The sequence below is a fragment of the Aegilops tauschii genome, chromosome 7 (assembly GCF_002575655.3).
Source record: "Aegilops tauschii subsp. strangulata cultivar AL8/78 chromosome 7, Aet v6.0, whole genome shotgun sequence".
NCBI classification, from domain to species: Eukaryota; Viridiplantae; Streptophyta; class Magnoliopsida; order Poales; family Poaceae; genus Aegilops; species Aegilops tauschii.
In genome coordinates, this window is record NC_053041.3 from 192,038,076 (window position 1) to 192,108,673 (window position 70,598).

General features: G+C 46.8%; 4 protein-coding genes and 1 long non-coding RNA gene across 14 annotated transcripts; 3 read left to right on the top strand and 2 right to left on the bottom strand.

Moving 5' to 3' along the window:
- The first annotated feature begins 15,765 nt into the window (after positions 1-15,765).
- On the top strand, positions 15,766-18,855 carry LOC109764793 (aspartyl protease family protein At5g10770). Its single transcript, XM_020323576.3, has 2 exons — positions 15,766-15,998; positions 17,313-18,855. Exons 1-2 carry the CDS (start codon positions 15,902-15,904, stop codon positions 18,593-18,595), a joined length of 1,380 nt encoding a protein of 459 aa, XP_020179165.1. The 5' UTR covers positions 15,766-15,901; the 3' UTR covers positions 18,596-18,855.
- Positions 18,856-19,445: 590 nt separating this feature from the next.
- Positions 19,446-38,520, bottom strand: LOC109764801 (uncharacterized CRM domain-containing protein At3g25440, chloroplastic). Of its 5 annotated transcripts, none has more exons than XR_012190226.1 (6): positions 38,359-38,520; positions 37,934-38,279; positions 37,425-37,826; positions 37,059-37,297; positions 35,468-35,765; positions 19,446-19,789 (listed from the first exon to the last, which is right to left on the bottom strand). XR_012190226.1 is itself a non-coding variant. In XM_040394204.3 (5 exons), exons 1-4 carry the CDS (start codon positions 38,427-38,429, stop codon positions 37,106-37,108), a joined length of 1,011 nt encoding a protein of 336 aa, XP_040250138.1. In that variant the 5' UTR covers positions 38,430-38,520; the 3' UTR covers positions 34,339-34,536; positions 37,059-37,105. The 5 variants fall into 5 exon arrangements, 3 of the variants coding, with proteins under 3 accessions (XP_040250138.1, XP_040250139.1, XP_045087018.1); XR_002233249.4 differs by lacking the exon at positions 19,446-19,789 and adding an exon at positions 33,800-34,536; XM_040394204.3 differs by lacking the exons at positions 19,446-19,789; positions 35,468-35,765 and adding an exon at positions 34,339-34,536.
- Positions 38,521-38,773: 253 nt separating this feature from the next.
- On the top strand, positions 38,774-47,688 carry LOC109764785 (putative aconitate hydratase, cytoplasmic). Of its 4 annotated transcripts, none has more exons than XM_020323565.3 (20): positions 38,775-38,921; positions 39,204-39,320; positions 40,715-40,875; positions 40,962-41,054; positions 41,150-41,335; positions 41,405-41,566; positions 42,293-42,437; positions 42,537-42,679; positions 42,858-42,914; positions 42,994-43,073; positions 43,145-43,220; positions 43,636-43,821; positions 43,935-44,002; positions 44,126-44,244; positions 44,329-44,450; positions 44,681-44,779; positions 45,163-45,642; positions 45,817-45,915; positions 45,993-46,235; positions 47,373-47,688. In XM_020323565.3, exons 1-20 carry the CDS (start codon positions 38,918-38,920, stop codon positions 47,445-47,447), a joined length of 2,715 nt encoding a protein of 904 aa, XP_020179154.2. In that variant the 5' UTR covers positions 38,775-38,917; the 3' UTR covers positions 47,448-47,688. The 4 variants fall into 4 exon arrangements, with proteins under 4 accessions (XP_045087020.1, XP_020179154.2, XP_040250140.1 ...); XM_045231084.2 differs by lacking the exon at positions 38,775-38,921 and adding an exon at positions 38,980-39,043; XM_045231085.2 differs by lacking the exon at positions 47,373-47,688 and having other exon boundaries at positions 38,774-38,921; positions 45,857-45,915; positions 45,993-46,154.
- A 6,810-nt stretch (positions 47,689-54,498) lies between these two features.
- LOC120969427 (uncharacterized) lies at positions 54,499-57,869 on the bottom strand. The gene is made up of 4 exons (XM_045231903.2): positions 55,756-57,869; positions 55,352-55,658; positions 55,172-55,270; positions 54,499-55,095 (listed from the first exon to the last, which is right to left on the bottom strand). Exons 1-4 carry the CDS (start codon positions 55,911-55,913, stop codon positions 54,658-54,660), a joined length of 1,002 nt encoding a protein of 333 aa, XP_045087838.1. The 5' UTR covers positions 55,914-57,869; the 3' UTR covers positions 54,499-54,657.
- A 149-nt stretch (positions 57,870-58,018) lies between these two features.
- Positions 58,019-69,638, top strand: LOC141028045 (uncharacterized). 3 transcript variants are annotated; one of them, XR_012190229.1, is made up of 5 exons: positions 58,019-62,192; positions 62,290-66,366; positions 66,483-67,701; positions 67,810-68,621; positions 68,959-69,638. It is a non-coding gene; the product is annotated as an uncharacterized lncRNA (long non-coding RNA). The 3 variants fall into 3 exon arrangements; XR_012190228.1 differs by having other exon boundaries at positions 62,290-62,377; positions 66,258-67,701; XR_012190227.1 differs by having other exon boundaries at positions 62,290-67,701.
- Positions 69,639-70,598: the final 960 nt, after the last annotated feature.

A 70,598-nucleotide genomic window follows, 5' to 3' on the forward strand; every position in this document is an offset into this window, starting at 1 on the left:
ACATCACATGCAATCAAATAGTGACATGATATGGCCAATATCATCATGCTCCTTTGATCTCCATCTTCGGGGCACCATGATCATCTTCGTCACCGGCATGACACCATGATCTCCATCATCATGATCTCCATCATTGTGTCTTCATGAAGTCGTCACGCCAACGATTACTTCTACTTCTATGGCTAACGCGTTTAGCAACAAAGTAAAGTAATTTACATGGCGTTATTCAATGACACGCAGGTCATGCAAAATAATAAAGACAACTCCTATGGCTCCTGCCGGTTGTCATACTCATCGACATGCAAGTCGTGATTCCTATTACAAGAATATGATCAATCTCATACATCACATCTTCTGGCCATATCACATCACATAGCACTTGCTGCAAAAACAAGTTAGACGTCCTCTAATTGTTGTTGCAAGTTTTTACGTGGTTTGTAGGTTTCTAGCAAGAACGTTTCTTACCTACGTATGACCACAACGTGATTTGCCAATTTCTATTTACCCTTCATAAGGACCCTTTTCATCGAATCCGTTCCAACTAAAGTAGGAGAGACAGACACCCGCTAGCCACCTTATGCAACTTGTGCATGTCAGTCGGTGGAACCTGTCTCACGTAAGCATACGTGTAAGGTCGGTCCGGGCCGCTTCATCCTACAATGCCGCCGAAACAAGAAACGACTAGTAGCGGCAAGAAGAATTGGCAAACTCAACGCCCACAACTGCTTTGTGTTCTACTCGTGCATAGTAACTACGCATAGACCAGGCTCATGATGCCACTGTTGGGAATCGTAGCATAATTTAAAATTTTCCTACGCTCACCAAGATGCATCTATGGAGTCTACTAGCAACGAGGGGAAAGGAGTGCATCTACATACCCTTGTAGATCGCGAGTGGAAGCGTTCCAATGAACGTGGATGACGGAGTCGTACTCGCCGTGATCCAAATCACCGATGACCGAGTGCCGAACGGATGGCACCTCCGCGTTCAACACGCGTACGGTGCAGCGACGTCTCCTCCTTCTTGATCCAGCAAGGGGGGAGGAGAGGTTGATGGAGATCCAACAGCACGACGGCGTGGTGGTGGATGTAGCGGGTCTCCGGCAGGGCTTCGCCGAGCTTCTGCGAGAGAGAGAGAGGTGTTGCAGGGGAGGAGGGAGGCGCCCAAGGCTGTAGGTTGCTGCCCTCCCTCCCCCCCACTATTTATAGGACCCCTGGGGGGCGCCAGCCCTTGGGAGATCAGATCTCCAAGGGGGGCGGCGGCCAAGTGGGGGGGAAGGGGTGCCTTGCCCCCCAAGGCAAGGGGGAAGTTCCCCCCTAGGGTTCCCAACCCTAGGCGCATGGGGGGAGGCCCAAGGGGGGCGCCCCAGCCCACTAAGGGCTGGTTCCCTTCCACTTTCAGCCCACGGGGCCCTCCGGGATAGGTGGCCCCACCCGGTGGACCCCCGGGACCCTTCCGGTGGTCCCGGTACAATACCGGTAACCCCCGAAACTTTCCCGGTGGCCGAAACTTGACTTCCTATATATAATTCTTCACCTCCGGACCATTCCGGAACCTCTCGTGACGTCCGGGATCTCATCCGGGACTCCGAACAACTTTCGGGTTTCCGCATACATATATCTCTACAACCCTAGCGTCACCGGACCTTAAGTGTGTAGACCCTACGGGTTCGGGAGACATGCAGACATGACCGAGACGCCTCTCCGGTCAATAACCAACAGTGGGATCTGGATACCCATGTTGGCTCCCACATGCTCCACGATGATCTCATCGGATGAACCACGGTGTCGAGGATTCAATCAATCCATATGGAATTCCCTTTGTCAATCGGTATGTTACTTGCCCGAGATTCGATCGTCGGTATCCCAATACCTTGTTCAATCTCGTTACCGGCAAGTCTCTTTACTCGTACCGCAATGCATGATCCCGTGACTAACGCCTTAGTCACATTGAGCTCATTATGATGATGCATTACCGAGTGGGCCCAGAGATACCTCTCCGTCACACGGAGTGACAAATCCCAGTCTCGATCCGTGCCAACCCAACAGACACTTTCGGATATACCCGTAGTGCACCTTTATAGTCACCCAGTTACGTTGTGACGTTTGGCACACCCAAAGCACTCCTACGGTATCCGGGAGTTGCACGATCTCATGGTCTAAGGAAAAGATACTTGACATTGGAAAAGCTCTAGCAGACGAAACTACACGACCTTTTATGCTATGCTTAGGATTGGGTCTTGTCCATCACATCATTCTCCTAATGATGTGATCCCGTTATCAACGAAATCCAATGTCCATAGTCAGGAAACCATGACTATCTGTTGATCAACGAGCTAGTCAACTAGAGGCTTACTAGGGACACATTGTGGTCTATGTATTCACACATGTATTACGATTTCCGGACAATACAATTATAGCATGAACAATAGACGATTATCATGAACAAAGAAATATAATAATAACCATTTATTATTGCCTCTAGGGCATATTTCCAACAAGGGCTAGAGAGCTTCTTCAGACAGCATTGGTGCGGTAGGAGGCTTATTCTTACAGTCGTGAGAGGATCCATTCAACCCCTCGCCCAAGCCGGAGTTATAGCAGACACATGGACTCCCCGGCGGTGTCAAGCAGTGAGCAGCGTCATAACCCGCCCCATGGACATGACCTGCCCCATAATACTCAGGCCTTGATGGATCAGGATAGAGCACGTCGGGAGGCTGAGCTAGCGGCTCAGTACGCGGCTCATCAACCATCTCCGGTTTATCCGATAACTTTGGTGGAGGCAGGCGTGACCTCCAGAAGCACGGGTGTACCATGTTTAGTGCCGACTCTACATAATGAGCGTCTGCCCAAGGATTTCAAAGGACCTCGTAAGGTGCCCAACTACACAGCCGACTTACCCCCAGAGGCGTGTATTGAGAGTTATGAGATGGCCATGGAGCTGCTGGAGGTCAGCGATGCCACGTGTGCTAAGTGTTTCACCATGATGTTGGATGGGACGGCCCGTACTTGGCTAAAGGGACTGCCTGCCAATTCAATTGGATCGTGGGCTGAGTTGAAGGCCTGGTTCATCCAGAACTTTAAAGGTACGTGCAAACAGCCCATGTCGATTGTGGATTTAGATGCCTGTGCCCATTGGGTGCGCCGGGTCAAAGCTATCTTGCACTCATCGGATAACATCAATGCCGGCTCAGCAGTCTTAATGTTGGAGAAGAATTGCCGTTTTTTGCCTCTTAAACAGAAGTTAGGGCGGCTCAAGCACCACTGCAATGATATGGGGGAGCTGATGGCGGCTCTAATTAAATATGCCGACTCTGATAGTACCAAGGACCCCGAGTCTGATGATGAAAATCCAGGAAAGGGAAAGAAGAGTGGCAACACTAAGGGCCAGCCTCATAACCCGGCGAGTCAGGGGGGCAATGGTAAACGCAAGGCTCATAATAATTTAGATTTTGTGGCCAATACCAACACGCAGAGCAACGGTCAGCGTCATAAAGGAAAGCCACCTCCTCGGGCAGGAGGGTCAGGTATAAATCTGGAGCAGATGTTGAATCAGCCTTGCCCAAAGCATGGTACACGGGAAAGGCCATCCACACACCTTTGGAAGGACTGCCACATTATGAAGGAGTTCAAAAATTCCGATTTGTTCCAGAACAATCATGGGCCAGGCGGCGGCTCAGGTTCCGGCTCTTATGGTCCGGGTCACGGAAGCGGCAGTTCTAATTCCAGCTTCCAAGGCAATCAAGGAAATCAAGGCAACCAGGGAGGTTTCCATCAACAGTCTGGTCAGGGGAATCAGCAACAGCAATCTGGTTATCAAAATAATCCAAAGCAGCCGAATAGTGGGCAGTACCACGTCTTCACCACGAATTTATGCAAACGTGATCAGAAGCTCCATAAAAGGGTTGTGAACGCCATTGAGCCGGCGATTCCCCGTTACTTGCGATGGTCAGAGCAATCTATTGTGTGGAGTCAAGAGGATCACCCGCCCCGGGTTGATAATCCGGGTCACTTGGCTTTGGTGGTGGCACCTCGGGTTGGAGGGTACAAGTTCACCAAGGTACTCATGGATGGAGGTAGCAGCATTAATATCCTTTACTATGATACTTTCCGTCGTATGGGGCTGACTGATAAAAATCTTAAGCCGTCCAATACTGTTTTCCATGGAGTAGTGCCTGGTAAGTCGGCGTATCCTGTAGGAAAGATTGCTCTGGAAGTAGCCTTTGGGGATGAGTATGATTCCAGGGCCGAGACGTTAACCTTTAAAGTGGTCAATATTCAAAGCCCGTATCACGTTCTGTTTGGAGGGCCGGCTTATGCCAAGTTCATGGCACGGCCTTGTTATGTTTATCTGCAACTCAAAATGCCGGGTCACAAAGGGACTATAACAGTGCATGGAAGCTGGAAGATCGCTTTGGAATGTGAAGAAGGTGACGCTGCGTATGCTGAGTCTGTCTGTGCAACGGAGGAATTAAAGTTTTATAAGGATAATGTTGACCCGGTAGATATGACATCTCTAAAGAAGCCAACTACGGAGCATGATCCGGTCCTGAAGTTTAAATCGGCGGATGACACTAAGCTAGTTGATTTCGTTCCCGGTGATTCATCCAAGCAGTTCAGCATCAGTGCTAATCTGGATCCGAAATAGGAAGGCGCGTTCATCAAGTGCATCCGTGAGAATCGGGACATCTTTGCATGGAAACCTTCTTACATGCCGGGTGTACCGAGGGAACTCGCTGAGCACACTCTTAATATTGATTCGAAGTTTAAGCCGGTCAAGCAGTTTCTTCGTCGTTTTAATGAAGAGAGACGTAAAGCCATTGGTGAAGAAGTGGCCCGGGTTTTGGCGGCTGGGTTCATCGTTGAAGTTTTTCATCCTGAGTGGTTGGCTAACCCGGTGCTAGTACTTAAGAAGAACAGCACTTGGCGTATGTGTGTCGATTACATGGACTTAAATAAGGCTTGCCCGGCTGATCCTTTTGCTCTCCCTCGTATTGATCAAATTATTGATGCTACAGCGGGTTGTGAGCATTTGAGCTTTTTGGATGCTTATTCTGGTTATCATCAGATCAAAATGGCAGTTAAGGACTAGGAGAAGACAACTTTCATTACTCTGTTTGGAGCCTTTTGCTATGTGTCCATGCCTTACCAACGTCAACGGTGTGTGCAAAATTGCCTTCATAATCAAATCGGGCGTAATGTTCATGCTTATGTGGATGACATTGTGGTGAAGTCCAGAAAGAAGGAAACCCTGATTGATGATTTGAAGGAGACCTTTGATAACCTCCGGGTTTATAAGACGATGCTTAACCCGGCCAAGTGCATGTTTGGTGTACCAGCTAGTAAGCTTTTGGGTTTTCTTGTTTCCAACAGAGGCATTGAAGCTAACCCGGAGAAGATCAAGGCCATTACTTCCTTGGCTAAGCCGGCATGTGTCAATGATGTTCAACGTCTGGAAGGTCGCATTGCGGCCTTAAGCCGGTTCATAAGCCGGTTGGGTGAAAAGGCTATACCGTTGTACCAGATGATGAAGAAAACAGATCACTTTGTCTGGAGTGATGCTGCTAATCAAGCATTTGAGGACTTGAAGAAACAGTTGGCTGAGCCGCCCGTTCTGGTTGCTCCCATTGATAAAGAGCCTTTCCTATTATATGTGGCTGCCAATAGCCGAGCTGTTAGCGTTGCCATTGTGGTAGAAAGGAAGGAAACAGGCAAAGAATATCCGGTTCAACAGATGGTTTACTATATCAGTGAGTTCCTCATTGAATCCAAACAGAGGTATCCACATTGGCAGAAGCTTGTGTATGGGGTTTTTATGGCTAGCCGGAAGCTTAAACAGTATTTTCTGGGTCATCCTATCACTGTGGTTAGTTCTGCCCCCTTAGGGGATATCATTCAAAACAGAGAAGCCATAGGCCAGGTAGCCAAGTGGGCCATTGAGCTTGGACCTCATGGTTTAAAGTATGTGCCCCGTACATCTATCAAATCTCAAGCACTTGTGGATTTTATCAATGACTGGACGGAATTGCAGATGCTTGAGGAGAAGCCGGATAACACATATTGGACTATTCACTTTGATGGGTCCAGACAGTTGGAAGGCTCGGGGGCTGGAGTTGTATTAACTTCCCCACGAGGTGATAAATTTTCTTATGTTCTCCGGTTGATGTTCCCTTGTACTAACAATGCAGCTGAGTATGAGGCCTTGTTCCATGGTCTTCGGATGGCTAAGGAGATGAGCTTAAGCCGGGTGAGGTGTTTCGGCGACTCAGATCTGGTGGCTCAGCAAGTTTCTGGCACCTGGGATTCTAAGGATCCACTCATGGCGGCTTATTGTCGAGAAGTTGATGCTATTGCGGGTCACTTTAAGGTTATCAAGTTGAACATGTTAATCGCAGGAAAAATGAGGCGGTTGATGCTTTAAGCCGGTTAGGGTCTCAGCGTAAGCCGGTGCCACCTAACACTTTCCTGGATATTCTGCATAACCCTTCTGTCAAATTGCCTACAGAGGAAGATCTGGCTATTCCTGACCCGGAAGCACAATTGGTGGCGGCTCTTCATGCAATTCCTGATTGGACAGTTCCATACTTGGCTTATATGACCCAGGGCGAGTTACCTGAGGATGAAACTTTGGCCAGGCAAATAACCCGGCGGTCCAAGTCAATGACTATCGTTCATGGAGAGTTGCATCATCGCAGTGTCACAGGGGTGTTTCAACATTGTGTATCTCCAGAAGAGGGCCGTGAGATTCTGCATGAAATTCATGAAGGCGATTGTGGCCATCATGCCGACTCTAAGTCTCTTGTGGCTAAGGCTTTTCGTCATGGATTTTATTGGCTGACGGCTCACGCTAATGCTGAGGATCTAGTCAGTAAATGTGATGGTTGTTAGAAATTCTCCCGACGAGCTCATGTGCCGGCTCAAGAATTGAGGATGATTCCAATTAGTTGGCCGTTTGCAGTCTGGGGGCTTGATATGGTTGGGCCTTTCAAAAGGTCCAAGGATAAAAAGACACACCTCCTGGTGGCAGTTGACAATTTTGCAAAGTGGGTTGAGGCAGAGCCGGTCAGTAAATATGACATAGCGACGGCGGTTCAAATTATCAAAAAGGTGATTTTCCATTTTGGAATTCCCCACAGTATCATAACTGATAATGGCACTAATCTATCCAAGGGTGCTATGAAAGAGTTTTGTCAACGTGAGCATATTCGGCTTGATGTATCATCCGTGGCTCACCCCCAATCCAATGGTCAAGCTGAGAGAGTCAATCAAATTTTTTTGAGAGGCATCAAGCCCCGGCTTATGGTTCCTCTACAGAGGACGCCGGGTAGCTGGGTGGAGGAGTTATCTTCTGTGTTATGGAGTATCAATACTACCCCCAACAGATCTACAGGTTACACTCCCTTCTTCATGGTTTACGGAGCAGAGGCAGTTCTCCCTAGTGACATCCGTCATGATTCGCCCCGTGTGGTGGCTTATGTTGAAGCTGACAATGAAAAAGCACGTCAGGATGCACTTGACCTGTTAGATGAGGAGCGTGACATCACGACGGCTCGTTCGGCGATTTACCAGCAAGATCTGCGCCATTGTCACAGCCGCCGGGTTAAAACCAGAACTTTTCAAGAAGGTGACCTGGTGCTCCGGCTCATCCAGGATCAAACTGACATGCACAAGTTATCCCCACCTTGGGAAGGACCCTTTGTGGTCAGTAAAAATCTGAACAACGGATCGTACTACCTTGTCAACATTCGAGAACACAAGGATTCACGTAAGTCGGAGGAGGAGACCCACCGGCCATGGAATATTGCTCATCTTCGGCCTTACTATACTTGAGCCACCGGCTCTTACAATGTACATATTTTGACAATGTATATATTATGATGATTATAATAAAGCCAGCATCCCTGATAAAGCAGGGCCTCTGTCGTTTCATTTCCAAGAATAACGAGTCTTTTTCATTACAAAAGGTCACTTGGGGGCTTCCTGCTCATTGAGCATAGCTGTGAATATCCCTCTTGATCCGGCGCAACGCCGTTCTTACAAATCACTTGGGGGCTTCATGTTCAAACATAGGTGTATTCACCAAAGAGAACATAGCGTTACTACCCTCTTGGTAATTCGGCTATCAAGCCAATATGATAATTTCATAAGAGCACAGCTCTGATTACCTTGGTAATTCGACTATCAAGCCAATATGATAATTTCATAAGAGCACAACTCTCATTACCTTGGTAATTCGGCTATCAAGCCAATATGATAATTTCATAAGCGCACAGCTCTGATTACCATGGGATTTCGGCTATCAAGACAGTATTATAACTTCATATGAGTATAGTTTCTGACCTACTTGGAGGCTTAATGACCGGGTTACAAAGAACAAAGAGAGTCTGTTGCACATCACAGCTCAAACATAGGTATATGATGAACCGACAGCATATGATGATATGAAGTACTTGGAAGTATTGTCTTCTAAGTTTTGGGTTATCACCCTTACTGCTTTGGTATGGTAAGCCGACAGTTTAATCACATATTACAGGTATGATATTTTTTATTACATTTGAACCAACTCTGGTTATGCACTATTTTAGTCACCAGTGGTTTTATATGGGGTATTATGACCCGTCCTGCGATCAACCGCCAGGGCATTTGTGATTTACTTGTGTGCAGGGTAATGATTAATTTCATCTGCATAAGTTGCCGTCATCGTAAGCATAAAATGATAGCTCTTCAAATGACGGGTCAAACAATGTTGCGCAAAACAAAAACATGCACGATGGCACGACAGATCAAAGTCTCACTAGCGTATTACATGACTTAGTGAGCCAATAAAGAACAAGTGTTTTCAAAAGATCAAATATGTAAACCGCCCGGCGGATCACTCTTCCTGGTCTTGATGACTTGAGGCTTCTGGATCATCCTTCTCCGGTTCTTCGCCCTCCTCCGCCATCTGGAAATTTGGTGATGACCAATCGATGCCACATAAGGCTTGAAACTCAGCTTCATCATCTACAAGTTTGGACGGTTCAACTTCAGGGGCAAAAGTATGCTTACGGATTGGGGGGATTAGATCCATAACTTTATAAGCCGGCGTGGGCATCTTCTGATTCTCCATGTTGTAGGCCGGGTGGTATTTTGACAGATCCGTTTCATTGGCAATTAGGCTGGCTAGAGGACGTATTTCTTTCACACAGGCAGCGAAGTCCTTTTGATCAAATGAAGTGCCGTCCTCTTTCAAGCTTGGATATCCAGTAGCTACCTCAGCCGGGTCTAGCTCTGGTAACCATGCCTTGGCCCGGCTTAAAGCTATCACGGCACCGGCTCTTGCAGATGACCGCTTCATCTCGTCTATCCTAGAAGGCAGCACAGAAAGTTTTTTCAAGACATCAATCAAGAGAGTAGGTGCTTGATTAGTCGGAGAGATTGTGGCCAGTGCACGCTGAGCTCCAGTATATAGCTGTTCAACCCGTGTGTAAACAACCTTGAGCTTCACAAGCATATCTTGGTTAAGATTGCTGCTCCTAGGACCTGAGTAATAGTCATAGATTGGTTAGAGGCAGTTTATACCATCAAGGAAGAGATTCAATTTTGATGTTAGCAAGGCGACTCACCAAAGATAGTAGAAACCATATGGGATACATGGTGTTTTAAACTGGTGAGCTTAGTGGTCACCTCTTGAAGAGCCGCCTCCGCTTTTTCAGCTCGCTGCGTCAAAGAAGTTTTCTCTTCAGCCCAGGCGTTTCTTTCAGCCTCAAAACTGGTCTTCAGTTTTTCCGTTTCAGCCACGCTAAATTGAAATTTTGAATCAGCTTTCCGGGTCTCAGACTCTTGATTCTCCAGCCGGGTCTTAGCATCAGCTAATTGTGATTGAAGTTCAGCAGTGGCGTCCTGTACAAGCATAGATTTGCAAACACATTCATATTTGGGTTACAGGAATATAAGTCTCAAGCATTTTGCAAGCAACAACACTTGGCACTTGGGGGCTAATGCCTGACGAAAAATTCTTCATACAACGACTCATGTGAATAAGTCCCAAGCACTTTGCAAGCAAGAGTACTTGGCACTTGGGGGCTAATGCATATTGCTTGCGTCATTTCACTACTTTATGATGACATGGTTGTGCCGTAAACAATCACAGCCGGTTCATGGGGGCTATACATGTAAGCTCTCCTTTATAAACAATGGTGAACATGACCGGCTCATTCATGTTGATTAACCGGCCCTTGGGGACTGCGGATGCAATGTTACTTGTTTAAAAACTGGTTTAACTTTAAATGTGGAAACCGGCCTTGGAAGGATTCTACAAAAGATGCTCATTGGTTATTCTAAGTCTATAGCTTATTCAATCTTATCATACCCAGTAGAATTGGGGGCTGGCAGGATGTACATAACTTATTTAAGTAGGACATACCTCATATTTTTAATGCATCTACTTCACCATATCGATTTCAAGATCGCGGCTGGTGTGTACTTGGTTGAGGTAGCCAGAGATTACTTCACTATTGCTCAATTGAGAATAGTGGGCGACATCAAATCTCACTTTTCGCTTTTCAATGAACTCCTGTTTAGCGGAGTGCTTAGCTAAGACAGTTGGATTTCCCGGTTCTGTAAAGCCGGTGCCAGTGATCATAACATCGTCGGCATGTGTCTCGAACGGTTTAAGTGGGCTTGATGATTCAGTAATCAAAGGATTGAGTTTTGTCTGGTCGCCGGAGAGGTGAGGAATCTCTGGTGGGACATCATGGACAGGTCCTTCTGGTTGTTTTTCAGAAGCGTCTGATGCTGGGGCTTGCTGCTCCGGTTCATGGACTTTAGGATCTTCAACCGACTTGGTCACCTTCGCTTTCTTACTAGGCTTTGCTTGTCCACTGCATGGGTTGTGACATGTCAGTACAAGTATAAGAGCATAAGGAGGTAGAGAATAAAAAGAAATTGTTATTACCCAGGGGCAGTCTTGAAAGCTGGCAACTGGGTTTGCGTTGAGTCGCCGGAGGAAGAGCGAGAAGCCTCCTGGTAGTTTGAATCGGAAGAATTAAGTGGCTGGCGAATGAGACCCGCCAGTGGGTAAAAAGATTTTAAGTTCAGAAGGACCTCGTTTCGGCGTTTCCGCGAAACTGGAGTGTTCGGTAAACCGGAGGATAATTCTTCACCTCCGCTGGTCCAAGTCTGTCGCCGGTTCTCGTGCTGCTGTTGCTTCGAAAGAAAGTGAGGATCCAAATGAGCTAAGGGGTGTGAAAACCTTACTTTCCGGGTTACTCGTCGAATTTTCTGTCTTGGCAAAGGTGCTGAGCCGGAGGAAATAATAGTTACCTCTTCTTCAACTGCTTGGCTGGCCCCCGTGTCATCCTGATAATAATCAGTGTCAATAAGGTAATTGAAAAAGGAGCCGAGGGAGTCAAGGGCTACCTCCAACTCAGAGCTGTCATTCAGTTCAAACAACTCAGAAGCACTTGATTTCTTCTTAGTTTTCTTGGTGGTTTTCTTGGCGGCTTTCTTGGCAGCCCTGGCCTTTTTGGCAGCTTCATGGTCATATGTCTTTTTTCCAAAAATCCGATTCAGCCTGTGAAAGTCATCAAAGTTGAGTTGATAGAACATTTGAATGATGAGGTAAAAGTAAGTAAGTTGGAGACTCACATCCGGTGGCGGGTTAAGTTTGCAGAAAGGGTTCAGACCCACTTTGTTGTAGTCTTCCGCATCTTCATTCAGAAGGGTCTTTGCCATTTCATTGATTGCCTCGTCAGTTAAACGCACGGGGCTGTGGCACAGTGGATCCTTTATACCGCCAGTGTAAGTACACATTAAGCCCGGTCGGCGGCTCAACGGTATGATTCGCCAAGAAACTCAGCACCGAACCAAGTCAATGCCAGTTAACCCGTTTCCCAGCAGAGCCTTGACCTTTGCAATGGTGGGAGCAAGCTTTGCATGTTCAGCAGTGGTAAGTTTTTCAGGAAGACGATGCTTTGAGTCAAGACGCTGGACACGATAACCAGGCAGTGGATTCTCGTTAGCCGGAGAAGTATCTTTGCATTAAACCATGTCTGGTTCCAATCTTTGGGGTGACTCGGCAAGCGGGCATAGGGGAAGATAGCATCTCTTCTTCGTTGAATTGAGATTCCGCCAAGTTCCAGGCTGGGTCCGTTCGTAAACTCGTTTTGGCGGTTCAAAAAAATATATTCCCTAAAGAGTTCAACACTGGGTTCCTCTTGAAGGTATACTTCGCAGGAAACTTGAAAATTGCAAATATTTGACACAGAATTGGGTCTGATGTCTTGAGGATGGAGTTGAAAGAAATGCAGAACGTCTCAGATTTTTTTTGATCCGGGTGGTGAGAAGCCCTGGTTCATGTGATTAGTAAAAACAATGACTTCACCATCCTTTGGGTGAGGTCTTTCTTCATTTGGTTTGGGGGCGCGCCAATGCATGATATCTTTTGCTGGTAAAAAGCCGATTTTGACAAAGTCTTTGAGTGTGTTCTCAGTGACAATGGAGGGAACCCAATTACATGAGGTGGTTGTCTTCGGTGGCATTGTGAAGAAAGAAGCCTAAAGGAAAGAAAAATTCTGCCGGTTTAAGTTGATTCAGTAAGCCGGAAGCAAAACCAACAATATATATTCAGAGTGGCGGCTTAAATGGGGCCTAATGATATATGGATAGTAATAATCGGTGATATAAGCCGCCATGACCAGATTGGTATCTATCAAGAGTGAAATCTGCTAAGTGTTGAATAAACAGGTTTTACAGACTGGAGCAGGTGATTTCGATCTAGCGCCGTGTGAAAAAAGAAAATAAATTAAAGCCTAAAATATTGCAGCAGTGGAAGAACTAGCGCATTGGCAAAATTTCTGCATCTAAAGGGTATGTTCAGTGATTAAGGCAAAGGATAGAAACATGTTCTGCATATTTTAAAGGCCAGTGTTGGATCAAAGTAAGGATTAAACAGAAGCGTGACGAAGAACGAGGATGAACTCATAAGAGCTGAAGAAACCCTAATGGAGATCTATGGTGGAGAAGACAAGGTGCTTACTGGAACCGATGAGCAATGGAGAGGCGCCGCAGTTTTCTCTGGTCCCGTTCAGGTCGATGCAGCGGCCGAGGTCGAGGACGACGATGAGCTTCGCGGCGGCGGCAGTGCTCGGACGTGCAGATGCGTCGCGGAGAGAGGTGGAAGACGAGAAGGAAAGAGGGGGAAATGAAAAGAGGGCTGCCTGGCCCTATTTATAAGGAGAAGGATGACAGGTGGGCACGAAAAACGAGGAGGCCAAAGAGTGATTATCCAACTAACAGGACCCCTCGATTTTCGATAGGTTATTAAAAGATAAGGATCTGTTAAAGATATGCTGGGTATTGTGCGAAATTAATGACAGATGACGTCATGGCGGTTTTTCATAATTCCAGGAGATGACGTCATGGCGGGTTACAATATCTTGCAAGAACAGGTGAGGAAGGATTTCTCCTAAGTGTTGAAGATTGACATGAACAAGTTCAAATCAACCTCGGGCCTAATGGTGGGGATATAACTATTAGGTATGACCCGCCCAGGAGGGGCCGGGTTATACCAGCGCCGGTTCATTGTTACAAAGCCCATGAAGGAACCAAAGATGGCGGTTCATGAGGATGACTTATGAAGAGCCCAAGGCCCAAAGGTGGCTTAAGGCCTGTAGGTGTAAACCGCCATATATGCATGACTTGCATTGTAAGGCAAGTATAATTAGTCACCGGGCCGGACACGTTTATGAGCCGGTCGGGACTCTGTAAGCCACAGGGCACCAACCTATGTATATAAAGGGATGACCCAGCGGCGGTTTAGGGCAAGAGAGAACAGATCGAAAGCTAGGTTAGGCGTATTCGCTCCCTGGTAATCGAAGCATAAGCAATACCACCTCAAACTGGATGAGGCATTTACCTTCACCGCAAGGGGCCGAACCAGTATAAACTCCTGTGTCCTTTGTCCCGTTTAACCCCTTTAAGCTAACCTAGTGCGATGGCTCCACGACTAAGTCCTCACACTAGGACATCTGCCATGACAATTCCACAACACACGCTTAACGTTCGATAGCACTAGGGTAGTATTGAGATATTAATAGTGGGAAGTCTGAAGGTTGTTCGGAGTCCCGGACGGAATCCGGGACATCACGAGGAGCTCCAGAGCTAAAGATTTATATATGGAAAGATGTTCCCGGGGTTCTGGAAAAAGTTTAGTTTTTTTCTGGTATTGTACCAGGAAGCTTCCAAAATGTTCTGGAAGTCCGTAAAGGGTTCCACCACGTCCTATACAGTAGCATGGGCCATAGGGGGGCACCCTGGCCTTATTGGGCAGGCGCACCAGCCCTACAAGGCCCATGTGCCCAAGGAATGGAAAACCTAAGGGGGAGGGCCCTCCACTTGACTTGGAGGGCACTCCTCCCGCTTGGCCGTCGCCCCTGCCTTGGAAGGGGGGCTAGGGCTGGCACGCCCCTCCCTCACCCCTATATATAGCGGGGAGGCGCATGGGGCAGCCATCCCCTCCATGCTTGCCCAGTCTCCCTGCCGTTACCCCTCCACGTTCCGTCAGCGCTTGGGGAAGCCCTGCCGGAATTCCGCCGCCACCGTCACCACCACGCCGTCGTGTTCGTTCAGATCTCATCTACCTCCTTTCCCACACTTTCTGGATTAAGAAGGAGAAGACGCCGCCGAGGCGTACATGTTCTAAAGTCAGAGGTGTCGTCTGTTCGGCACTTGATCGGATTGGATCGTGATTGGGTCGTGAAGAGTACGACTACATCAACTGCGTTATGATGCTAACGCTTTTGGTCTACAAGGTTATGTAGACACACTCCCCTCTCGTTGCCTTGCATCTCCTAAATTAGATCTTGGGTGTTCGTAGGAATTTTTTTGATTTCCATACTTCGTTCCCCATCACAAACCCCTGGTTTGATGCTTTGGTGTCCAAAAAAGTTGGAATATTTTTTCAGGTGGAGGCGACGTTTCCGTCGATAGCGACTTGCCTGTGGTGACCTCATCAATCTCAAGACCCCTCGGCTCAGTCTCTTCCAGATGTTCATGGGGAGAGTATGTGTGCATGCATTTATACGGGTGAGTGTATGTATGTGTTTTTAAGCGTGTGCATATGTATCAAAAAAGATATCAACATTCAGATAGCCCCAATACCATTATCCAATTTTGAGCCCCAATATCAACTTCCAAACGGTGCCTGATTTCTCTTTCTACTCGTGCACCGGCCGACGAAATGAACTCTGCATCCATGTTTGGTTCGACTGTGGATTTCTAAAAGCAGCTGTGAAAAACAGCTGTGGAAAAACAACTGTGGAAAATCTAATGTGAAAAAGATGTAGGTCATTTGGCAAACCAGCTGATACAGCTTTTTCAGATTTTGGCCCGCAGCGGAATCAGATTTTGGAAAGCACGTCCTGGGCTGCTTCCGCTTTTGGTTCAGATTTTGACAACGAATTTCTAGAATCGGATTCTGCTGGGTTCGCCCTTTAGTTCAGATTCTGCTGCGAATCCGTTGATAAAAGCAGAACCAAACAGGGCCAAGTGTAACTGCCGTAGATACGTCTGTTTGCCAGACAAGTTAAATTTTGTGCTCCCTAAGTAAAAGCAGTGCACAAATTATGCACTTAACTGAGAGTCGGGACGTGAGAAGCAGCGCCACATTACTCGTCAATAATTCAGTAATCACTTCGCCCAGAGCATCGTCACCACAGATAATAATTTGTGTCCCTAAAAAACAATCATTTGGGTGGATAAACTCAGACGTATCTATTGTGACAAACTATGTGCGTTGAGACTTGAGAGCTACCGGAAAGATTCCAACGAACCACTCACACACACACTATATAGAGGCCACAAGAACAAGCCTACTGAACGTCCTCAAGAAGAAGCAGAAGCTTTTAGCCCGCAACACCATGGAGTTGCTTCTTCTTCTTCTCGCAGGCTCTCTCATCTTCCCTCTTGCCGCTCCGGCCAGGGAGATCACCAACGCCTGCACCTCACAAGCTAATGGTACTCCCATGATACTTAGCAGTGTATTCATCTCTTCCCCAGTTAGTTTTCCATCCATCATAGCTTTTTTATTCTAGAAGTTTTCATCATCGTCAGATACCATGTTGTTGCCCAGTACACAACCTAACTTGAACCGTTCATGGGACCATGATAAGTAGACGGATGGATGGCTTATGGTTGAATCAGGCCTGGATACTATGTCTTTTGTTCTTTTGGAGTTGTAGAGCTTAGACAGGCAGCATGTGGTGATAACTATATAAACCACCTTCACTAACCATGGATCGCAGATGCCAAGTTTTTTTAAATAGATTAGCATACACATTCCCAGGAACATCTATAGTATAGGAGAGTATGTGAAATTCATAACGCATATTTCTATAGAAATTCAGGCGCCAGATAGCCAGCGAACCAGATAATTTGCAAAGATAGCAACCATTAAGCTACAAGAAAGCAAACAACACTGCTTAGGAAAAGAGAAGGTGACCACACAGAGCAAACCAAGCAGTGATAAGTGGCACGAATAGACGCCTGCGTGAACCAGTCTGACTCTCCCTTCCCGTAACTGTCCACGAATCAATTCAGTTTACTCCATTTGACGGGTTTCCTCTGGCGTTGGACTTTCGGGTAGTACAATCATGGACAAATTGGTAACCTGTCAATAATTGATTAAGACTTGAAAATCGTGATGTGGAGACAAATGAGAGGGCATGGCAACCGGTGCTCCATGGGATGGGAGCATCATCTGTTGGTGCCTGGATGAGACCCCATTGATGAGAAGTTGAGAAAAAAAAAAGAGAAAAAAAAAACAGGAGATTCCGCGACAAATTTCGGTTGCAACTGGTGACAAACTGGACAGGGTTTTAGTTACATGGTTATGATTTATGAAGGTGTGCATAATTGATAAAACGGGTCGTGACAAAATTCGTCTTCATAGAATGTTAGGCCAGATTCTCCGATCCTGTTTGCTAATCTGCTGACGATCCCTTTCGTTTTGTAATTCTCCACGTCAACAGCAGACCGTGACTCCGTACCAACTTATATCCAAACATCGCTGGAATGAATAACCCGACGCGTCACGGTCGTGTGCGTCCAAAGTTACGTGCAGTCCGCTGCCACCAAAATATGCAGGGGCCGGACGGTTTGTACCCTACCACCGGTGAGCTAGCAATCACTGGTTGGACGGACGAGCTAGCTCCATCTGAAAGCAAACCACATTGAGTAGTCAAAAAATATGCAGGCGCCACTCTCTTAGCAACTCTACAGTTATAAGATAATGACGTGAGTAATAACACATTATGCGATGGTTTGTTGCAGTTTTTCAGCACGTGAACGGCACCGGCATGCACCTGACGCTGCACCACCCGCAGAGCCCCTGCTCGCCGGCGCCTTTGCCGTCGGACCTCCCCTTCTCCGCCGTGATCGTCCACGACGAGGCGCGCATCGCCCGCCTCGCCTCGCGCCTCGCCAAGACACCCTCCAGCCGCCCGACGTCGCTCCGCAAGAGCACCGGCGGCGCCCACCTGGGCGACTCGCAGGCCACGTCGGTGCCGCTCGCGCCCGGCGCGTCGGTCGGCGTGGGCAACTACGTCACCCAGCTGGGCCTCGGCACGCCCGCGACCTCCTACGCCATGGTCGTCGACACGGGGTCATCGCTCACGTGGCTCCAGTGCTCCCCCTGCGTGGTGTCGTGCCACCGGCAGGCCGGCCCGCTCTACAACCCGCGCGCGTCCACCACGTACGCCGCCGTGCCGTGTTCGGCGCCGCAGTGCGGGGAGCTGCAGGCCGCCACGCTTAACCCGTCGGCGTGCTCCGCCTCCGGCGTCTGCATCTACCAGGCCACCTACGGCGACAGCTCCTTCTCCCTCGGGTACCTTAGCAGGGACACCGTCTCCTTCGGCTCCGGCAGGTTCCCCGGCTTCTACTACGGCTGCGGCCAGGACAACGAGGGCCTCTTCGGCCGGTCGGCCGGGCTCATCGGCCTCGCGCGCAACAAGCTGTCGCTGCTCTACCAGCTCGCGCCGAGCCTCGGCGACTCCTTCTCCTACTGCCTGCCGACCTCGGCGTCCCCCGGGTACCTATCCATCGGGTCGTACACCCCGGCGGAGTACTCGTACACGCCCATGGTGTCCAGCTCGCTCGACGCCTCGCTCTACTTCGTCAGCCTCGCCAGCATGTCCGTCGCCGGGAGCCCGCTCGCCGTGTCGCCGTCGGAGTATGGCAGCCTGGCGACGATCATTGACTCCGGCACGGTGATCACACGCCTGCCCACGGCCGTGTACACGGCGCTGAGCAAGGCGCTGGGCGCGGCCATGGGAGGGGCGCCCCGCGCGCCGGCGTACTCGATCCTGGACACGTGCTTCAAGGGCCAGGTGTCGAAGCTGCGCGTGCCGGCCGTGGACATGGCGTTCGCGGGCGGCGCGACACTCAAGCTGGCTCCAGGCAACGTGCTGATCGACGTGGACGAGTCCACGACGTGCCTCGCGTTCGCGGCCACCGACAGCACGGCGATCATCGGGAACACGCAGCAGCAGACGTTCAGCGTTGTCTACGACGTCGCGCAATCCAGGATCGGCTTCGCGGCCGGTGGCTGCAGCTGAAGAATGGACGAAATGAACCGCACCTGCATCGCATGCATGGACCCAGCTAGGTAAATCTGCAACCAGAGCACGCCAAGCTACTTGCAAATACAATTACACCAAAGAAGATAAACAATGTCATAAAGCAAGCATGTGAAATAGTACTGTGTTTGCTCTTCTTCTGTCTGTACAAGTGCTTCAACCACTGTATGTATTGTAAATGCACAAAAGTATTGCAATGGCCTAAAGATTTGGGATATGATAAACTTATGACTTGTTAATGTGCGTTCTCCAACGATTCATTGTTTTCCTGTTTCCATTCGACAAACAATTTCCTTATCATAAATTCTGCAACAAATGACAAATGCAAAACATTGAGCCAAAGTATTCAATTGGTTTGGATGTTTCGCCGCCTCCAATAATTGCGACTCCCTCTATTCACAAATATAAGATGTTTTGGATGTTTTAATACAGTTTTGCTAAAGCACATCTAGATGTGCCATAAGTATTGCACATCTAAGTCCTATATCATTGATCTTACGTTGAGATTCGTGTGGATATTTTTTTTTTCTTTTCCTCTTCATGCTTGATTCACTCACTTAGATGTGCAATAAGTAGGGCACATCTAGATATGCCCTAGACATTCCTATTTTAATATGGACCACATATGGGCTGACACGAGTGAACAAACACACTAAAACATTTCTATATACATCTGATTCAGAAAAAAGTTAAAACATCTTATATTTGTGAACGGAGAGAGTACATGAATGGATGACGAGTACTTCTCGATGTGGAGGGAGCTGCCCATGATGGAAGGCAAGACTGCCAGGACATGCATATATCGAAAGTGACAGCAAAACAAAGATACTGATAACTAACCGGTGTTATTCTCTTCTTCTAATAGAATTGCAATCTTCTTGATAAGGTTTCGTAGAAGAAAAAGGGAAACTAACACCAATTATATGAGAAAGTACAACTAGTTTACATTTACATGCAGATAAGGACTTCGTCCATTTATAATCTGTTAATCTCTTGAGTGAAGAAGACCAAAAGTTTGTGAAGCAGCACATTCCATGCAGAGCACAGATAGATGATCCAAGAAATCATCCTACATATAGAATAACCAATATGCTGTCATTTCAACGGTCTGTAAATCAGCTCTTCAAGGTCCAGAAATCCCTAATGGGCATCCATTACGTCTCCAGGTCTTCACTGTTACAAGGGTACAATCAGTGTCGGGCACTAGATTGTGGGTCCTCATAAGAAAAACAGTAGCTTCCGAATTGTAACTAAATTTATGCATACATGTTATAGTAATGTTGTTCATGTGTCATACAGTATGAGTTGGTTTCGAACAAAATCCACAGAAGTAACTCATACTTCATAAAGTACACATGGCCAACCAAGAACCAACTAACGTCATAGTAACGGCATAAAAACTCACAAGGGAAAATTCAGAGGTCTCCATATTACACAATTGACATGATGCCTTAAATTTAAACCATGCCTGTATCGCAGAAAGTAGATGATGTAAAATGCTGCAGGATGAGCAGTTCTACATGATGAGTGATTGCTTTCTAGGGATTGACAGATCTCGCTGCCATAAACCGATCTAATCAGCTTTTGGACTAGAACCAAAAATGGAGACTAGGAATCCTTCAGATACAACTGGTGAGGGCTCATGTCAATGGCTGGGGCCTAACATAAATTGCTCGTCAGCACACACCACAGGACAGCTGAAAGGGACCATATTAGTCTTGATGTGGCGTAATGGCAGCGGTGTGCAAGACATCCAAATGGCTTTGGGGTTTGCTTTTGTCTTGGAGTTGGCCATGGCCTACAGATAGGATAATATGAAAGGGTTCTTCGACATTGACACATGAGCTGTGAAAGTGGAACACTTCTACGTGGTACCCACCAGGCAACTGGCTTTGACAAGAACAATTTATGACATTCAGTTTCTTATTGTTGGATTCTTTATATGGTATTAAGTGAAGGCTGCACAAAATAAAAACAAAGAGCAACAAACATGTGCTGGTTGGTGTTTCACTTTCTGATGTTGCCACATTAAACATATTTTAGGAAGGTAACTTAGGGCCACGGCCTGAGTTTTGTGACAGAAGCCTATGTCATAATAATTTTGTCATACCCAAACCAAATTAGGTTACACGGTTCAGGTTCACAGAAAAATTTGGAAGAGATGGCACTGCAGAGACCTAGACCCTTGTACCAAAAGTTGGATGAACCATGTTTCTGGAAATTACGCTTAGTTCTCCAGTTGAGCAGTGTCATAAAGTAAAAAGTTAAACAATAATTTCACTTCAATTTTGGGGCCATAAGTTTGTAACGCCCCCCCCCCCCCCCCCCCCCCCCCCCCCAGGTGGTGTCGAGTTACATGCACAAGACAGTTCACCCAAAAGCACAAGACAGTTTGTAACGCCCCCCCCCCCCCCCCCCCCCCCAGGTGGTGTCGAGTTACATTTTAGTTGGACAATGACCTAGGGTGGCGTGGAAGTCAGGATGCAAGCTGGACGGGACTACCCGCTCGGCCGCAACGCCGCCCCGCAAAGTATGCCCGCTAAGCGCCGTTGGACAGACCGTATGGTCATAAGCGGGCTCAAGCGATATGGCCGCTTTGTCCGGCGGGTGCCGCAGCGTCCCGCATCTCCAACTAAAATATAACTCGTACCATGAGCTCTATCCAACCGGGAGAATCCCTGAAAACTCACACCAGTAAACGAGCAAGCCGCATCTACTGTACATGCACAGTAAACTCACACCCTGAAAACTGCGTGGCCGGCGGCGGTCCGCGGCAGGGCAGCGTTGCCTGAGGTGGCGCGGGAGATGGACTGTGTGGACGCGCAATAGGGAAGCTGTGCTGGCTGCTGGCTGCTGCAGGTGAACTGTGCCCCAGACGTGAGGAAACGCCTTACGCCCTTACATGCTTTCACGGGTTGCATGATGTGGGTTGTATGCGGCTTTCACGGGTTGCCACTTAACCCACGAGGAAACACGCGAGCACATGCAAACCGCCACATGAACCCACCGGGACCACGACCACCCGCATTAGCAAGTGCAGGCTGACCGTTTCCCGCCCCGCCTACATCCTGACATGGAAGGCAAAATGGTCACAATCACAACAGTCTAGCAGGTAGTCATGGGGACGGTGGACACACTCATGGTGGTCGCAGGCATGGCGGGTGCGTCCAAACGCATGCGGCCTTGGAAGGCTTAGACTGATGGGTCATGGCTGAGCACGCCCCGTGCTCACCAAATGGCTCGGCCAGTCAAGCAGTAGATGCAAACTTCGTCCTAACGGTCTTAAAGGCCGCAGGCATGGCATGAACACTGGCCACCTCACTATTGGCCTGGACATGAATGTTGGCTTCGACGGAAAACGATGAGCGACATGGCTAAGATGAAGGACGTGAGGGTAGCGGGAGTGGAGAGATGAAGGTCGTGAGGGCGGTGGGCTTGGACATGGAGGTGGTGAGACTAGAGGGGAGGCCAAGAGGATGTACAAGGTCATAACGGCGCAGGTAATTGTGTACTCATGATTGTAGGAGCAAATGATGTACTCATGATGTAGGAGTAGAGATCATGGTCAGATTTTTGAGAATGTAGTAGTCGGCGTAGAGATCATGTTCAAGTCTTATGTGTATAAGCAATTTTATAGAAAATACTGCCATGACAGAGAAACCTGAGTGAATCCAAGTTTTCTCTGCCACGGCAGTGACTTTCTCTGGAAATGGCAGCATCTTCTCACTATTTTGTTCAAGTAAAATATTTTGGCATGTCACTAGTTTACTTGTAGTGGTTCTTAAGCACCACTGGTAACATAAGAGCTAAAACCAGACAATATAAAGATGAAGAGAAGATGCCATATATGCGATGCGCCCAGAGAGAACCACACAAGCTGTATTGAGCCACGAAAGTGAGCTTGGAAGTGGCATCAGTTGCTGTTTGTGTACAATGTAGAACATATGGAAGAGAGCTTAGAAAGCAGGTAGAATACATCCAGACGCGAGCAAATGGACTAAGAATTATGGTTGTAAAAGATAAGAGTTTAATTCAGATGTTGTAAAGTAAGTACAATTGAGCAAGTGAACTACTTTGAAAGATCTTCCTAAAGAGCTACATATGGCGAAGACTACCTTGTGGTAGAGGTTAAAGGAAGGAAGGCTCATCCATCACACCAATGTCATCAAGCACACTTAACAGAGAAGAACAAGTTTGGCAGGATATGGTTTTCTTTATTCATCTTTGATGATCATAGCATTTGGAAGAGCCCACATCAAAAGGATGTACAATATCATACACATCGATGCAAACTGATTGTACCGCACTTGGGGTACTCAGAATTATTATTTGGCACCAAATGAGGATGATCCCGACCACAATAAACAGAGCCACGGTTTTATCGAGAAAGTTATGTTCTTGACGGAGGTAGAAATGCCTTGACACAATGTTGATGGTGCCATGACATTTTATTGGCAAGATAGGCATTTGAGCTTTCACGTACGAAAAAATGGTAAAGACTAGTAATAAAATCCCTGAGCTGGGAATGGTCACCAAGGTTCTACTGGCAGATGTAAGTCATGTTTACATTGTTAATAGGCTTCTTCCGGCCATAAAGCAGAATACAGTTAAACAACGGAACACGACTGCACCACATACATACAACAAGACAACACCGTTAGGATCAAGAGTATATCGACCAGAGGGGGGGGGGGTGAATGGGAGATTCAAAGATTCTTTCGAATGTTTGAACCGAACCCAATCACAGCGGCGGAGTTAGTTCGGTAGAGCAAAAGCTAAACATGCACTCTAGAGAGGAACAAATCTTTCAAGGAAAGATGCGATAATTGTTCGTGCATAGTAGATCACAAGTCTGACTATTACGATGGTAATGCAGTAGGTCAGCAGATATAGTAGCATGGAAAGATATATGACAACAATATAACCGAGCGGAATACTAGCTAGGAAAACAGGTATAATACCGAATGAAAACAAACTAAATAGATAGAGACAAGCACAGAGAAGATCATGCTGACAAACAATGTAAGTACGAACTAAAAGGATGCAAACCGATAGTGAAACAGAGGAAAGCATGAAATACTAAAATAGATCAGATAAGTCTATCCACACAGAGCATGAAAGTAAACTGTTGAGGGGAAAGCAGTAAGGTAAAGTGAACCAGTGGTGCTCGATGGCGACAGATGAATTTGATAGACCTTCTGCCAAAGGACTATGCCTGGTTGGAGGGACTTGTGATTGAACACAAGAGCAAACCTGATGCGGAGCATCCTACGGACATCACCAAGTCAAGAGTCCATTTGGCAAGTGACACGTGCCACACCTACTTCACATACATAAAGGTGAACCATCTCCTTTACGTGTGTTCACTTGACCCCTTCGAGGATGGTATACTACTTGACACCCCTCGTGTGCATACATAGGTATTGTTGAAACTTCACGGATGACGAGGAGTGCAAGCACAAGGGAACGACTACACCATCCAAGAAGGAAGCTTGGAAGCGGAGAAAGAACTGTCAAGAGGAAGGCCAAGTTCCACTAACACCGATGGGGAGATCTCGAGGAAGCCGGAAACCAATAACATTTAGGAAGAAGACGCGCCCAGGCGACACCGTGCGCATGACCCCTCCAGAGAGCTACTGGACTCCGCTGGAGCCTGGACATACTCCATGCGCACATGCCCAGTGCCCGCGGTACAAGCCCGTGCGCACGGGCTCCACTTACCCCTGTGTGCAGCTGTTGGGCTTTGCCCATGTATTCCCATTTCTCCCCTCCTTACCCCTTCATGTCTTGGACCTATATATACTCCTCCATTTAGGGATAGCTAAGAATAGATCTAGACTTTAGAGCTTAGCTCATGTATCTCCCCTTGTGGGTTTCCTCTTGAGAGAGAGAAGACTACATTGGAGTTCGAGACCTCCATTGGAGAAGATCCTTAGGGATTCAAGACCCCTTCAAGAGAAGATTCCTCCATGGAATTCAAGACCCATCTCTCCTAGAGATTTGGAGGAACTACCTTGTATCTTTATTTCCCTTGTTGTCTTTGGATCTTGATGCACCTCTTGCATTGCTTGTGATTTGAGGAGTATTTAGAGTGAATTTTGTCCATTAGAGTGTTCTTCTTGTGTTTTCCCCTTGTGTTCTTGGTGTTCTTCAAATCCACCTCCAATTCGTGAACGTCGTGCCACATAATTGGAGGTGGATTTGAGGAAGAACACAAGGGGAAAACACAAGAAGAACACTCTAATGGACAAGATTCACTCCAAGTACTCCTCAAATCACAAGCAATGCAAGAGGTGCATCAAGATCCAAAGACAACAAGGGAAATAAAGATACAAGGTAGTTCCTCCAAATCTCTAGGAGAGATGGGTCTTGAATTCCATGGAGGAATCTTCTCTTGAAGGGGTCTTGAATCCCTAAGGATCTTCTCCAATGGAGGTCTCGAACTCCAATGTAGTCTTCTCTCTCTCAAGAGGAATCCCACAAGGGGAGATACATGAGCTAAGCTCTAAAGTCTAGATCTATTCTTAGCTATCCCTAAATGGAGGAGTATATATAGGTCCAAGACATGAAGGGGTAAGGAGGGGCGAAATGGGAATACATGGGCAAAGCCCAACAGCTGCACACAGGCAGCCCATGTGCACGGGGTAAGTGGAGCCCGTGCGCATGGGGTATCCAGCGGCCTGACGACTTAGCCCATGCGCACGGGCTTGTACCATGGGCACAGGTGTCCCGTGGGCACGGGGTCCTGGGCCCGTGCACACGGAGTATGTCCAACGGAGTCCAATAGCTCTCTAGAGGGATCGTGCGTGATGGATAAGTCTATGTACTAAGGTCTTTGTGGGGCTGCAGCACATGGTCCTTTGGCTGCAGCACATGGTCCTTGTGGCAGTTAGGATAGAATCCCTGACCATCAAGGACTGGCAGTTAGGATAGCATCTTAGACTGGCATCTTAGCAGCATCTTAGACTAGCATCTTAGCATATGCTTGGCTGACTAGCAGCCTATAAGTATGTATCCCCAACCCCTCAGGTTGGCATGGCATTGTGTGAGAAATAAACCAACGAAAATTGTCCCAACTCTCCTAGTGTCATCCACAACTATGAAATGCTCAGGCTGAAAGGTCTAACAAGTGGTATCAGAGCCAGGTTATCTTGTACCCTGAGCATTTCCTGCTTACCTCCCTCACCGGGAGCTGAGCAACCCAAGTCGGTAGCAGCAGCTGCTCCGTCTGCCTCTGGTTACCTCCCTCCCTCTGGACTGTCGAGCAGCGGCTCGGCAACAACAGCCTCTTCTTCACGCAACAGCCCCCCTGCAGCGAGCCATGTCTGCAGGTCGCTCTCAGCACACGGCTACCTCGAGCATGCGGCGCCGGCAGGAGGCCGAGCGCGCCGTGGCAGAGGAGCGTGAGCGAGCGGCTGTAGCAGCAGCTGCTGCGGCGGCAAGGGTGTCGAGGCTGGCTGCAGCGGAGCTGGCAGCAGCCAGAGCGGAGGTAGAAGCAGCCAGGGCAGAGGTAGCAGCAGCAGAAGCAGCCCGTGAGGCTACGGCGGATGCCAAGGCACTCCGCGGTGGCCCCGGCAGCTCCAGCAGCTCCGCGCCTGCGGACGACGGCGCCGACGCAGATCGCGCCAAAGTGGCGCAGGAGCGGACGGCGCAGTGGGCAGCCGAGCACGCCCGCGCTCCAGGTGGAGGCGCGCACCGCGACGGCGGCTGCAATGACCAGGACCGCGGCCTCTACGAGGTCCGGATTGTGGTCAGGGATGTTGGTCCCAGTGTTGGGTGGCCTACCCTCACTAAAACCAACTACGTCGAGTGGGCCGGGATCATGAAGGCCAGGCTCCAGGTGCGGCGCATGTGGGAGTAGGGATGGCACCCGCAGGGTATGGGTACGGGTGGAGCTACCCCATACCCTTACCCGTCCGCCGTGAGTTTACTCATCACCCATACCCATACCCGTCAAGGGTACAATTTTTTCCCATACCCGTCACCCGACAGGGTTTATGGGTACCCGTGGGTAGAAATACCCGCGTTTAGAACACATCAATTGAGTAGAAAATAGTTGTAAAAAGCAACATATAATCATAAATTATTAATAGCAACACATCTTAAACAACAATGTACAACAACATATTGTAACAACAACATATTCTCATAAACAAAAGTACTTGCCTATAAAGTGACATATAAAAATGTTAAACAACAACACATATGCATACACTTTAACTTCACGAAATCATGATAAATTATAGAGATAATTTGAATACATATTAGATTTTTTACCTAGCATGATTAGGAGGGGAAATGAATACATTGGGATATTAACGGAAACCCACCTGTCAACATTTTAGATGGGTACATGGGTACGCGGGCATGGGTTATACGATCCCATACCCGTACCCTCTCTACCCGATGGGTATGATATTTTGCCATTTAAGTACCCATGGGTAATTTTTTGTCCCATACCCTTACCCTAATAGGGTTTTTACCCACAGGGTACGCGGGTAATGGGTACCCATTGCCATCCCTATGTGGGAGGCAGTCCAGGACAGCAACGTCGACCACCTAGAGGATCGACAGGCGCTGGACGCCCTCATCGCCGCAGTCCCGCCCGAGATGCAGTTCTCGCTTTCCAACAAGCGGACTTCCAAGGAGGCTTGGGACGCCATCGCCGCAGCACGCATCGGCAGCGACCGTGCTCGCAAGTCCACTCTGCAGGCACTTCGTAAGGAGTGGGAGAGCCTGGCTTTCAAGCCAGGTGAGGACGTTGATGACTTTGCTCTCCGTCTCAACACTCTGCTGCAGAAGATGGTGAAGTTTGGCGATGCCACCTACACCGAGGAGAGAGCTGTCGAGAAGCTTTTTCGATGCATTCCCGAGAAGTACAAGCAGATGGCTCGCTCGATCGAGTCGTTGCTGGACCTCTCCACGATGACGATCGAGGAGGCGATAGGCCGTCTCAAGGTCGTCGACACCGACGAGCCACAGCCTCCCTCGGGGCCCATCACCACCGGCAGGAAGCTGCTCCTAACTCGGGAGCAGTGGGATCCCAGCCTTGGTGACAGGAAGAAGGGGGAGCCTTCTTCCACGACGGGCGGCCGCAAGCGTGGCAAGCAGCGTAAGACGCGAAGAGGCCCCCCGGGCAGGGCACAAGGACGTGCCGAAGGTGACGCCCGCGGAGGCGCCAAGGACGGCGCCGCTGGCAAGCCCGAGCCGACACAAGACAATAGTTGCCACAACTGTGGCCGGTTTGGCCATTGGGCCAATGAGTGTCGGCAACCACGACAAGGCCAGGCTCACGTCGCACAGGCGAAGGAGGAAGAGACGGCTCTGTTCATGGCGCATGCAAGCATTGAGCTATCCTCAGCGACACCAGTCGCAAAAGCTCTCATCCACCTCGACGAGCCAAAAGCGCACGCTCTTCTCGGCGATGGCTCCGGGAAGGACAAGACTACGGGGTGGTGCCTCGACACCGGCGCCACCCACCACATGACCGGTCGAAGGGAATTCTTCGCCGAGCTCGACTCCGATGCGCGAGGCTCCGTCAAGTTTGGGGATGCCTCCGCTGTGGAAATTAAGGGCGTCGGCTCCGTCATCTTCACCACCAAGGTGGGAGAGCACCGGCTGCTCACCGGTGTCTACTACATCCCCGCGCTAAGGAACTCCATCATCAGCTTGGGACAGCTGGATGAGAACGGCTCACGCGTGCTGATTGAGCATGGGGTCCTACGCATCTTGGATCGCCAGGGTCGCCTTCTCGCCAAGGTACCCAGAGGTGGAAATCGACTTTACGTCCTTGATGTGCAGGTGGCACAACCGGTCTGTCTCGCTGTCCGTCGGGACGACAAGGCGTGGCAATGGCATGAGCGCTTTGGGCACCTTCATTTTGAGGCCTTGAAGCGTCTAAGTGCCAAGGAGATGGTGCGAGGCCTGCCATGCCTCGACCATGTGGAGCAGTTCTGCGACATCTGCGTGATGACGAAGCAGAGACGACTCCCCTTTCCCCAACAGGCGAGTTTTTGGGCCAAGGAGAGGCTGGAGCTCGTGCACGGAGACCTGTGCGGCCCGGTGACGCCAGCCACACCAGGAGGTCGACGCTACTTCCTGCTGCTCGTCGACGATCTCTCCCGTTACATGTGGGTGATGATCCTCGGCAGTAAGGGAGAGGCGGCGGACGCCATCAGGCGCGCGCAGGTTGGTGTGGAGGCGGAGAGCGGCCGCAAATTGCGCGTGTTGCGCACCGACAACGGCGGCGAATTCACGGCGGCTGAATTCGCGTCGTACTGCGCCGATGAGGGCATCCAGCGCCACTACTCCGCGCCGTACAGCCCGCAGCAAAACGGCGTCGTCGAGCGGCGCAACCAGACGGTTGTGGGGATGGCTCGAGCTCTCCTCAAGCAGAGAGGGATGCCGGCTGTCTTCTGGGGAGAGGCGGTGCTAACAGCCGTCTACATCCTAAACCGCTCGCCTACCAAGGCACTCGACGGCAGGACACCGTACGAGGCCTGGCATGGGCGGAAGCCGGCGGTCTCCCACTTGCGGGTCTTTGGCTGCCTTGCGTTCGCCAAGGAGCTCGGTCACATCGGCAAGCTCGACAACAGGAGCACTCCGGGAGTCTTCATCGGCTACGCGGAGGGCTCAAAGGCCTACCGCATCCTCAACCCAAAGACACAGCATGTGCGCACGGCGCGAGACGTCGTGTTCAACGAAGGGCGAGGGTGGCAATGGGACAAGGCGATGGACGACGGCTCGACGCCGACGTACGACTTCATTGTCGAGTACGTCCACTTCAAGGAAGCCGGGGGAGCAACCAGCTCCTCGTCGCCGGGCACGCCTACCCCGGCCCCCAAAACCACATCGACTCCGGTGCCTGCTACGCCGACGGCACCACAACCGGCGACGCCGCACACTCCAGCCCCGGCAGTCACCACCCCGGGCTCATCTTCATCAGCACTAGCTCACACAGAGCACAACCCGACGAAGTTCGCCTCTCCGCTCACTCACGACGAGGAGCGGATCGACGCGTATTATGGCGGCGAACCGCTGCGGTATCGTACGATGGAAGATCTACTCGGCGACCAGCCGGTGCCGGGACTGGTGCCACGTGACCTGGAGGCGCAGCTACAACTCGCGTGTGAAGACGGCGAACCACGGTCTTTTGCAGAGGCCGAGAGAGACGCGGCATGGCGCGCCGCGATGCAGTTGGAGATGGATGCGGTCGAGCAAAACCGCACCTGGGAGCTCGCTGACCTCCCTCGTGGTCACCGCGCAATCACCCTTAAGTGGGTGTTCAAGCTGAAGAGGGATGGAGCCGGCGCCATCATCAAGCACAAGGCTCGCTTGGTGGCCCGAGGCTTCTTGCAACAGGAAGGAGTCGACTTCGACGACGCTTTCGCTCCCGTGGCACGGATGGAGTCCGTGCGACTTCTCCTCACGCTGGCTGCCCAGGAGGGCTGGCATGTCCATCACATGGATGTCAAGTCGGCATTCCTCAACGGCGACTTGAAGGAGGAAGTCTACGTGCATCAGCCACCGGGATTTGCGATCCCTGGCCAGGAGGGCAAGGTACTCCGCCTGCGCAAGGCTCTCTATGGCCTACGGCAGGCACCTAGGGCGTGGAACGCCAAGCTGGACTCCACGCTAAAGAAGATGGGCTTCGAGCAAAGCCCGCATGAGGCGGCCGTCTACCGACGGGGCAGTGGAGGAAACGCCCTGCTGGTGGGCGTCTATGTTGACGACTTGGTGATTACCGGCACCAAAGATGCAGAGGTGGTAGCGTTCAAGGAAGACATGAAGGCCACCTTCCAGATGAGTGATCTGGGGCTCCTCTCCTTCTATCTTGGGATTGAGGTGCACCAGGATCACTCCGGGATCGCGCTTCGACAGTCCGCCTACGCCAAGCGCATCGTTGAGCTAGCTGGGCTCAGCGACTGTCACCCAGCTCTCACTCCGATGGAGGAGAGGCTGAAACTGAGCCGCGACAGCAAGGCAGAGGAAGTGGATGCTACGCAGTACCGACGCCTTGTGGGGAGCCTTCGCTACCTCGCCCACACACGGCCGGACTTGGCATTCTCCGTCGGCTATGTCAGTCGGTTCATGGAGCGACCGACGTCGGAACACCAGCAGGCAGTGAAGAGGATCGTCCGCTACGTAGCAGGGACCCTCTACCACGGCCTCCACTACCCTAGGTGTCCGGGGGCGGCACACTTCGTCGGGTACAGCGACAGCGACCACGCCGGCGACATCGACACCAGCAAGAGCACGAGCGGGATCCTCTTCTTCCTCGGCAAGTGTCTCGTGAGCTGGCAATCAGTCAAGCAGCAGGTGGTGGCCCTGTCCAGCTGTGAGGCTGAGTACATAGCGGCCTCCACCGCCTGCACTCAGGCGCTCTGGCTCGCTCGACTGCTTGGTGATCTTCTTGTTCAAGACACCAGAACGGTGCAGCTCCTGGTGGACAGCAAGTCCGCCCTGGCCCTGGCAAAGAACCCCGTTTTCCACGAACGGAGCAAGCACATCCGACTGAGGTACCATTTCATCCGCAGCTGTGTGGAAGAAGGGAGCATCGAGGCGAGCTACATCAACACCACGGACCAGCTCGCAGACCTGCTCACCAAGCCTCTTGGGAGGATCAAGTTCCTCGAACTCTGCTCCAGGATTGGGATGATTCAACCCTCCCACAAAACGACGTACAAGACTTAGGGGGAGAATGATGGATAAGTCTATGTACTAAGGTCTTTGTGGGGCTGCAGCACATGGTCCTTTGGCTGCAGCACATGGTCCTTGTGGCAGTTAGGATAGAATCCCTGACCATCAAGGACTGGCAGTTAGGATAGCATCTTAGACTAGCATCTTAGACTGGCATCTTAGCAGCATCTTAGACTAGCATCTTAGCATATGCTTGGCTGACTAGCAGCCTATAAGTATGTATCCCCAACCCCTCAGGTTGGCATGGCATTGTGTGAGAAATAAACCAACGAAAATTGTCCCAACTCTCCTAGTGTCATCCACAACTATGAAATGCTCAGGCTGAAAGGTCTAACAGTGCGCACGGAGTCAGGAGGGGCCGCGCGCACGGGGTCGCCTAGGCGCGTCTTCTTCTTTCGTGTTGTTGGCTTCCAACTTCCTCGAGATCTTCCCGTCGATGTTGGTGAAAGGGTCCTAGGCCCGTGCACACGGAGTATGTCCAACGGAGTCCAATAGCTCTCTAGAGGGGTCATGCGCACGGAGTCAGGAGGGGCCGCGCGCACGGGGTCGCCTGGGCGCGTCTTCTTCTTTCGTGTTGTTGGCTTCCAACTTCCTCGAGATCTTCCCGTCGATGTTGGTGAAACTTGGCCTTCCTCTTGACGATTCCTTCTCCGCTTCCAAGCTTCCTTCTTAGATGGTGTAGTCGTTCCCTTGCGCTTGCACTCCTCCTCGTCGTTCATGAAGTTCCGACAATACCTATGTATGCACACGAGAAAAGTGTCAAGTACTATACCATCCTCGAAGGGGTCAAGTGAACACGACTAAAGGAGAAGATTCACCTTTATGTATGCCAAACGGACTCTTGACATGGTGATGTCCGTAGGATGCTCCGCATCAAAACCTCTCTCCGTCCTATTCTCCTTCAACTAGGAGCTGATCAAACTCCAGAGAATTTCACTCGTGGTTGTCGGCGATCTCCAAACCTTTGAGAGACTTCTTCGCGAACCACAACTACTCTTGGTTGCTAAAGACTTTGCTTGGTGAAGACGATTACTCTTCGTCACTTAAGTCGACACCTATCCGTCTAGAGAGTGCGCAGCTCTAAGAGTAATAGGTACAAGAACCTTGACTCGGAACTACTGTGATGCTCAACCACTGTTTCGGCTCTTGGTTTTCTCTTGGTGGATTTTAAACTCAAATCACTCAGAGAGGGGATTCTCAATCAATCTTCTCAGAAATCTTAAGCGGAGCAGCCAACGGACAACATTCGAGCGGGGTGGCTATTTATAGCCGCAGCCTTCCCTGATGGAAAATGACCAAATTGGACATGCGAATCAACCAATGGCCGAACGACACGATTCCAATGATTGGAATTTGAGCACAACGGTGACATTCTTTGCGGAGCAAGAAATGCTAACTCATCAGTCTGAAAGATATCTCCTGCAGCACCGAAGAACAAGGTCTTCTGCAGGTAAGCATTCGAAGCATAAAGAGATATCTCTCATTCTTTCATAGGTTTCGGCAAAGCATCATACCGGACCTAATCTTCGATAACCTATACCCCTATTAATAGTACACAGGTCCTATGACTTAAAGAAAGGGAAGGAGAACAACAAAATGAATGCTACGTCTTCACTTCGCCTTCAATCTATTCGATAGCAGTCATCTTTCCTCGGACACTCCGAACAGATATTGCTTTACGTCATCAATAATTTTAAGAGGTCAATCTTCTTCGCCACAATCTTCACGCAAACATGTCTTCACGAAATGTAGCTCATCCTTCTCTGCAACGCAGAAAGTCTTCGGTGAAGTTCCTCAAATTGACTCCGAATACAACATTCTCCTCGAGCTTGCCTGGACTATTTCTCTTTGTGTGCACTAGCAACAATCTCCAAAACACAAGTGGGCAAAACCTTGCACCAACAAACACAAAGAACTCCATTCCCATGAATGTTCTTTTGTTTGTGCAGGGTTCAGGCTGATGGATGTGATATTTGGTTTACATGCCATAGCCGCGAACTCATTTGATATGAACATCCTTGTCGTAGGATTCTCTGCAGGACTGTAAACACTTTCTCAAAAATGTCTTCTGGTTCACTCACTAACATTGTTGCTAAGGTACGCCAAGCGCATAGAGTACCCTACGAAGAGAAGCAATTATATAGTTTCCTTCATCTACAAGCATGCATGCGAGAGGGAATTGTTGCAAGGTTCTCCACATGTGGAAGCAAGTTCTACCGCACAACTTGTAACGATTAACCCATTTCTTCTTCAATACTTCTCGCATGCATGCCCATATAGTAAGGAATATACAATTGGTTCTCTTTGTCGGGTACTCATACGCTTTTAACAACAATGTTAAAGAGTGAACGGGACGACATTTTTCAAAGTGTTTACAATGCTGCGAAGATTCGTACGTCTTGGATGTTCAAATGAGGTGTTCGCAGATGGCATGTAAGCCGCATGTCACACCCATTCGCCATAAATGCTGGAAACAAAAGATCATTTACTAGAATGTGAGTCTTCGCGTTGCATTGCAACATGTATATGGCACAACCACACTCACTCGCTAATCACATATCTTTATGGCGGGAAGAAGTCTATTAACCAAATAATCATGGCTTACATCCCGTGTCAATGCCAGCAGAACCTTGTTCACCATTGATCCCACCTCACGTCTTTCACTACTCCTTTTCGCCAGCTTTTCATACGAGAAAGGCCAAATGCTTATCTTCCAACAAACGTCATGGTACAATCAATGTCGTATTGACCCTGCTACTACTGCCAAGACCTTAAATTTCTCAATAAAACCTTAGCTCTGCTTGCCGCGATAGGGATCATCCACATCTAGTGCCCAGTTATAATCTAAGTATGATGAGTGCGGTACAACCAATTTTTATCAATGTGTATGACACTTCACATTCCTTCGAATACAAGCTCTCCTGTAATGCTATGCAACATCAATAAACAAATTTGTATCTTGCCTAACTTGTTCTCTCGGTCAACATGGACTTGATGGCATTGGTGTGACACATGAGCCTTCCTTCCTTTAATCTTTGCCACAAGGTATTATTTGCCATATGTAGCTTGTTACGAACATATTTGAAAGTTGTTCTCTTGCTCAACTCTACTTCCTTAACAACGTCCAAACTAAACTCTATCTTCTTGTAACCATAACTCTTAGCTCGTTTGCTTGTGACTCCGTGTATTCCATCTTCTTCCTTTTGTCTCATTCATATGTTCTACACCATATGCAAGGAACAACCATTGCTTGAGCCACTTCCAAACAAATTTTTTTGAAGTACAACTCCCATTTAAACCACACATCTCACATTCTTTTTTCCACCGTCAAAAAAACCTCTAACAAATAACTCAAATAGAATAAAGCTCATCCACAATAAATATCTAACAAAGATAGGGCAAAACATGTATGGCTATTTAGCATTGAGCCGACAGCGATAGCATGCCATGATCGTTTATAATCCTTTATCAATTGGAAAGCGTGGGTATTTCACTAGTTATGTGTAGTTCTCCACTTGACTAGTGTCATAAAGTGAAGAAGTCAAGCAATAACTTCATTTCCTTTTCGGGGCCATAAGTTAGTATTCCCCTAGGTGGTATGTGCATTGCTGGAAATGGTGAGATCATCAATTGTGCCAACATATGGCATGGCATCATGGCTAGCAGCATGTAAGTCGTACCAGCGTTCAAGACCCCAATGGTAAAACCAAGTATCTTATGATCCTTGCCAAATTCAGTTTTCCAATAGTAGATTGGGTTGAATTTTTAATTTTATAATAACTAAAATTTTGAAACTATCTTCGGAATATATATGTCCGAATCAAGCATTCGATCAAATGTGAAATATAAAAGGGCTGGTGAGTACTAAGAAGAGAAACCAAATTCAAAAGGTTGACTTTTTTGACAATAGGGCTGAACCCATTCACGGCTACCATAAGGGAAACAATAAGTAGAATAAAATGTTGCTCATGAGTAAAACATGGTATGAACTATATAAGTTTGCTACTTTAAACCATAATTTCTTCATTTGACATTATCTTGACTTCACCGCCGGTATAGTAATTACTCTTAGAATAGTAAATTCTAATATGAAAACATCAATCTTATGTATGCTATTTTAATCTACTCGTTGAGATCCAGGTAAGGGCTTACCAGTTTCCATTTGAGAGGCTTCCTTTGCAGCGATAACCGAAGTTGATTTTTCAAAGCAACAGGCAAGCCCATCTCTCTCAAAAAGTTCAACTCATCTCCTCCACCATCAACATCCACTACTACCTTAAATCTTCAAACGTAAACTTTACTAACTCTTAATGTGACCATCCCATAAATATGTTTATGGTACTTGATCCTCATAGGTATAGCTCCTCTGGGTTCATGGTACTCTAGCAGTATAATAGCTCTTGAACTACTAACTGTCCCTTTTTCCATTTTATGAGGAAGCGTGAGAACCCTACACAAAGGTTATTGCAAAATTACAAGTCATGGGTAATGGTTGTAAGGCAATGTACAACAGATTCTAAAAGAGAAGGTCGCTTATTCTTAGGATCCTAAAAACAGTGCAATGAAACTAGGGTTTTTATCATTTATGCCGTTGTGTCCCACTACTCACTTTTGCCACTAGGAGTTTCAATTGCTCAAAAATGACATCGTTGCATTAGGCGCATGCTAAAAAATGCCACTAGACACCATTACTGATAGCTCAAAGCCCATCTACCATGTTATATGACCAAAATAACCATGGACCAAAATTTCAGCTCTCTCTCTATCTCACTATGATAAAGTGTGGGTCCCACTCGACCCCCAACAACGTTCTTATTTTCCTCTAAAATTATTTGCTTGCTTACTCATGACAAGTGGGGCCCACACTTATCATTGTGAAATAGAGAAAGCTGACATGTGGGTCTAGGGGTATTTTGGCCATATAACATGGTCAACGGGTTTGACCTGACAGTAACGGGGTCTAATGACATTTTTAAGCAAGCATCTAACAGAACAATGGCATTTTTTAGGTGTCTAATGGCATTTTTGCGCAAGCATCTCACGAAACGATGGCATTTTTTAGCAGTTGTAACTTCTACCGGCAAAACTTAGTGGGACACAACTAGTGGCATAAATGATAAAAACCCATGAAACTAATCATACCAATATAATCAAGCTGAACAGAAAAAACTAGCTTTTTACTCACTACCAGCCCTATGAAGATCAAATGCTGACAACATTGATGTTCAAGTAACAGATCTTTCATTAAATGGATGTATCAAATCCAAGACCACATCAAGACACAAACAAAGAACATTTGTACCAAGTACCTACCAACTACCCAGACTAGTAATTTCAAGTATAATACTCCTGAATATGCTACCGCTCTTTTTCTGCCTGATTCCAAGCATTGAAGCGCTGTTTAATTCCTATTGCAACCTATCTGAGGGCAAGCTTCTCAATTGAGTATGAATATTAAGATCTGCATCTAAGGGCATGTTTGGCTGCCATCCATAAATTAACTCACTTTTGTGCCACAGGTATGGCAAGTGGCAGTTTTGTGGCGATCAAATTGGTCACCACACTTGTGGCAAAACTTGGGTAAATAAAGGTCTATGATAGGTGGGGTATAAATACAATGTTAGACAAGTGTGGCACGCCACAAATGTGGCTGCTACCAAACGTTTCTTGCACCTGCCAAACATTTGGAAGAGTGAAAAAAAAACATGACATAAGTTTTTAGGGTTGCGAGATCTTCTCAAACCTTCATCGCGGAAAGAATATGAGATGTGAATTGAGGAAGCAGGCAATTCAATCGGTATCTGAGTTAGTTGTGAGGTCATCCACAGCAGAGTCTTCATTGCTGATTTGCTCAGAAATAGCCCCTTCGCGCTTCTTAAATAAAGCAACATGCTTCTGGTAATCTTCAAGCTCCTGTTCCAGCTGCTCAACAAATTTACTGGTATGTTCCAGAGACTGTTCATACCTATATTTCTCCAAGGCCTGTGGACATGGAGTATAGATACATGATGTCAAGTCAACTGAACCAACTAAACGATAGTATGCTCAGATAGAAAAAGAGTACCATGAGAACAAGCAGATTTGTCGGTATAGGACTAGTGATGATTACCTTCTGCTTAGAAAGAGTATCAGGAGGTGACATAACCTTTGGCTGCACATAATTCTTTCCACGATAAAAGATAATGGTATTATTAGGTTTAATATCAATAACTGTCCCTTTGCTGAGCCTCGCCAGCTCCTCTGCGTACTCATACACTTGCCCAGGTCGACAGGGCTTGCAGACTACTTGCATAGTCTCATGCTTCTTCCAGTGGAGGTGCATGTTGAGAACCACACCACCAAACACCCCTCTCCTCCCAACAGGAACATAGTTCTTTTTCTTCTCCCCAGTCCGTTTCAGATAGAACTTCTCCTCCTCGGTCAGAATCTCAGGGTCGTGAACCAGCTCGGGAGCCCTCGGGGCCTCGTACTTCCTGAGTTTCTCAATCAGCCATTCTTCTTTCCTCTTGGCCTGAATTCACATGAGAAATTGACAATGCAGCATTTCAGCATATTTCTCCTCAACCACATACTAAAGGGGGCAGACAGAGTAGTAATAACATGTTAAAATTAAGCAACCTTTCCGAGCTTGTATCTTATCCTGACTTCGGGGTTGGGCGACTTCATCTTCTTTTTGGCCTTGAGGCGATACCACTTGAGCTGGTTGACCTTGGACTTCTTGGACATCTTCTTCTTCGCCGGCGGCTGATTCTGCCCCCCATTCTGATTCGGGCCCGGATCTCCGACGGAGAACCGCGCAAAGCCGCCGTCCGTGTTCAGCGTCACCGCCGTGCTCCCGTGCCTTACCGGCGAGAGAAACCACCATCTCCGCGCAGCTCTCGCGCATCCATCAACCCCCGGGGAAGGCCGGAACAGCGGGCAGGGGCGTGGGGGATTTGCGCCGTGGAAACGCATCCAAGGATCGCTGTTAGGAGGCAACCGATAAATCAAACCCAAAATACAAGATGGCGATGGAGGCATTAACAGGAGGAGTGGCAACGAACCGTGGAGAGCGTAGAGCAACGGCGGGTTGCAGAGTCCGGCGGCCAAGGAGCCGGGGGACGAGGGACGCCATGGCGACCGAGCAGTGAAGGCGCTCCGGCCGCCGGGCACCCGAGGTGTTTAGTTAGGGCCAACTGGGTTTGTTGGTGTGTTTGGGCTAGCAGGGCCTGGTTGGTTGGTAAAATCTTGGATGGGCTTATGATGGGCCACACGTCTGCTACACAGACCACGGGCCGGAGATCGTCAGCCCGAAACTCAAAATTACACACGGCCACCGTCCGATCACGAATCGACGGCCGCCCGATCTCCTGCTGCGCAGAGCGGTTGCGGCCCAGCCAGGCCCGAGTTTTGGTGGAACTTTTGGCTCCTTCCTTCCTGCCGCCGCTGTCCGTCTTCGTCCAGGTGGGGAATGCCGCGGGGGGACACGAGGCGCGCCGCCACGACAGCACCTCGACCTCGGCGCCTCCCCGTCCTCATCAACGCCACGCGCCAAATGCGAGCCCCCCGCCGCCTGCCGCTCGTCGCATTGCTCCCCCTCTTCGTCCGATCGGTCCGGTGGGCATGGGTACGATTTTCTGCTGCAACTTTTCGATTTCTGTACTTTTACTTTGATCTTCGAGCGCACGTCGAGTCCTCGTTGCTCCTTGCTGCACAAATTTTCGCCGTATTTTTTGGGTTAACTTAAGCGTATGTGCTTTTAGCCCTCCTTTTCGTTTCCGCCGACGGCTAATTTCGTCGTTGTGGTCCGTAATTCGGCGACTTAGGGGATCGGCTCTCAGGTTATTTTATAGGCAGTTCATGGAATCAGTTTAACTAAATGAAGCACTTTTGATGATTATGTGTGCAGCTACCAGCAGCAGCAACAGCAATCCATTCAGCTTCGTGTTGAGGGGGCTCCGAGACCGCGACGGTGGCAATTGTGGCAGCTACTACAGCATCCTCGACCTAGGCGATCAGCGAATAGGTAATGCTGGGTTGGACATAATAACATTTCACATACAAATTAGTAATGCTTCCACGAGAGAACCGGCCGCTAGCTCGGTGGCTAGAGCTTGCGGTGGTAAACTCGCCCACCGGGCGCTGTCGGCGTGAAATCCACTGAAATGTTTGGACAAAACAGCATTTCACATACAATTAATGCTTCCGCAACCACGCTAACGGTCAAACCGCTTCATACAAATAATGCTTCCACGACCAAAACCGCTTAATACAAATAATGCTTCCACGACCACGCTAACGGTCAAACCGGTTTGTTATTCGGACAGTAACACGTGCTTGTATAAACTGCATGAAAATAAATATGCCATAATAAAAGGGGTATAGATTGGATTATATCGTCGCATGCAAGAATGACATGCAGAGCCAGGCGCATGTTACATGTGGGCTGTGGCTAACAGTTGTGTAATAATGATATTCTTCAACTTTTCTGTTTTAGCGTTTGTACCCTAGGATTTTCTTTTTGACAACAATTCCGTTGCAGTTTTATTATAGCAAAATGTCCATTTTTAACTGTGAGCTATGGTGCTTGGTCCAACATAAGCTCTGAACTATGAAACCGTCTATGTCAAACACTGAACTTCTAAAATCACTTAAACTGAACCCTTCCTTGGTTTTTTATAATGTTTTTGTAATTTCTGGTTTCCAAAAAATGTAAAACAGTTGATATATGTAGTAAATGTTATGATATTATATCATGCAAAAAATATATTTTACGAAATGAGAATAGATAAACAGAGTCCTGTTTTGTTACAGAGGACAAATACTCAGATGTTTGGATGAAAATTTGCAGTTTCTCAGTCTTTCATACTTCAAAGCTTTCTGAAGTTTCATAGGTGCAAAACCACCCTAAATATTGTGGGAAGGCTTAAAGGGTGGTTGGTCTCCAAGGGTTACCAATAATCTGAAATAATTCATGCCTAAGGGAAATGCTATAAAGTGAGAACCATCAAAACTTCATCATACAGTATAACTATTTGTGTTCTATACAAAAAAAAAAACACAAGAGATAAAGAAATTTGTCTTTTCACTTTTACACAGGATACATATATTCATACTGTTGATTGAATTTTTTCGCAGATTATCATTTCAGAGCACTCTCTACCCCTATGAATTTTATAAATTTTTAAAATCCTATAATACAAAATCAACTATCAAGTATCACGCTATGGCTCAGGTTAAATGGTTTTATAAAGTTCAGTGTTTATTATAAACAGGTTGTATAGTTAAGGGTTCAAGTTGGACCAAACAACATATTTGCAAATATATTGAACATCATAAGAAAATGTTTGTCAAAGCTGCATTTAGGAACTCTGAAGGAAGTACATCACTTATTAGAGTGCTTGGTGATGCCTTCTCCAGATAAACTGCCATACACCATTCGTGTTCTTCTTGAATCTGCGGTACGTAATTGTGACGAGTTCCAAATAACCAAGGAGGATGTAGAGAAGATCATGGGCTGGGAGAAAACCTCCCTGGAGCAAGTTGAAATACCATTCAAACCCTCACGTGTGATACTTCAGGTACGTCTGTACAAGGATCTAACATTAGTTGATTTCCCATATAAAACTCTTTGCATGCAGGATTTTCTAATGATACCTCGGCTTAGGATTTTACCGGTGTGCCTGTCCTTGTTGACCTTGCAAGCATGCGTGACGCAATGTCGGAATTAGGTGGCAATCCTGATAAGATTAACCCGATGGTATTAAATTATTTCCTATACTATATTTAGCCAGAGGGTATTTCCTTTCACATATTCTTTGTAGTTAATATACAGTTCCGTATTTCTGCTTTCAGGTTCCAGCAGACCTTGTAATTGATCACTCAGTAACTGCTAATGTGGTGAGGTCACAAAATGCGATACAGGCCAATATGGAACTGGAATTCGAGAGAAACAAGGAACGGTTCGCCTTCCTTAAATGGGGGTCTTCTGCATTTCACAATATGCTTATCATACCTCCTGGTTCTGGTATTGTTCATCAGGTGAAAGGAATAACATCAAGAGTTCCCTTTTTTTATGTCTGAACTCTTATCTTATGTTATCTAGTGTAGGTAAATCTTGAGTATCTTGCCAGAGTTGTTTTCAACAGAGATGGCCTTCTTTATCCTGATAGTGTTCTGGGGACTGATTCCCACACTACAATGATAAATGGACTGGGTGTTGTTGGTTGGGGGGTTGGAGGGATTGATGCTGAGGCAGCTATGCTTGGTCAGGCACATGCTCAAATTCTTTTGGCTTTGACATGTGCTTGCATATGCAATTTCCTGGAGAACAGTATGCTGAGTGATATTTGCCTGTTTCTTGTGCTACTTTTTCAGTTTGAAACAATTTGTCGCAGGTACCAAATCAAGTATGATGTTTATAATTGTTTGACTATTGCAACTAAAACTATTGCATAAATGGTGCAAGGACCCTGTTTTTCATGTTTTGCCTTGCTCGGGTATTCAGTTATCAGCATACTTTTTAAATTCCATTATCACCATACTTAATATAAAAGCATGATTGTTACTACAGCAGGTATTAAAAGTTATTAGCAACCGGTAATCTGTAATATGGAACACATAAATTGCTTCCGATCAGAGTCTAGAGACCTCAACTTTCTGACTAACATGGTGGCCATTTGATTCTTTGCAAAGATAGTGCCTTCAGCTGATTCTTCATGTTATGTTCGGAGCTCGAACCACCTTCAGGGCAGATAGTTTTATTTGATCAGGAGCACAGGATTACAAGAGATTAAATTATCAATATAACAATTAATTTTAGTCTACGTAGTTGTCGGGAACATGTAAATGATCCTGTCAGTCTGTTGCTGCAGTTTTGATGAACATTTTAATGTTCAGCGACTACCGAGCCATGAATCGATAGTACATGAGAACAAAATTTTCCCACAAGCTCAGTGAATGCTTTATATATTTACCTCTTCTATATTTTGTCCGCAGCCCATGAGCATGGTATTACCTGGTGTCGTTGGATTCAAGCTACATGGAACACTAAGGGATGGGGTCACAGCAACTGATCTAGTTCTCACAGTTACCCAAATGCTTCGGAAACATGGTGTTGTTGGAAAGTTTGTGGAGTTCTATGGTATTTTATTGTCTAGATCATTGGCCGATATCCTTTGTCTTGTCACAAACAGTTAGCGGCTATTATCAGGAACTTAGCTTTGTTACTGTGTAAGTGTAGGCCGAGGTATGGAAGAGCTTGCATTGGCTGATAGAGCAACAATTGCAAATATGGCACCAGAGTATGGAGCAACTGTTGGTTTCTTTCCAGTTGACCATATCACCTTAGAATATCTTAAAATGACTGGAAGAGAAGATGAAACTGTGAGTATAATGGTTGTTTGTTCTTTCAAAATGACTTTGCTACATATGCATTACTATGCTTTGCAGATGCTGTTTGGAACAAAAATGTACACTAGTATATCCATGTCCTGATGGTTAACTTAATTTCTTCTGAGAACTACGTTCTTATTCGGTAATGCTGAATGCTTTGACCATGTAGGTATCAACAATAGAGGCATATCTACGTGCAAACAAAATGTTTGTGGATTACAATGAAGTAAGTTTAATTCTTCACTGTTATCAATATAGTGAACACCATGCAGGAATATTGACTGCGTATTCCATTATGATTTTAGCCTAAAATAGAACCGACATATTCATCGTACATAGAATTGGATCTGGGAGATGTTGAGCCATGTATTTCTGGTCCGAAGAGGTAATTTATCCCGTTATATTGTGGTATACTTCCATTCTCTTACATGGTATTAATACAAGCTCTTCTTGCAGACCTCATGATCGAGTCACCTTAAAAGACATGAAGGCAGACTGGCATGCATGTCTGGAAAATAAAATTGGTTTCAAGGTGCCGAGATCATCGGACAAATAAAATTTGTTTGCTCATACTAATTGAAGGAATCTTGATGCCTAGATTATATATTTAAGTCTATTCCAAGTGGTTGAGGTGTTGCGCAAGAGAGCAAACATAATATATCAAAACTTACTTAGACGTTAGTTATAGCCTATAAGTGTGCCTCTTGTCCTGTCTTTGCAAACAAATTCCAGAATTCTGGTCTCAAGTCTGTATTCATAAAAAGTTCATGGGCTGTGCTGATACATTTGAAAATTACCAATTTTGCTCATTTTCCAATAGCTTCATGTGCTGACTAACATCCATGGTATTTTTAGGTCATAAGATATGTTGAGTGTGTTTGCTTTACCTAATGTAACTATTCTCTTGAGAAGACAGAAGTAAGGATGATTCATTCTATTTATTTCAGGGTTATGGTATCCCAAAAGATTTGCAAAATAGAGTTGTGAAGTTTGATTTTCATGGGCAAACTGCAGAGCTTAAACATGGGACTGTTGTCATAGCTGCTATCACAAGCTGCACAAACACCTCAAACCCCACCGTTATGATTGCTTCTGGGTTGGTTGCAAAGAAAGCTTACGAGTTGGGCCTCGAGGTCAGTACTTAGTTAAATATGGTCAATAGTTTATAGTTACTGTAGGTGTGCATCTTCCTTCTCTGCCCTTTTCGCTAGCCAGGGTACTCAATTGCCTACTTCTGTTTGGTAAGGTCAAACCATGGATTAAAACAAGTCTTGCACCTGGGTCAGGAGTTGTTACCAAATATCTGCTTAGGAGGTATTTTTCTACATGTCACTTAATTCATCATATGCCCCTTATTGCTGTTCCTGCAATCCTGGATGCAATTATGTATTGTAACCTCCAAACATACTGATCATGGATGCAATATAACATTTTCAGTGGTTTGCTGAAGTACTTAAGCGACCTGGGTTTCAATCTAGTTGGGTATGGCTGTACTACTTGTATCGGAAATTCAGGTGATCTTGATCAAATCGTTGCAGATGCAATTACAGAAAATGGTACTATCTTCTTGCATGTGCCTCTTCACTCCTTTCAAAGTATCATATTGAAGACGCTAGTATAATTTTTTATCTTTTTGTTAGACATCATCGCGGCTGCTGTTCTTTCTGGAAACCGTAACTTTGAAGGGCGGATACATCCATTAACTCAAGCTAATTATCTTGCTTCTCCTCCTCTAGTCGTTGTATATGCTCTTGCTGGCACTGTAAGTGGAAATATTGTAAATGTTTGCAATGATGCTTTCCAGCTAACGTAAAAATATGTAACTTATAGGGTATTTTGTTATGTATGATTTGCTATTAATTTCCATAAGCATAGTGGTTGTTTTGTATAGTTAAATCATGTTGCCAATTAGAAACTGTGATAATAGAAGAAGAAAAGTGGATCCTGTTCCCCAAAACGTATGGATTCTTATGTTTAGAGTGTCGTGTTTAGGTTGATATCAATTTTGAAGAGGAGCCAATTGGAACTGGAAAGGGCAACAGACCAATTTTCCTAAGGGACATCTGGCCATCTAGCAAGAAAGTATCAGAAGTAAGTAAGTTCTCTTGTAAAGCAATTGATGCACATCACATTGCAAAGGTTGAATAGGCAGCATTCACATATGCACCTTTGCTCAAACTAGATTCAATTTAGCAGTGGAGCTGCACTCCTGTTGGACATTGGCGCTTCTAACTGTTAGAGACACACTCGGGTATCACCCTTATACATACGGGTGCTACCCTGGCTATATATATATAGTACAAGAGGTGGAATACCACAAATATCCTAACACACAGACACAACATATCCAGACACACTTGGGTATCACCCTCATACGCACGGGTACTGCCCTCACTGCCTCTTAACACAAACGACGTACATGAATTTATTCAATGGTGATTCTAATTGTTGTGTGCTGACAATGCAAATCACAGATTGTGCATTCCAATGTCTTGGTTGATATGTTCAAAAGTACTTATGAGGCAATCACGAAAGGCAATCCCATGTGGAACCAACTGGTGGTTCCAACAGCAGATGTTTACTCTTGGGATCCTAATTCAACCTACATTCGTGAGCCTCCTTTCTTTAAAGGCATGAGTATGGATCCACCTGGGCCTCATAGTATAAAGGATGCCTACTGCTTGTTGTGCTTTGGTGACTGTGTAACCACAGATCATATTTCACCAGCTGGGAGCATTCACAAGGATAGCCCAGCTGCCAAGTATCTTGTTGACCATTCTGTGAAGCCCGGGGATTTTAATTCGTATGGCAGCCGTCGCGGAAACTATGAAGTAATGATGAGGGGAACCTTCGGCAATATTCGGATTGTCAACAAGCTTTTGGACGGTGAACCTGGACCAAAAACAATTCACGTTCCAACAAGAGAGAAGCTTTATGTCTATGATGCTGCCATGGTTAGTTCCTTTGCACAAAAAGACTGGTCTTGGTTTTTTCCACTGTCCATAATTCTGATATTCATGAATTAGTTGCTCGCTATTTCTCCTGCTGCAAAAGTTTTCAAACTTTCTATTTGTGAAAAAGAGCAGTTGTGCTACTCATGTTTCTTCTTTTCGCCATACTATTGACAGAGGTATAAGAATGATGGGCAAGACACAATTGTATTGGCAGGTTCTGAATATGGGACTGGAAGTTCGAGGGACTGGGATGCAAAACGCACTATGTTGCTGGTAAATATTTTAGCACGGAAGTTTCGTGCCTTGCACGTCCTCACTTTGTAGGCTCATGGAATAATGTGTCACCGCAGGGAGTTAAGGCTGTAATTGCCAAAAGTTCCGAAAGAATCCATCGAAGCAATTTAGTCGGGATGGGTGTTATTCCTCTGTGCTTCAAGTCTGGAGAAGATATGGACTCAATTGGTTTGACTGGACAAGAACAATACACTATTCATCTTCCAAGCAGTGTTCATGAAATGCAGCCCGGCCAGGATATTGTTGTTACCACAAGCACACGAAAATCGTTTACGTGTACGCTTCGCTTTGACACAGAGGTAAATGGAACCTTTACTTATTACTCCTTCCGTTTCCCTGAAAGCTGTAATATTAGACATAGATATGATCTCTAAAACACAACTTTTACTAATAAAATATCATAATATATTTATTAAATCCAATAACAAATTACATACTACATACTGTGAAGTACTTCTTAGAATAGACTGCATACAATTTTCAAGTATCTAATCCTCTAGGAGCCTTTAATTTTCTGTAAACTAATTTCCTTTTAAGGATGCTAACTAGTGCTGCTTGTAAGGAATGTGAAATTGAGAAGTAAATTAGTTGATATATATTCTTGAGTTGTTCCTGTACTGAAAATACTTCATGCCATCTAAAACCAACCTTCTCTCTTTTGCTGCATCTATTTGTGCCCTATTATTGACGCCACATTAGGTCGACGTTTGATCATATAAAAGATACGAGATAAACATACTCAGGAAATTCTTGAAATATATTATGAAACTATAGAATATATTATAAGAAATGTACAAAATAAAAAAACTGTTTAAATCTATATTTTACTATTGTGTGAGAAATTATGCTAACAACCAACAACCACAAGAACAACAAGAACAACAACAACAACAACAACAACAACAACAACAACAACAACAACAACAAGAACAACAACAAGAACAACAGCAACAGCAACAACAACCACAACAACCACCACAACAACCACCACCACCACCACAACAACAACAACAACAACAACAACAACAAAGTCCCTCTTTATGGACTCCTCCCATGTCAAGTTTTATCTACCCTGAGCCGGTCCCAAGCCCAGATAAAGGAGGAGGGTTGTGATAGGCTTGGCGAGCCAACATCAAAATTCAGCCACTATTATGGAGATGAAACCCCAAAAAACTTCGTGTGAGAATTTATGCTAACGAAAAATACTTCAATCTTCCTGAGCTTTAATGCGATGTCCTCAACATTTCCTTATTTCTAACATCTTAGGATGCAGTACAACGTTAATTTTTGTATGACCAATTTCATTTCTAATGAAATATGCACAGTTTAGTGGGCAGGCTGTATGATATCGCATTATTTTTATTATATATAATTCCTTCAAGTAGTAAGCATACAGAATTTAAGGTTTTTCCTTAAAAATGATCATGATTTTGCAGGTGGAACTGTCTTACTTTGATCATGGGGGAATACTACAATACGTTATGCGAAAACTTATCAGTTCAGCACATTAGTATCTTCGAGAGCACGTTTGCATGGGAAATTAAAGCATGAGGTCCAGAACTTTCTTCTTTTGGCGTTTCCTTGTATATATTAATTATGTCCTGTAGTATGAATTTTATGATGCTTTTTTATCTTAGCTTTGAAATAAGGTGATTACAATAAACCACCGATGTTGAAGCATGATTTGTATGTACCTGACTATCCTTTAGCATGCATGTGAGATCGGATAACAAAGAATACTTCACATGATAATACTCAATATGTTCATTTGCAGGTTTTTTTTGTTTGACTTTACAACTGCACCATATTAATGAAGATTATATTCGAATTATGTTTTTGCATTATGCAGTAGTTTTTAGAAATCAGTAAGAATGTATATATGCTGTTCATTGGTTGATAAATCAAGTGTACTAGCCTTTAAAAATAATATAGTCTGGAATTGATTTACTGCAAGCATGATTCTACTATTTGGAAACTTTAGTCTGGAATTAATTCTGATCCATAGACGCAAACTAAAATTTACCATCCAATCTTTACTAGTATATATAGTATTCTTAGTGTCATGGTGGCGAATTTACCTGTGTTCACATGACATATTTTCTGCTGGGTATTGTTGGCAAGTATAGCTTTGGAGAGACATTATATAATATTGTTGTGAAAGTACAAGATTCTCTCAAGATACATGGTAATTTGCTTGCCTACAGAATGGCTTTATTTATTCCTGCTTTTTCCTAAAACACACAAAAGGTATGTGTTTGTTCTATTCCTTTTCTGGAGCCATGGCATTGAGGTCAATGTCAAATGGCCTGCGCCTACCTCCATCTGCAAGGGGCGGCGCTATCGACGGAGAGCCACCATCCTTATTCTCAGTGTGCTGCCTCTTGGAGGACCCTCCAGCCTCCTGCCTGGATAGCCACCCCTGGTTGAACAGCTTGGTGTAGCGTTCCATAAGCAGTTCTCTGGTGGACATGAACATGCCGCCACCTTGCCTGGGTTCCTCACCGCCACCTTTGGTTTCCTGCCTGTTCAGGTTCTGGCCTTTCTGGCTCTGATGTGCCTCCCATGCTGGTTTCATGCTGCTGGTTACCAGCCTGTTTAGGCTCCGGTCTATCTGGTTCTGTTGTGCCTCCCATGCTGCTGCTGCTTGCTCATTCTGGGCCTGGATCCTCTTGTCCTTGTTGTGCGCAGCCATGTGCCCGCCCAGAGCTTGATGTGTGGGGAATTCTGCCTTGCATTGCTTGCATGTGTAAGAACGCTTGACCGTGCTTGCACTGGGCACCTTCTCCTTTCTACGTGCCTCTGTGCTTTCTTTGGACTTCTTCCTCCCCTTCTTCCTTGGTACCTCGACACTGCCATGTTCGTTGCGGACTACCGCATCTCCTGCCATCACTGCAACAGAACCGTGGTGCTCGTTTGGGAGCACCACGTCATCTCCTGCCATCTCTGCAAGGGAACTGCCTTGTTCGCTACGGTGCACCGCATCATCATCTGGCATCTCAGCAACCGAGGTGCCATGTTTATCACCGAGCTCGACATCATCCCCTGCCATCTCTGCAAGGGAACTGCCTTGTTCGCTACGGTGCACCACATCATCTTCTGCCATCACCGCAACAGAACCGTGGTGCTCGTTCGGGAGCACCATGTCAGCTCCTGCCATCTCCGCAAGGGAACTGCCTCCTTCGCTACGGTAGACCGCATCATCTCCTGGCATCTCAGCAACTGAGGTACCATGTTTATCACCGAGCACGACATCATCAACTGCCATCTCCACAAGGGAACTGCCTTGTTCGCTACGGTGCACCGCATCATCTCCTGGCATCTCAGCAACAGAGGTGCCATGTTTATCACCGAGCACGGCATCATCTACTGCCATCTCCACAAGGGAACTGCCTTGTTCGCTACGGTGCACCACAGCATCTCCTAGCATCTCAACAACAGAGGTGCCATGTTTATTACCGAGCACGACACCATCTCCTGCTTTGTTCCTTACCAAATCTTCTTCAGGAACATCTAGTTCGCTGGACTCATGCTTTCTCTTGTGAGACTGATCCTGCGCTACCCCATCGCCGCGTTGCTTAAGCGTGAGCATCACGTAAGCCATCATTACTTCAAATCTACTTAATTCAGGATCACGCTGGCTGTACCTGGCCACGCGAGTGCTGTCGTTGGCAGGTGGCGACAGATTACCGTTGCGGCTCGGCAGTGGTGACAGATTACCGTTGCGGCTCGGCAGTGGCGACAGTTCACCGTTGCGGATCGGCAGTGGCGACAGTTTACCGTTGCGGCTCGGCAGTGGCTTGGGCCTGGCAGGTGGTTTGTAGCCTTTGCTTGGACGGCTTTTGATATGACCAGAACCCTTTTTGTAGCCCCTATTGGGATGGCTTCGGAGATGACCGAACATGGACTTGTCGTTCCTGAAGAGCTTCCCGCACTCGGGGCACTGCACGTCGGCACTGCTCCAATGCTCTTCAGAGTTGTTCCTGCTAGGCTCAACTTGAGCACCTTGTTTAACGCTGAGCAACAGATCATCTCCGTCTTCCTCTTCTTCGCCTAGAGGCCCTTCTTCTTCAACAGATCTGTCGGGATCTCTTGCATATCCATCACCGGATAGCAGTTCGTCTTCATCTTCTTTTGGGTATCTGTCACCGGATGAGAAGGCTTCGTCACCAAGGAAGCCCTCTTGGGTGAAGGCATCAGCAGGAGCAGTGAAGCCCTCTTGGGTGAAGGCGGCAGCAGGAGCAGTGGAGCCCTCTTGGGTGAAGGCGGCAGCAGGAGCAGCGGGGAGGCTGCTGAGCTCGTCGCCGGCATTGCTGGACATGACGCTGCTGCTGCTGGGTCGCCCGATCGGATCTTGACACAAAAATTCGTCTCCAATCCGAGCAGCAGCAGCAACAACGACCAGCTGGCAGTTGCTGCCTGCGGCCGCGGGCAAGCGGAGAGAGGCAGCCTGAAGCAGCAGCACCAGCGACAGCAGCAGGACGCAGAGCAGGTCGCTCCGCTTACTCATGTAGAGACGGATCAGAGGAGGAGGCGGAGCGAGGGAGGGGAGGGGATGGGTTTGGTGGCTGGGTGGGGAGACGAAGGCGATGGCTGCTTATAGCTGGGCACCGCGGTGGTGGAGAAGTGGGAGGGATAGCCGCCGGCGCTTCGGGTGGTGGAGGAGTAGGAACGGACGCATATATATGATGAACGAACGCGTTCCTTCCTCTCGATCGGTAGTAATGGTGGTGGGAACTGGCAAGCGCAAATCCTTATCTGGGAGACGAGGAGGAAGCCCACCGCGACGAGTAGGTTGTGATCATGGCTCTCTTTTTTAGGAATAAAAACGGCTCCGATCTGATTTTGATCGGTTGCTATTTCTGTTTCTTCTGCTCAAATCGTCGTGGCGCCAGGCCGGCCGGCGGGGCGTCGGGAATTTTGGTGGGTGGACCGCGGTGTGGCCCCCCCGGCCTGGCCATTAAACGCTGGCGATACACATCCTGCTAAAGTATTTAGTGTACTCGATTAATGAGTTGCCTTGCATGCATACGGGGAGAGTGCAGCTCCCGGCCCCGGAAGGCCTGGCTGGGTATCCGTCGGTTCTCGGGGTTTTTATTGCTTGTAATAATGACTTTATGTAAAGCTCTTTTGCTCTCTCTATCTGCTTATTATTACGAATTATTATCGGCGGGATATCGAGTTCCTTGAGAGCACCAACGATGTTGTTTGCTTGCGTATCGTGTGGTAGCTGCCAAGGGCGCGCGCATGCAAGCGGGGGGTTGTAGACGCTGTTTGGCTTTGACCATCAGAAATGTCCCAAGGAGCCATTGGCATATGTTCTTTGGTTTGACTTTTGACCTCCGTATAGATATTTATTGGCATATATATGTAGGCATTAATTGCAAGATATGGCCAATTGTGTAGTGGCTTTTTATTGTCTTCTCTGTATAGTGCAAAGGGCTAAGAGAAAGCTATTTCCACCATCACACCATGCATGCTTTAACCGTCTAAAAGATAAGAGTAGATTGTGAAGAAAACTAGATGTACTCCTTGCACCCAAATCGAATACTTTCATGCTAAAATCCAGGGTTAAATGCCTACCAAAAAAATATTACCATGTTTTGGTGGTGAGACGCAAGGAAATCGGGGCAACTAGTTGTGCCCGGCCATTGTACTAGATGGTCAACAACTCAACATACCTATATCCAGCTTTTTATGAGCTTTTGTATTGTCAAAGGACCAGGCATGTCTATGATTATATGGGCAATTTTTTGGTAACTTTTTCTCAAACTCGTTAGTTCCACGCAATTGGCCACCAGAGTATTATAACTAAGCCCCCCCCCCCCCCCCCCTCTTCCCTTTGAGTCACTTGCAAGCGACTGAGGGGAAACCCTAGCCGACCTACTCAACTGGCCGGGCGAGCCCGGCCAGCGTCGCGTCGGCGGGGCCTTCCCTCTTCCCTCACTCAAGGTGGCTTGGTGCGGGACAAGGCAGTCGGGTGGCAGTGCAACGCTTGCACGGGGTGCAGCGACACTTCTTCAGGAGATGGTAGTGGGCTCACGACCTTCTGGAGGCAGCGTGAAAGGTCGGCGGCGGCGGTGTGTAAGTCTCTCGGGGCTTCAGGAAGTTCTTGAGAGGGTGGAAGGCAAATGATGCTACTGATAATAGAAGAAGTAAATCCAATCTAATTACTGATATATGTGTGTCATTGATAGCAAAGCTGAAACTATAGAGCTGGCCTTGCGTCGTCGGATCTGGTGCTCGGCTAGATTTGGTGGCGAGGGTGGCCTCAACGGCGGTGCATGGGCGTGTTGCAGCGGCACTTAGGCCAGAGCTCGTTGGATGTTGCAGGTCCGGGCGATGCGTGCTTGTCAGATCAGGCCGGATATGGCGCCTGGTCATCAGTGGGCATCACGGGGTGGTGGCAGAGGCCATCGGCCCACTGCATGGGATGTGGTCCATGGCTGCACGGTGGCCTACTGGCGGTGCGACGCTCCAGAGAGGTTGGCTGGTCACGTCGTCTCGCCTATTGGCGGGCCTTATGGACAGTGCCTAAGCTCTTCTGCGGTGACGGGTGGTGGCCAGTCCGACTCTTCCCACCGGTGGGCGGGTGGATGCCAAATTTCATGTTTTGACCCTTTTGTGGTATAAAATCGAGATTTGGCCCACGTTTGAAAAAAAATTCGAGATCTGACCCGGCTACCGCCAGGGTCCCTGGCGGTAGGGTGTGACGGAGGGCGACGGCGGCCGTTTGCCCGAGCTGACGTGGATAAGTAGCCTACCGCCAGGGAATCTGGCGGTAGCCTGTCTGACCCTACCGCCAGGGTCCTTGGCGGTGGGGTCCTGTGTTTTATGGTTTCCAAGTTTAATTGTTTGCTTCTTTTCAAAAACAATATCACCGGTTCTTTTGTAAACTTGGGCATCACATACACATTAACAAACGGTGCAACAAGTTCTTAAGACACGTTTATAGGCGGGTAAACATCCCCCCCTCGTATGTTAGGCCTGGCCGTGGAGACAGATACGGCAGCAGATCCACCGGTTCAGGCGGAGGCGAAACGCTGGTCGGCATCCGACCGTTCAAGCACTCCCACCTTGCCTTGCCCGCTGGAGTTTTCGCCTCCGCCCTTCCCCAGCTGATGATATCGAACGCCGATGCACTTGGGGGTGGCATCCTGGCTCTCTCCTCCGCATTGCTCTCGAAGTAGATCCTCCGGCCCAAGTTGCGCAGCTCTCAGTTGGAGTGCTTCTTGGCAGCTTCAATGGTCCCTTCCCGGCATTCACGGAAGATAGTTGGATCTCCCTCCATCTCTGCAGTCACTCTCTTCAACTTCTTCACATTCTGTGACCAACACTTCACATCGTCGGAGATCCGCTCTGCCCTCTCGTGCCACCGCACTGCCCTTGTCGCCTCTAGGAACTCGTCTGAAAAAGCTCCCACCGGCTGCAGAAGCTCGGGGAAGGACTCGTACACGTACGGAAGTGGCAAGGAGGACGGGTCATGTTGGAGATGAATTGGCGATGGTTGCGCCACAGTTGCAGACCTAAACATATGGATGCATAACAAAAGTTCATCATTAACTAAATAAAATACATATATCAAGATGAGTCAAATGCAATATCATATCATATTTACTCCAACCAAATCCACTACTTGCATCATATAAATTTTGTTTACTCCAATATTCATCATATCATAAATTTTGTTAACAAAAAAATTGAGAAGTTGATGGTTCAACATTTGCCAAAAAAAAAATCTAAACCTAAACCTAGGGTTCATCAACTAGGGAGGGTTCCTCATATGGTCAAAAAAACTAAACCTAGGGTTCATCAACTAGGTTCAACATGATGCAATCACCTAGGTTCATCATATTAATTAGGGTTCATCATATCAACTAGGGATCCTCATGATTTTGAACATGAACATGAACATGAATGAACCTTTTTTAGGCTAAAAAAGCGGATTGATTTGACTCAAACTAATTGGGGGATGGGAGGAGCTTACTTTCCTCTTTCTGGAGCCATCTCGATCCGCAAAATCCGTGAATAAACGAAAAAGATCGGAGGGGGAAGTGGAGAAGATGAGAAAAGGGGCGAGAGGAAGAAGAAGGCGGCTGGGTGGGTGGGGATAAGTGGGTGGGGTGGGTTGGGGGCGGCGGCTAGGTTTATAAATGCCCAAACCCTACCGCCAGGGACGTCGGCAGTAGGGGTAGACAACCTACCGCCATAGGGCGCGGCGGTAGGGTCGGAGCATGTGTGTTATGTTTCTGTGACCAAAACAGCCAGTGGCTCAGCGGTAGGGTTGCACACCCTACCGCCAGGGGTTTTGGCGGTAGGATCCTACCGCCGACCACTGAGCCGCTGGCTGTTTTGGTCACAGGAGGGGGCGTGGGGGAGGCACCCTACCGCCGGGTGTCATGGCGGTAGGCTGTACAGACCTACCGCCTTAGTGTCTGGCGGTAGGGTGGCCCAGAGTGCATTTTTTGCACCTCCTAACTTCTCTTGTCTTCAATTTTTGGCACGCAACAATTAAGCACTTGTAAACATGAAGCATATGTATGATATATCAAGGACACATCCACAAATCCATAAATAAGATAGGTTGGATACATAGCAAATAGACATCCACAAAGGTTTTCACCAAGTTATACATAGCAAATTAACGAAACAATTTCACGAGCAAATCCATATGGTTCACGAAGCAAACATGCAAGTTTTTAGTTCTTGAACACGGCAGCAACTTCAGTCATTTCTTCCCCTCTTCGCGGTCCGGTCCTCGTTGTTCTTTGATCGCTTCTCGGCCGCCTTCTTGCGATGAGTAGGACGCGCTTTCTGAAACGGGGATGGACTCTTCCAATCCTTCTTCGGCACATTTCTCTTCTCACGCTGGGTTGTCTGAGTTGGTGGAGGTCCGTCGGGATCATCGTACTCCTCCTCCTCATCGTCCTCTTCCTCTTCTTCACCATGTTCTTCTGCTCCCTCTTCCTCGCCTTCTTCTTCATCTTCCTCTTCATCATCATTGTCTTCACCCTCCTCATCATCTTGAACCGCCATAGACGATGAGGCGGCCTGGCTCGATGAAGTGAGGCTACGCATCGATGCTGCATGAGCAATCACATCAGCGGAGGAGGTGGCACGCCCAAGCAGGCCCACAAGCTTGCGACATTTTTTGACGAACTTCTGCAATGAGAACGAAACAATAAGCACAATATGGATCAACTTCATGATGAGCATAAGCAAATGAACTCCATGTTACCTTCACTGTTCCCCTCAACTTGTTCTCACTAGCTCGAGTCCCGGGGATAGAACTAAGCGCATCAGAGGCATCAAAAATGCTTTTGTTCAGCTCCGAAGACTGCAATGGGATAAAATGAGTCAGTAGCACTAAAGTTGATATCATCCAAACGTCGGTTGAAAACAGATAAAAATAACTTACCACTCTGTTCATGATGGGTCCGTACTCCCTAAATCCGCCATGTAGCTCTCTGATGCTGTCATTGTAGGCTTCATTCTCGGAGTCGTCGTCGTACAGACTTTCGGCGTCTGCCGTCGTCCACTGTGGCCTTAGGCGCAGACGATGCTTGATGCCATCGTCGAACCACAGCAGGTGATCCGAGTACTCCTCCCAGTCAATCACTCTTCTCTCCACATCTTTGCGAGTTTTCCACTGGTTCCATTCAATCACGTATTTGGCATGTTGCTCTCCCCAATCGGTGATAGACTGATTCTTCCTCCTGCTCAGCCTGCAAAAGCACAAGAAAGATTGTAAAACACCATTAGGAAGAATATGAAACATCAAAACGAAAGTTGGTAACGATGAGAACGGGCGGCGGTACTCACAAGTGCAGGTCGTAGCCACCGGTATCTTTGACGATGCCGGCTGGTGGTGTACGTTGCGCCTCACCAAATTGCGCGGTAACGCGCTGTGGCAAGTGGTACTCGACGGCATAGACACAAATCATGGGCACGATGCACCGCCAGAGAAGCCGGTCCTGCATGCACAACACGTTCAGCTCGAACCCCCACTCTCGGTCATCAGTATACAGCCACCAGTTAACCTAGCACCAAAAGTGGTAAGCTCAAGTGAAAGTGTTGTCGACCACATTCGAAAGCTAGGTCTTATACCTGGAGAGGCATCAGAGCATCAAGCTCGTTGATGAAGATCTTGTACAAGGCCTTGGATTCACCCGAGATTGTACCCACCACGTCCCAAGCGTAGGTATCGAGCATCGTCGCCATCTTCGCCATAGTCGGTCCATGCACGCGCTCTAAGCTTCTCCGGACGACCCACCGGGATACGCTCCCACATCCAAATGGAGAGGCCCCACACACATCCACACATACCGGATGTAGCTTCCGTCCTCCTGGTTGCATCGTCAAGCTACAAAACAAGTGTAAGATGCCAAAATCCAAAGCAGCACACGTCCATGATATTTGAAACAATGATGTGATATTCACTTACCGAACGGTATAGGTAGGCGAGGCCGGCGGCCCCCCAGCTGTACCCCGCATCTCAGTCCGCCAGAAAGTCGAGATACATCTAGAGGGCAGTGTCCCCAGAGCAGTCTGGAAACACTACCTCCGTGAGAAGATACCACAGGTAGGCCCTGGCGTACTGCTCCACCACCCGGGGTTCGGCCCCTTCCGGGCACTTGCTCCGGCACTTCAGGAGCCAGGGCAACGGGATGCCGGAAGTCCGGTTCTTCTTATCTGGGGGGCGGGGCAGTCGCCGATGAGGGTGACAACCCTGTCGTGCCAGTTCTTCCTCTCCACTCTTCTTGTCAGAGCATGACCCTCGAGCGGTAGGCCCGTAATCATCCCCCACTCATCTCCCCACATGGAAGATGGAAGCTGTGCGTCTCTGGCCGCCACCGATCAATCAAAGCCGTGAGAGCTGAGTGAACGAGCGTCGGCGGCTTGCACTTGAACTGCAGGACGAAACCCAGCAGTCGGGCTCTCCTGTAGAACGACGTGTACCGCTCGTCGTACTCCATCTTCACGGTCGTCTCGTGACCCCTCATCCGCAGTGGCGGGAGCATCTGTCGAAATGAAGACCCAAACAATTAGTAACTTTTTTTCATCGATTCAAAATATTTGTTTTAAGAAAGTTACTTACCACTCCGTTCTCAATAAAACGGGCACGATGGCCCTTGTCGAACGTAGGGTCAAGCATAGTATACTTGATGCCAATGTCATCCGCAAGAGGTGGCCTCCTAAAAAAATTGCATAAACATAAACATAAGCATAACAAAGGCTCATCAAGGTTCAAATGCATCATATTACATATTTCTCCAACATCATCCAACATGCATCATCTCATATTTTCTTAAAAAACAAAAACATGAAGTAGGGTTCATCTTGAGGGGTTCACCATTTTTACCCCAACAAAATCCAGTATTTGCATCATCTAACATACACTACATGCAACAAATATCTCCAATATTCATCATATAATAAATTTTTTGATAACAAAAATATATGAACTAGGTTCATCTTGAGGATCCATACCCTACATATAACAAATATCTCCAATATTCATCATACACTACATCCAATACTTGCATCATAGCATAGGAACATGCATCATCTGTCACAACAAATGCCTCCAACATGCATCATATCAAAAAAAAATCATTCAAATCAAATATGAACTAGGGTTCATCTTAACACAACCATACCAACTAGTGAATAGAGTTCATATCTAACACAATATAACATCTAGAATCAACCTAAATCAATCCTAGGGTTAAAAAATATTCAATCTAGTTCAAAAAAGGAGTGATTTGAATCGAACAAAGCGACGAATCGAAAGGTGTTTGATTAAAACTAATTGGAGGGATCGGAAGAGCTTACTTTTCTCTCTTCGGGGCCATCTCGATCCGCAAAATCCGTGAAGAAACGAAGAAGATCGGAGGGGGGAGTGGAGGGGATGAGAGAGGGCGAGTTGGAGGAACTGCTCTGTTCTTCGTGGTGGGGGGCGGCTGGGTGGGGGAGAAGGGGGTGGGGGCGGCCGGCCCGCGGTTTATATATGTCCGCACCCTGCCGCCAGGAGGAGCGGCGGTAGGGTGTGACGGAGGGGCACGGAGGCCGTTATCGCTGCTGACGTGGATAGGTTTGCTACCGCCGCAGGCGCTGGCGGTAGGCTATAGGATCCTACCGCCGGGCCTCGTGGCGGTAGCAGAAAGGGTCAAATCACGAAAAAAAATCATATGGGGGTCAGATCTCGATTTTATATCACAAAAGGGTCAAAACACGAAATTTTGCCGCGGGTGGATGTTACTTACCATGTGCGGCGGCGGGCAGGGAGATGTTGTGGGGCCTCATAGGGGTGACGTTTGGAGTGGTGGCCGGAGAGATGGGTGGTACTGATGGGGTTATCCCACCTGTCGGCAACACAGGCGGTGTCAGTCATGGACGTGGTCCGCGCCTGCAAAGTGGCTCTTGGTCCTAAACCGCTCTGGTCTAGATGGTCGCTGGCGGCTCCGTTGGTGGCCAAGGCATGTCGGTCGGGCTTGTTATGAAACTATGGTTGGTCTCTTTGAAGCCAGGCAGCCCTGGTGGTGGGAGTTGCGGTGCTCGTGGGCTGAGCCGGTGACTTTGGTGCGAGCTAGTTACCATGGCCGCGTGGTCGGTGTGGGTGGCTGGTGCTTGATGATAAGTGGTTGTGGTGCGACATTTTACGAGGGCAGGGCAAAAACCCTGCCTCACGTGGCCGGGCCGACGGAGGTAGTGTCCATGGACATTGTCATCTTCCTGAAGTCTTTGTTTTCGTTACTTTGTGTGCTTCGAGGTGCTCTGGATGAAAAGCTTGATCCTTTGGATCGGGTGGTAGCGGCATTTCGGTGTCGTATCCTTCTTGAAGGCATTGCCTTGAGGCTCAAAGATGGATGACATTGGCATGTATCCTTCTTGAAGGCATTGCCTTGGGCTCAAACATGGACGACACTGGCTTGTTCCCCGTTGAGAGCTCCTTCTTCATAGTGAGGCTTAGTGTGGATCCGTTGTTGACTTGGAGTTGTATTGGGCGTGATGGCTGCTTCTTAGCACCTTTGTATCTTGCCTTGGTGAGTGTGTGTGCTGTGTTATATCACTGGTTCTAAGTTGGTTGGTGCTTTATATATAAAGCGGGATGAGAGCCTTTTTTATATAGTATTATCTTGGATATGTTAATTCACACAGTTGCATGCACTAAAACGGACCAAACTTGGTGTTATTCCGTTATTTCTATATATATGTTTTCTGGCCGAAGCAGAAACAATACATAGTTTTTTTAGGGAAGGTCATCATGGCTAACTTTATTGCAACTTAAAGGGGTAAAACATCATCCACAAGTCTAGAGACTAGACAGCCCGGGGGCTCGTCCGTCCAACTACTAGAAATCTTATTAAAAAACTATGTTTAGCTAGCACATGTGCCGCATCATTACACGACCGAGAGCAATGATTAAAAATGACCTTCCCAATAGACGTAGTCGTATCCACACACTCCGCGAAAATTGCCGCAGCAACGTCCCACCATCTTGTTTGTCCAGAGCAGTAATTAATCACCATGAGTGAATCAGACTCTGCTTCAACTCGAGAAAAACCCAGGGTATTAGCAAACACTAACCCATCACGCATAGCCAATGCTTCTGTAGTCACCACATCCGCTGCAAAAGGAATATAGTGACATTGTGCAGCCAAGAAATTTCCTTTAGGATCTGTGATGACCGCCGCCGTAGCTCCAGTTCCCTCGTCCAGATTAAAAGACGCATCAACGTTAATTTTTACAAAATTGGGCTCTGGTTTTCTCCATCTATGCTCCTGTATAACACGATTCTTGGATTCATCTGCTGAAAATTATTAGCTATAGCTAGGACAGAGAGGGGCCATCTCATCGAAGGAGGGGGAGCTCATCCATGCGTTAGCTCACGCCGAACCCACCATAAATACCAGGATCCAACAACCAGCACCTGCTTCACATCAAGACTAGGTTTGAGAGGAAGTGGCATGTCCTCTGCCAACAGAAGATGTTCTAAGATGATAGACCCCGACCGGTCCACTGTCATAGCTTCTTCAATGATATCAACAATGCCTAGTCTTTGCCAGAGCTCATGTGCATGTGTACATTCAAAGAACAGGTGGCGCACATCTTCTGCAGCCTGATGGCATATCGGACAAGACCCATTAGAGCCTACATGTCTGTTTGCAAGTATTGACTTCAAGGGAATTATTCCGTGGAGAATGCGCCTACAAAAAATCTGCACCTTACATGGGACTTGCAGTTTCCAGACTTCACTCCAGATTTCCGCTGATCTTGAGCCAGACGGACGTGCCAAGACATTTGCATGCTGCCGGTAAATTTGAAACCATTGTATGTGGTAAGCCGATCGCACTGAAAACACCCCTCTCCGATCGTGGTTCCAAGAAATAAAGTCCTCAAACGCTGCAGTATTCAAAGGAATTTGCAAGATCCTTCGGACATCAACAGGGTTGAATACAGAGCAGATTAGTGGTTCATCCCATGCACCAGTGTAAGGATCAATTAGATCACTAACCGTAGAGAGAATAGACAGTCCTCTGCTCGAGATTACCCTCCTGTTAGGACTCGATGGTACCCAGGGGTCAGTCCATATCTTGACATTCTTGCCTGTTCCTATTCACCAAATATATCCCAATTTAAATGTCTCTAATCCCTTCATTATACTCTGCCAAGTGAAGGAAGCTTCACTTTTTAAAGTTGCTTGGAGTAGACTTCCATTCGGGAAGTACTTTGCTTTCAGCACCCGAGAACATAACGACTCTGGGTTGGTAATGAGACGCCAACATTGCTTCGAGAGCATAGCCAAATTGAAAGAATGGGTTGGTTTGAGATGCCAACATTGCTTCGAGAGCATAGCCAAATTGAAGGAATAGAGAGATCTGAAGCCCATTCCTCCTTCACTCTTCGGATAGCACAATTTCCACCATGTGTACCAATGCATTCTTTTGTGATCTTCATCATCACCCCACCAAAATTGAGCTATCAAATCCGTAATCTCCTTGCAAATTCCCTTTAGGTAAGCTGAATACTGACATGGCAAAAACAGGGATTGCTTGAGCTACAGATTTAATAAGTATTTCATTACCCCCAATAGATAGTTGCTTCTCCATCCATCCTTTCAACCTTTCTTTTATTCTTTCACAGAAGTGCCTAAAACAGTCGCTCCTATCTGCTCCCACCATTGCAGGCAGCCCAAGATATTTGTCAGACAAAGCTTCAATATTAATATGTACCACAGGGGTGTTTGGGCTGAAATACACACTAGATTTCGATAGACTCACCAATTGTCCCGAACTCTGACAGTAGGTATCCAGAACGTGTTATAAGGAAGCCGCATTTAAAACATCTGCTTTCATGAGAATCAGAGAGTCATCAGCAAATAAAAGGTGTGATACTGATGGTGCATTTCTGCACACTCTAATTCCCTCAATGCCACCAGCTTCTTTTTCAAACTCCAATAGACTGGAAAGACCTTCTGCACACAAAAGGAACATATATGGGGAGAGGGGGTCACCCTGTCGAATACCCCTCGTAGGTGTGAATGAGTCTGTATCATGAGAATTAAACCTCACTTTGTATCTGACCAAACTTACACATGACATCATCATCTCAATAAACTGGTCATGAAAACCCAAAGCAAAACCATCATATCACGAAGAAAAGACCACTCCACCCTATCGTATGCTTTATGCATATCTAACTTGACTGCACACAACCCTGTTTGGCCAGCTCTTTTGTTCTTAATCTTGTGTATACATTCATATGCTATTAAGATATTGCCAGTGAACATCCTCCCTGGAACAAAGGCACTTTGAGTTGGCGAAATAATATCAGGTAGAATACTTTTCAGACGAAAGGCTAGCATCTTGGACACAATTTTATATAGAACATTGCAAAGACTAATTGAGCGAAATTGAGTTACCAGCTCTGGTGTGTCAATCTTCAGGATCATAAAAATCGTTGTCTCATTCCATTAGGGTGGAATCTTCCTGGAATTAATAGCTAGCAGGACTTCTTTTGTAATATCATCTCCCAAAATATGCCAATATTTTTTGAAGAAAATGGCGTGAAGTCCATCAGGGCCTGGGGCCTTAAGATCACCGATGCTAAACACGGCCTTTCTTACATCATCAGCCGTGTACTGGGCTATTAAGAAGTCATTCATCTGAGGAGTTACTTTGCGTTGGACTTTCTGTAGGACACTAGGGTCCGTGTGCTGCACTTTGGATGAAAACAAATGAGAGAAATATTGCTGGGTATGTGAACTCAAGTCTGGCATACCTTCCATCCAGTTTCCCCCTTCATCTTTAAGCCTTTTGATAAAGTTTTTCTTTTTACATGCCGACGCGAAAGCTTGGAAGAACCCGGTATTCCGGTCTCCACTCGTCAACCAAGTGGCCCTTGAACGTTGCATGACCTGTATTTCTTCCAGCTCCAGAAGGTACTCAATTAACTCAGCAATCTCATTTCCTTTTTACTTCACTTTCCTCATTCAGCGGACCAGCCATTACTTTCTCTAGTTCTCTCTGGGCTCTGCGCAATCGTTTCTTTAGCTTTTTCAGTACTCTTTGATCCCAATCATGAAAAGTGGTGTGCATCTTGTTAAGCTTCCGCGATATGGAGTTCACATGACAACATTATTAAAATTTTCTTCTCTTAGCCACCTTGCTTCAAATCTCTTTGGTTGCACAGCTCCTGGAGCCATACCATTAAAATTATAATATTCACTATTCACCAGTAGAGGTCGATGATCAGAGTGGTTATACTCCAAGTTTTCGAGAGCTGCATGAGGAAACGAGGCCGCCCATGCGTCGTTAACCAGCCCTCTGTCTAGCCGTTCTCTAATTCTTCCTCGATACCACGTGAATATATCTCCCACATATCCAAGGTCATGCAATTCACAAACCTCTATACATTCTTGAAATGCTTGCATGTATTGGATTGGGTGAGGATTGCCTCCCTCTTTTTCATGTAAGAATTGGATTTCATTAAGATCTCCAATAAGGAGCCAGGGGATATTCAGATTTTGATGGAGCTGTCGCATACGGCTCCAAGTTAGGTGATTGTTTTCCCATGGGAACTCCCCATACATCCCAGTCAAGCGCCAAAAAACATTATTGCGTTCTTCAATTTTTACATCAATGAACATAGGATCAAGTGCTAGCCTATGAACCTTAATATTCTTATTCCAAAACAAAACTAAACCTCCACTTCTACCACCACTTGAACAGACCAAACTATGATCCATCTTCAATCTCTTACGCAAACATTCAGCTGGATACGTGTCGAGGTGAGTCTCCGACAAAAACATCACATCGGGGAAGCATCTTCACTGGACATCCAACAAAGCTCTAACCGTCGGGGCGTTCCCGAGTCCCCGGCAGTTCCATGCTAGCAGTTTCATTGCATCCGGTCATCCCCCTCCCGGGAGGACGCCGATATCTCTAAAGTTTGTAACCCACTTGAACTATCCACAGCATCACCATCTTTCCCCTTGTGCTTTTTCCTGTTGGCATTTTTCTGAGGGGTGCCTTCACTAGTTGCATGGGCCTCAGGCCGCTCCGCCCCCTCTATTCGATCAACCAGATTAGCTACAGCCGATGGTTTTGCTGCTGCAGCCTGAACGACCGCCTATTCTGTCCCCACAATCCTGGGCGCGGTTTGTGAGTCTGCTGATGTCCTTTTTCCCAACACATTGTTTCTGGCGTCCTGACTAGAGTTCTGGTGTAGTAGAGCATCTCTATCAGTCTCCATGTCTTGCAACCCATCCTTGTTGAAAAGTGCGTTATGTCTCCAGCTGTTCATCATACCTCCTCCAGCACCAAAAGGCTCTTGTCCTCTTCCACGACCAGGTCCAAAGGGATTAGGATCTCTCGGACCCCCTCTCCCGCGGCCCCTGCCTCTGCCAACACCACGGCCTCTTCCTCCATCAGCAAGCATGAAATCACCCCATCCTAGTTTCGATACGTCATGTTCCCCTGTTCCACACTCCTCATACCAATGTCCCATTAGGCCACAATTTCCACAGAAGATAGGAAGTTTCTCGTATTGCACTTGGTAATAATCAGTGACCTCATTCCTCGTGATACCCACAAATCTGATCAGTTTCTTCGTGACATTCAGCTCCACTCTAACTCGAACAAATTCTCGTGCAAAACCAGCCGGAAGAGTCGTTTGTACCTCAGTAACATTGCCCATCTTCCTACACATCCCTTTGATGGCCGCTGGAATCAGGTAGTTATCTGGTAGTTTCAGAATTCTAGCCCACACCGTTATCTTGTTCAGAACAACAGATCGTGGGTTCTTAAATCCATCATATTCTTCGATAAAAAGCCCTTGATCTCGAAATAGCCAGGGACCCATATTCATGGCAGTGTTCCAATCTCCTAAGCAATCGAATTGGACCGTGAGCAGATGGTCCTCGATCTTGCGCCACCGTGGTTCTTTCGCCGGGTTCCATGCCGATCTCATGTCAGCATACAAGGCAGATGGGCTGAATCCCTTCTCTGTGTGCACCTTCGCGATCGCCAACCACTTCGCCGCGACCTGCTCTTCGTGGAACTCTTCTTCCCATACAAACTGGTCCTCCTCATCCTCTTGTAGTTCCAGACGCTCCAGCAGGTCCTCGATCGGCTCAGCGCGCTGTTTTGACCCTCCTGCTTAAGGAATAAGGAAACAATACATAGTTAGCAAAAAGGAATAAGGAAATAGATATCGTCAAGAATGAATACATAGCATGAGGAGGAGGGTGAGGGAAATCATGTGGAAATAGAGGTCAAAGATGCCATGGCTTAAGGAGGGACATCAGAAGAAGATGGAGCTTTTCTATCGAAAGGAGACTTGGAGAGCAAAAAAGTACAGGGTCAAGAAACTAAAGAAAGACAATCGGTAGTACATGGAAAACGAGGAAGAAATGAAATCAATGGTAGTGGAGTATTTCACAGGCATGTATACCAAGGATATGGCGGGCCTGCCTTGACCGGCGGCTGCGCGGCGGCTGCCTCGGCCTAGGGCAGCGATGGTGGCGGGTGCGGCGGCCGGCCCTGCATCGGGCAGCGGCCTTGGCTGCGTTCGGTGGCGGCGGCCGGGTCTGCGGCGACGGACCATCTGACCTTGGATCGGCGGGGGCGGCATGGAGGGCCTGGTGGTTGGGTCAGCGCCATGCGTGGTTTGCCCTCCGGACAGATCTGATCTGGCCGGAGCGGCCTGCTCGATGTGTCGCGGCTCAGATCAGCGGTGACCCGTGCACAGATGCTTGATGGAGGTTCTTCGAGCGGATCCGGGTGAAAACCTAGTTCAAGACCGGCGTTGGCGGCTTTTTTGGTGGAGCGGTGCTTCATCCTACACATTGATGACGGCGGATCTCAGCGGCGTGGCGCAGTGGAGACTCGGCGCTCGATGCGCAGTGATGGACTCATGCAGGAGGAGGTAGTTGTCTGGCGTCATGGTGGCGTCGATGGCAGAGTGGCCTGACAAGGTAGCAGCCTCAATATCTGCTCTGAAGATGAACCTGTGGAAGATGGAAGCAACGACACATATGAGTGCGTCAGACCAGTTTATGCCCCAGACCCGGTATGTGGCTCGGTTGTTGCTTCTGGCTTTTGATGATAGGCTTAGGTGAGTGGTCTGGGTATTTGGCCCAACTAGCACCCCTTCATCATATGGATAGGAGTAGTGGCATATGTTGCCAAGATGGCGGATTCAGACATATTGTTGTAATATTTAGTAAGGTCCTCGAGAATAATCAATAAAGTGGCTGCATGCATCTCCCAGATGCAGAGGCAGGGGGTCATCCTCCTTTTCTAAAAAAATGTATACCAAGGATATATACAAATATCATGAAGAGGCCAACATAAAAAACACCACAAAACATCGCCGAGATTATATAGTACTCATCCAATCGTACAAATATCATGAAGGGGCCAACATAAAAAACACCACAGAACATCCCCGACACCTCCATCTTCTCCATCAATAGCAACCCTAGCTACCACCATTTCCCATCTTCATCACCATAGCCATCTCCACCACCATCACCGTAGCACTCATCCAACTAGCCATACTGTGTAATCGTGAATCATATCTGGCAACTATTGTAAGACATATTATCAATCAATCAATCTCATGGTGTGTTCTTAAATGCTTTATTGTGATCTGACCTCCATGTGTGAGTAATTCGGTAAGGCCATGGGTTGAGGCATAGCCCTACATCCCTATGTATTTGTGGTGGGATCAATGGAATTATTTTGATGTCTTGTACGTGTGAAATGAAAAAATTTCGTAGATGTATCTTGTCTTATTCACAATCCTTGTCCATGTAGGTACCTAAGATTACAGAGATCAAACCACAGAGTCTAAGGGCACCGTGAAACGCCATTCTTAACACCAGCAATAGAGATTTTAGAACGGTGGCGTGAATCCTATCTCTAGGTATAAAAGAGGTGTAATCATTAAATGCTCATTGCTTTTGTCTGGTTTATCTTAATTACCGAGACAATCCCACGCGATAGATAGGGTCTTCAGTTGGACAACATCTCTTGATGTAGGAATCTCGCCGGTCAAGACGTAATTTGGACACATCGCGGATTTAAAGACGTTGCAAGCACATCCTGATGTTGACTTCCAGAGCACCAGCGAATATCATGATGGTCCTGTTCGCAAATATATGGTTGTACGAATAGCTCATACCCATGCCTATTTCCATTTATAAGTGTTCAACTGTCCAACTTGATTTGATCCGGTCCAAAAACTGGAATTTAATTTTCTTGCAAAGCTTGTTAGAAACCGTTGTCTCAAAGGTACACTTCCTCATATGGGTTCGATAACTCAAGGTCATCTCTGGGAAAAAAGGCGAGAATCCTTTCTGCTCCTTTACCGGATGACTAAAGGGACTCATCAAACATTTTTCTGACGCCACTGTCGGGGAGGATTTGTGTGCTAGACTTTGTGTTAGAGTTTTGCTAGTCTTTGTTTCATTTTTGTATTTAGTTTTTGTTCTTGTTCTAGTTTAATTTTTGTTGCAAATTTTGTCAAGAGTAGAAAACAACCAAAACATTAGTATGGCTCATAATCTAGGAGCAGTGCTGCTCCTAGCAATAATTTCATGCGTGAACCAATTCCATAACCTGATGTTCATAACCTGATGTTCCTTCCGCTGAGTATGAGATAAAATCTAACTTAGTTTCTATGGTTCAACAAGACCAATTTGGAGGCTCTACTTCTGAGGATGCCAACATGCATTTGCATCCTTTGTTTCAATTGTGTAACATGATACGCGTAAGGGATTATGACCCTGATGCTTTGAAGTTGCGTCTATTTCCTTTCTCCTTGAGAGGAAAAGCTAAATAATGGCTTCTAACTTTGCCTAAAGGTAGTATAACTTCATGGACTGAGTGCTTCAGTAATTGTTTTTTCAAGTTTTGACCACCTACAAACATTATGCAACTATGTTCACAGATAACAAACTTTAAGCAGGAAGAACATGAGCCACTACAAATGATGAAGGATGTTGTAAGGAATTGTCCTAATCATGGAATGGAAGAATGGTTAATTTTCCATATGTTTTATAATGCCTTAACTCCTATGTCGAAAACTATACTTGACACTATTGCAGTAGGAACTATTATGGGAAGACCCATTGTCGAAGCTAAAAAGTTGCTAGATGATATGCAAGAAAACCATGCCCAATGGCATCTTGAAAGATCTACCACTAAGAGGTTCAATGCAATTGAAGAGAAGAATACGGAGTTGACCATGAAGGATGCTGTAAGGAACTATCCTAATCATGGAATGGAAGAATGGTTAATGTTCCATATGTTTTATAATGCCTTAACTCCTATCTGTCAAAAACTATAATTGTCATTGTTGTAATAGGAACTATTATGGGAAGACCCATTGCCGAAGCTAAAAATTTGCTAGATGAGATGCAAGAAAACCATGCCCAATGGCATCTTGAAAGATCTACCACTAAGAAGGTCAATATTATTGAAGACAAGAATATTGACCGCTAAATTTATGAACTCATCTTTGTGATGAAAGGTAAAGAGGAGGTAAATATAAATGCTACTACCGAAGAAGAGGTTAATGATATTAATTTTATTGCTCGTAATAGTTATAATCCTAACTAGAAAATTATGGGTTTGATCCTAAATTGCCTTATCCTTATCCTAATAATAGTGGAGCACCTAACAATTTTAATGTAACTAGCAATGGTGATAGAAAAACTTTGGAAGAAATTTTGGGAAAAATATTGCTAGTCATAGTGAGCAAAATGAAACATTTGAAAATATTTTGGAGAACCATGATAACTTGCTTGGTCAATTGACCGGTAAGATTGCCAGACTCACTAATGATGTGCAGGCTCTAGATGGAAGAACTAAGAGCATGGAGGCACAAGTTGCTAAATTTCCAGAGACTCAAACTTTAATTCTAGCCAAGTTTGCAGGTAAACTGGAAACTAACCCAATTGAGGATGTGAAGATGATGAGAGGTAGCGAAGAGAACGCAGAAGAGCTCAATAAGAGCCATGTGCCAAAATATACATATACTGTTGCAGACTTCATGAAGATGATAGCAATGAAACACTCACTACCTGAAGTAACAAATGATGAAGCATATAATGTTTTTGTTGATCATGTTGCAGCTAAGGTGCGTGAGTTGGATGATGAAAGGAAAAAAGCTATATGGTAAGCTACCCGCTAAAAATAAAAATATCTTTGAGCCTACTATTGAGATTGAGATTGAGATTGGTTTGAATAAGTTCAATGCATTATGTGATCTAGGTGCTAGTGTTTTCACCATTCCTTAGTCTATTATGACAGTCTCAATCTTGGTCCTTTTTTTACTACTAAAATTAAATTAAATATGACCAACTCTACCTTTACGCAAGCAGTAGGTATTAAGCATGGTGTGATAATGATACGTCCATTTTGCATCCTGTTTACCTACTGTTATTTATAATGTTTTACGCATAATAATGCTTTTTGGAGTAATTCTAATGCCTTTTCTTTCATAATATACAAGGTTCATATAAAGAGGGAGAATTTCGGCACCTGGAAATCTGGACATGAGAAAGCTACGTCGGGCCACCTATTCTGCACAACTCCAAATGAGCTGAAACTTCACAAGGAATTTTTATGGAATAAATAAGAATTATTGGAGCAAATAACTACCAGAGGGGCCCCACCAGGTGGGCACAACCCACCTGGGCGTGCCAGGGAGCCCAGGCGCGCCCTGGTGGGTTGTGCCCTACTCGGCCCACCTCTGGTGCCCATCTTTTGGTATATAAGTCATTTTGACCTAGAAAAAAATCAAGAGAGGACTTTCGGGATAGAGCACCGCCGCCTTGAGGCGGAACTTGGGCAGGAGCACTTTTGCCCTCCAGCGGAGCGATTCCGCTGGGGCAACTTCCCTCCTGGAGGGGAAATCATCGTCATCATCATCACCAACAACCCTCTCATCTTGGGGAGGCCAATCTTCATCAACATCTTCATCAGCACCATCTCCTCTCAAACCCTAGTTCATCTCTTGTGTTCAATCTTTGTACCGGAACCTCAGATTGGTACTTGTTGGTGACTAGTAGTGTTGATTACATCTTGTAGTTGATCACTATATGGTTTATTTGGTGGAAGATTATATGTTCAGATCCATTATGCTATTTAATACCCCTCTGATCATGAACATGTTTATCACTTGTGAGTAGTTACTTTTGTTCCTGAGGTCACAGGAGAAATCATGTTGCAAGTAATCATGTGAACTTGATATGTGTTCGATATTTTGATAATATGTGTGTTGTGATTCCCTTAGTGCTCATGTGAACGTCGAATACATGACACTTCACCATATTTGGGCCTAAGGGAATGCATTGTGGAGTAGTTATTAGATGATGGGTTACCAGAGTGACAGAAGCTTAAACCCTAATTTATGCGCTACTTCGTAAGGGACCGATTTGGATCCAAAAGTGTAATGCTATGGTTAGATTCTATCTTTATACTTTTCTCATAGTTGTGGATGCTTGCGAGGGGGGTAATCATAAGTAGGAGGTTTGTTCAAGTAAGAACAACACCTAAGCACCGATCCACCCACATATCAAATTATCAAAGTAGTGAACACAAATCAAGCCAACATGGTGAAAGTGACTAGATGAAATTCCCGTGTGCCCTCAAGAACACTTTGCTTATTATAAGAAACCGTTGTGGCATGTCCTTTGCCACAGAAGGATTGGGCTATCTTGCTGCATATTATTTGCCGTTACCGTTACGTGCTCGTTACAAATTATCATGCTACCAAATTATCTGTTACTTACAATTTCAGCGCTTGCAGACATTATCTTACTGAAAACCACTTGTCATTTCCTTCTGCTCCTCGTTGGGTTTGACACTCTTACTTATCGAAAGGACTATGATTGATCCCCTATAATTTTGGGTCATCAAGGCTCTTTTCTGGCGCCATTGCCGGGGAGTGAAGTGCTCTTGGTAAGTGGAAATCGGTAAGGAAAAATTATTACTACGTGCTGAAATTTATTGTCACTTGTTACTATGGAGAACAATCCTTTAAAAGGTTTGTTCGGGGTATCTTCACCTCGATCGGAACCAAAATTAGTTGCCCCTCAACCCACTACACCTACTGAAAATACTGAATATGAATTCTTTGGGTATGATAGA

Coding starts and splice junctions, on each gene's coding strand:
- LOC109764793 (XM_020323576.3), top strand. CDS start 15,902: ATGGAGTTGCTTCTTCTTCTTCTCGCAGGCTCTCTCATCTTCCCTCTT. Junction 15,999..17,312: donor CTGCACCTCACAAGCTAATG/GTACTCCCATGA, acceptor GGTTTGTTGCAG/TTTTTCAGCACGTGAACGGC.
- LOC109764801 (XM_040394204.3), bottom strand. CDS start 38,429: ATGGCGTCCCTCGTCCCCCGGCTCCTTGGCCGCCGGACTCTGCAACCC. Junction 38,280..38,358: donor GTTGCTCTACGCTCTCCACG/GTTCGTTGCCAC, acceptor GCCTCCTAACAG/CGATCCTTGGATGCGTTTCC. Junction 37,298..37,424: donor ATACTCTTTCTAAGCAGAAG/GTAATCATCACT, acceptor CCATGTCCACAG/GCCTTGGAGAAATATAGGTA.
- LOC109764785 (XM_020323565.3), top strand. Junction 42,680..42,857: donor CTGGAAGAGAAGATGAAACT/GTGAGTATAATG, acceptor TTGACCATGTAG/GTATCAACAATAGAGGCATA. Junction 45,643..45,816: donor ATGTCTATGATGCTGCCATG/GTTAGTTCCTTT, acceptor TACTATTGACAG/AGGTATAAGAATGATGGGCA.
- LOC120969427 (XM_045231903.2), bottom strand. CDS start 55,913: ATGCAGGACCGGCTTCTCTGGCGGTGCATCGTGCCCATGATTTGTGTC. Junction 55,659..55,755: donor GGTGGCTACGACCTGCACTT/GTGAGTACCGCC, acceptor GTGCTTTTGCAG/GCTGAGCAGGAGGAAGAATC. Junction 55,271..55,351: donor GACCCATCATGAACAGAGTG/GTAAGTTATTTT, acceptor ATCCCATTGCAG/TCTTCGGAGCTGAACAAAAG.